General features: G+C 38.9%; 2 pseudogenes; both read left to right on the forward strand.

Moving 5' to 3' along the window:
* Positions 1 to 4791: 4791 nt before the first annotated feature.
* On the forward strand, positions 4792 to 6273 carry LOC134367763 (protein EOLA2-like; annotated as a pseudogene).
* An 11001-nt stretch (positions 6274 to 17274) lies between these two features.
* LOC134368512 (serine/threonine-protein phosphatase PP1-beta catalytic subunit-like) lies at positions 17275 to 58205 on the forward strand (annotated as a pseudogene).
* The last annotated feature ends 2743 nt before the right edge of the window (positions 58206 to 60948 follow it).

Consider the following 60948-nt stretch of genomic DNA (forward strand, 5'->3'; position numbering starts at 1 on the left):
AATCATGGTTGAGAATTTACTGCGTATTCATACTAGTACAGAAAAGGAGCCAGAATTATCTTGGCCATTTCTGCGAGATTATATAATATATACACACCCTTGATTCTGACAGGGGCACATAGATATTTTGTATTCTGTCAACTGCACTGCAGGGGAAATGATTTGGGGAAATGGTACTTCCGTGTGGTCAAGGTCACATAGGGTTGCTGAAAGTACAAAATATACTGACCGATATGCTAAAGGCATTTAAGGAATATCTCTCCATTTTGTCATCCTACGTATTAGGGATGACATATGTAAATACTGTAAAAAAGTGAAAGTTGTCCTTTGGTTTTGTCTATAATTCACATTTCCCTTCCACTGCTGTGTCCCTTCCCCTAACAGTACTCTTACTGGACGTGATTATACTTACTAAAGAGTACAGTAAGTAACAATTTACTTCTCTGGGTCTACCTTTAGACATTAAACTCCCAGATAGGTCTCTGCCTTAATGATGTTGGGGTCAGTCATTTCTAACAATGTGCCTGAATTATAATAGCCCCTCAACGTTCACCTCTTAAGTTTATGGTCGATGTGTACACGTACCCTAAATTTTATGAAATCATGAGGTACATTTTCGAATTTCTCCCAGATTTAGAACAAAACTTCCCATCATGAGAATTCAAACAGCTGTTGTTTCATGCACAGATGGTGACCCTCAGCATTCAACGATTGTGAAAACTTGAAGGCAAAGATCTGGAACATGGTGAAGCTCTGTGACATCAGGTACAGGAGAGTAACTGTAATTCCAGAAGAAGAAATCAAGTCCGGGATCCCCTCTCCACCAAGTGCTCATCTCAGTAATATTTTTTTCCTTGTGTCTTCACTCAAGGATCATCCTGGGCCACTATTTATGCACCTGTCAATTAACAAGAATAAAGACCAGTGTAATAGTGTAAATGCGACTGTGAAAACTTTAAATAAACCCACTCATAACTTATTTTACTTTGAATATATTATTGCTAATTAATAACCGAGGCAGGATTAGTTTCCAAACTTCATAAATAGCTCCTACAGCAGGATAAGTCACTCTCCTAGAAGAAAAAACCAAACCGACCAAACAGTATTTGAAGGGAGACCAAGGATTTGGGTCAAGGTCCTCCCAGACTGGCGGTGCCCCGCACATTTGGCAGGAGCAAAGCGGAACCGTCCCTGGAGGAGAGCACCCTCACCCAGGGCCTCAGAGGCAAAGAAACAAAGGGAGGAAGGTGGCCACCTTCTCAAAGGCGAAGGAGGGAGGCAGAGGAAGAGAAGTGGTGACAGGCACAGAGAAGGAACGGAGTCACGTAGAAATCACGCTGAGCATGAAGGATCAGCTCAGGAGGAGAGCATCTGCACTAGAGAGGGACTGCTGAGGCAGGGATGCTGAGGAAAGAGAGGAGCAGTGGCATTCCTGGGGACAGGCCTGGCCTGAGAGGCTGGCCTCCCACGGCCGTGCCAAGGAAAGGGACCAGAAACACAGCGCGAAGGCTCAGAAGGCCACTGGGGTGGACAGAGACTTCCGCACATGCTCCCCGGGGACATGCCAAGTGCTGTGGTGTCAGAAAAGTAAGCCACGTTCTGGTGGGACAGTTGGTTGTAAAGAGTGATCCTTGGAAAGGACAAGGACTTCCTGAAAGGAGGACATGTGGCAGGGTGGGGAGGGAATCCTGGTGTGGAGAAGAAAGCAGAGCCTGAGGAGGGGACTCACTCATGACCCCAGGAATCCGGGGAAGGCGAGTCTGTGCTAGCACGGTGACCCAAGGCACAGTGGCCGAGCTGGAGCAGAGGCAGGAGACAGGGAAGGCCCCAGCTGTCTGCAGTACTCTAGCCTCTGCCTGGGGGCTCCAGAGTGCCATGGAAGGGTCACAGAGCGAAAGGTCGGAGCAGGGTACCAGTGAAGGGGTGAAGGCTGACCTGCGAAGACATGGCCTGTGTGGGGGGAGGGAAGACCTGTTCCCGCCAGAACTGTGGGAATGAGGGCATGGGAAGCTGCAGGTGAAGACAGTGTGACACGGAGGTCAGAAGTCAGGTCGTTGCCACATCTGCAGCTCACTTGTTACCTGTCATGATAATCAAGACTGAGATGCATTTCACAGGGGTGGCCAAAGGCCACCCTCCCCATCCATACCTGCGACCCAGCGAAGTGGTTCTTCCCAGGGTCACCCACCACCATGGCGGGGAACTAGCCTTGGGGCTGCTGCCCTGAGCCCCTGCTCCTTGTCACAGATCAGACTTCTGCTGTTTTCACCACTCTAGTGACACTGCACAGGACATGTGAGTGGCACCTACTCCTCACCATGCCCATGAAAGTGAGGAGCAGCTGGCAGAGTCCGAAGAGGAAGTGCTGTGACAGCACAGCCATGGCTGTCCCCACTAGAAGCCATGTATTGTATCCGGCTCATTAGGGAAGTTCCAGCTCTTCCACCAACAGGAAACGGGAGCAAGGACAGCAGTCCACCAGTAAGGGGACGCTCACTCATGATTTGACACTGCTCCAGGGAGGAGCCGCGGGTTCGGCATAAGTTGGCAAGCTTGGGTGGGGAAAGGATTCCAGGAGGGGACACTGGCGTGGATGACAATTGGAGCTGCTGATATTTCGGGTCCTTCGCAACCCTGAGACCTATGTCCCATGGAGAAGGGAACTTGTCCCCCTCACCTCATGTCCTCGAACTTCCCCAGGGACAGAGCAGGTGCATCTCACAAGAATAGAAGAGCAAGCCGTCCTCTGTTGATCCAACATTTACTACCCAGCTCCCGTGTCCTGGGCACCCGGCTTACCGCAATGAGTGACCCACAGGACTTACCCTCAAGGAACGTGGAGACGCTGGATGGCCGACTCTTGCAGTGATTACAACCCTGGGTTACAAAAGCCTGATGGAGGGAGGGTGGGGGCAAGGCAGAAAGTGCTACCCGAATTCAGAGACAAAACTACCTAACATTTGGGGGGTGGGAGGGGCAGTGAATGTGACTTTAATCTTGGGCCCTGAAGGAGGACAAGGGTCTTCCAGGTCGAGAGGAGGCGGTGCTTCCAGGCTGTGGAAATGGCCTGAGAGAAAGCAAGGCAGGGCAGGCTGGGTCAGGGACTAGTGACCAGGCAGCACAATGTGACCCAGCACAGTGTTAGGCGATAATGCTGGAGCGAGCTGGGGCCGACTGCAGCAGGGAAGGCTTGGCAGTTTTCTCAATAGGGGGCTGATGGCAGTCTGATGACGACTGAGATTTACAGAGAGGCTAGGAGCAAGCAGAGCCCGCATGGGGGGTTCAGCCCTGCAGTGCAAGCCTCAGTCTATGGCCTCGTGGACCCCAGGCAAGTGCTACTGCTCCTCTTGCAGCTTCCATGCCCTCTGGAGTGCCCTCTGGGGTACACACAGGGGGTCGGGATAGGTCGCTGAGGACTTGGGTTGCCATTCAGACCCTTCCCTGAGAGTGCAGCACAGACGTGCCTAAGCTCCCTCCAGCAGCTCCACCCCAGCTCCTCCTTGTACAGCTCTTGTACCGTCAGCTCCTCCTCTAAATCTCTCCACCAGGGGGCCCTGCTCCACCTGCAGCCCCGCCCCCAGTTCCTCCTACTGCAGCCCCGCCCCCAGTTCCTCCTACTGCAGCCCCGCCCCCAGATCCTCCTTCTGCCGCCCCGGCCCCTTCACCACCTCCTGAAGCCCCTCGCCCAGCTCTTCCTCCCGTAGCTCCGCCCCCAGCTCTTCCTCCCTCAGCCCCGCACCATCTCCTTCGAATGCAGCTCTGCCCCCAACTCTTCCACCTGCAGACCCGCCCTCAGTTCCTTCACTTGCAGCCCGACACCCAGTACTTCCTCCTACAGCCCCACCCCCAGTTCCTCCACCTGTAGCCCCGCCCCCATTTCCTCCTCCCTCAGCCCCGCCCCTAGCTCCTCCTTCTGCAACCCCGCCCCAAGCTCCTCTTCCCCCAGCTCTTTCTCACAGCCCAGCTTACCCAGCAGCTCCGCCCCAGCTCCTCCTTGTCCTCAGCAGTTGAGTGGGCCTGGCAGTGACGGTTAAACCCGATGATGCACGGATCGTGCCCACCCCAGGGCCTGTCACAAAGAAGGTGTGTGTGCACTGGGGCTAGTTGTTCTCGTTCTCATTATTTCTTTCTCAGGGCTCAGGTCTGGGACAGGGGAAGGGGTTTGAACACGGTGGCACCTGAAGGAATCGGGAGAAGACACCTGACGGGACCACCTGAGGTTACAGGTCACTCCGAGGGCTGAGCTGTGCTTGGATAGGAAGGACTTGTTCTCAGCAGCCCTGCGGTAGGAGCCAGGAAGCTCAGGGCCTGCGGTGCCTGGGGCTGGCACAGCCAGGGAGCTGAGAGTATCCGGCGATGTCTGGGTTTGGGGAGGGCAGCAGGAGAAGAAGCAGAGCCCAGGACTGTCCCTGTGTGCTGCCAGAGGACTGAATCCAGCCCCGACTCTCACTAGCCCACACTCCACTGTGTTCCCCTCGGACTTAATGACCTCTGTCGTAGCACTGACCACACGCTATCCTGCCTGTGCCTTTTTCTAGCTGTCCCTGCCATAGTCCGTGAGCTCTCCGAGCATTCCATCAGGTGGATCTGAGTCACCCAAATCCCAGCCTTCCCAGTCCCAGTCTTCCCTTGGGCCTGCTGTGCTGACAGATGGAAGCAATGAACCATCGAGGTCAGTGGGGATTCAGGGCACCTGGGAAACGTGGTGAAGGTCGGGCCCACTTGCCGTGAGCTTGGAGGACTGGTGTGTGACGATCTTCTGTGTTCCCACAGACCACCGAGTCCCAGAGAGCTTGCAGAAGATGAAGATCTGTTGCCTCTCCTTCCAGCAGCCTTATGCTGGCTTTGTCTTAAACGGGGTCAAGACCTTGGAGACATGTTGGTGTCCCCTGCTGGGCAGCCACCTGAACCATACCATCGCCATCCACATTGCTCACAGGGACAGGGAAGACGACGCCTGTCGGGAGCTGCTGCAGGGGAGGCTCGGGATGACGCCTCCTCAGATTCGGGCCTTGCTTCCGGAAGGGGAAATGTTTGGCCGAGTAGTGGTAGCTGGTGAGTGACAATGTGCCGATCGTTGTACAGATGAGTCCAAGAGCTGCCAATCTGGATCTGGCTGGGGACTTTTGGGGCTTTTCTTTTGTTTTGAACTGGTTTGTGTGTTTGCTGCAGTTTTGTTAAGCAATGCACGTTGAAGGGGGCAGCAAGGGGCCCTGGGCTGGGGTCTGCAGGCCCAGCTTGCCTCAAGTCCGGTAAATCATTTTTCTGCTCTGGGCCTCGGTCTCCTCTTCTGATCTGTGAGGCTGAGTCAGGTCCATGATGTCATGTGGTGCTGGGCTGTGCATGTGCGTGTGTGGGGCAGAGACCACCAGAGGCAGCACAGCACATTGTGCGGGTCGGCTGCCTGCCTGGCTTCACATGCCTGCCCTGTCCCCACCACCAATGGCACCCTAGGCTAATCCCTTCACCTCCGTGGGTGGTTGAGGGCCCACATCCACACCTGTCCCTGGTGACCTGCGTCAGAGCCGCGTTGTCTCCATGTTCCTGGGCAGTGGCTGGTGCCCTTCCATTCTGAAACTCCTACCCTCAGCAGTCTTGCTGGCGCCTGCATGTTATTTGTGTCGCTTCACAGAGGAGCAAGCCCTGTCCTCTTCATTTCTGGAGCCTTCCCTCTGCCTCACCCAGGATTCTCGGAACATGTTTGGCTCATCATCTGTGCTCCGTGAGAAGGCCCTGCTGCCCTTCCTGTCCTTTTGGTGATGTCATCTAAGTCTGTAGCGGCCATAATTTTGAATAACCAAGTTGTCACACTGCCGGCCTTGGTTTATGGAAGGGAAAACCACCTTTGTGTTTCTCTCTTTGTGCACAAGGCTCGTTGACATTGGCGAAATGTTGGAGTGTCCTAAAAACTTAGCTCCTGAGGATGTTGTGGAATTGGAAAAGCAAGCTGTCCTGACCAACCTGCAGCAGAAGTACCTGACTGTGATTTCCACCCCAGGTGGTTACTGGAGCCCTTACCTAGCAAAGGCGGAAAGGATATATTCCAGGTTCACATCCCAGAGCACCTGATCCCTTTCAGCCTGAAGGTGTGACGTGTGTGGGCTCCTGAGAGGAATGTAGCTGAGAAACCAGCTAAATAATGGCACCGTTGATTTGCCATCTTGGCGCATGTGCATGTAGATCAGGTTAAGTGTGAATTACCCCTGTGTTGTACCATGCTTCCTACTACATGGCGTTCACAGAAACGGGTTTCTGTTGTCACAAGAAGGGAATAGGGGGTGTTGCTGGTCATTTTGTTCCTACTGATGTCTGGATTGTAGAAATAAATGTGTCAAAGTGAACTGTGAAGTGTTTGGGGCTCCTTTATGTTTCCGCAGTCTTTGTTCTGGTCAAAACTCATCAGCTGTTTGATCAGCATCCTTGTGACTTTTGTAAAGCGTGGGTCCAGGCACTGAATGGTTGCTCAGCAGTGACCAGCCATCAATAGCCTGACTCATCCAGGAGGAAGATGACATCAGACTTAGAAACTTGCAGCTGTCCATCCTTCCAGATTCCTCTAGGTCTCTTGTACACACATCTTCCACTCATCAAGGCCAATTGTTCATGAAGCCCGTGATGTTTTTGTGCTTTCCCAGCAAAGTTTCTAGTGGTCGTTAGCTATGAGGATCATGGGCTTTCTCCCCAGGCACGGACTGGAGTGGCTGGTCTCTTCTGAGCCAGGACACAGTGGTTGTACCTCCCTTGGCAGATGGGGCAGCCTCTTTGTAGGGCCCCTGGGTGCTGAGTTGGGAAACTCAGCTGTGGAACAGAAACTTCCTGTCAACAGTGTGGGGACAGCGATGAGGAAGGAATCTCCTGTCTCAAGGTACGGGAATAATGTAAGGTGATGCTCCCAAGGTCAGGAGTGAGGCTGTTCTGTCTCCTGAACAGCAGGCAAGTCTCAGGGGACGGGATCTTGCTGGGCGAGCCCTCACAGTTTCTAGCAAATCCTTTGCTGAGTGTGTGGAAATGCTGCTGCCTCAAATGGAAGAGGACAACGGGGACCAAGCCTGTCCTGGGCAAGGTCTTTAGCCTCATGTCAGTGAGACATGTGTGGTATAGACGGTTAGAAGAGACACAGAGTCCTGATTCTCATTTAGATGGTTTATTTGCTACCAAGGGGTTTTGTTGTGTTTATTAAGACCAAAAATGGGTTCACCATTAGAAAATGGCCCTTTTTATCACTCCTCAGTGGCCTGTGAGTTTAGGGACCTGGATTGTCCTTAAACTATACACAGAATGCACACGTGTAATCAGCCCTCCTGCTCCTCCTCATTGGGTGGCTCACTGGGAGATATCTCTAGGAGGGAAGCCATCACAGTGGAATAACAGATGTTATACAGAGACATCGGGAGACCATTGCCTGGGTAAAGCGGGAGATTGGGGAGCGGGTCCCCTCCAACTTCCATCCCAGCCTTGGCCCTGGGCTCAAACCTAACTTTCACAGAAGTGGCCCTCTCCCCGCTTGGATCATTTGGCTTTTCAGGGGGACGATTTCCTAGGGGATGACTAGCAACACTGCTCCTAGACCGTGTACCCCCAGGGAACATGGAGAATTGAGGTTTACTGGGACCCTGAACATTTGGGGCCTCCCACTGGGGCTTGCTGTTGGCTTCTTTCTTGGCATTAATGTGTTGGATTCGAAGGGATTGTCTCATAGGTAGCAGCTTCTTTCTCTTTGCTGTTGGTGCACAGGTTGCTGGAGGAGCAGTGTTTCCGAGGTCACCTTTTTTGTGGATGTTCTCAAGGAGCCCAGGCTGGTCCCTGAAAATTGCGGTTCCCGTAAAGCTGAAGCAAAAGGAAACATTTCAGTCAGTCTGAGATTAGATGACCATTGCTTTCATCCCCCAGAATCACAAGAGTCTTATGTGATGACGGAGAAAGGAAATGTTTAAGGTGCTGGCAAGTGTCACTGTGCCCTATAGCATGACCTCACTAGAGAGAAACAATTTGTAAGTGAGGGTGGCAGTATCTACATTTGACATTCATTGGCTCTCAGAGTCTCTACTCCTACCCACAGAGTATCTCTAAGGGCGTGGTAATTTAATATGAAAATCTTAGTGTAGATTTTGATATTTCAATAAATAATAGCTCATGTTAAAAAAAGGTGTCCTCACAAATGAAACTCTTGTAGTATGTCATTCACCTTGGCATCCGGTAAAAATGTTGGAATAACAGAAAAGGGGTAAGAGGAATATTTTCTACTTTACCATATTTTTCTTGTTCCCCGGAGAATGAACTGAAGAGGCTTTTGTGCGTATTTTGCTGAATCCATAGTGGTTCATTTGGCGAATGAAGGTTTTCATGCTTTCTGTTTCAAAAATCCTGTCCACGCCTCTCCGGCGAAGAATTTCCCTCTGGAAAAGGTATTCCTCTATGATCACAGTGTGTCCATCGTCATCCCAGCGCACAGACTCGAGAGCGTCATCCTCAACGATCTTCTAGAGCCTCCTCGGGAAGGAGAGTGTTCTGGGGTCACTGTCTTCTTCTACACTGGACGCATGTTGGTTTTGATCTGCTGGTTGTTCATCATTTTGGGAGTCTGCATCTTGTCCCACGGCTTGGTCACCTTGGCTGTCTGATACCTCCCTGGGATCCAGGTTTGGATCAGGGGGGACCCTGCTTGCTGGCTCTCCACCAGAAGGTGAGGCGAGCTCGGTTTAACTGTCGTCAGTATCCTGACTATCCATGGGCTACACTGTCATCAGGAGCACTTTGTATACCACACCATTAACCACTGTCCCAGTAAGTACAAACTGCCTTCAGTCTGAGTGGCGATGCCCAATAAATACTGTCCACAGGATTCTAGAATCTCGGTAGTGGGGCAACCAGCTGCTGAAGTCATCGTCCTCTTTATTTGTCATGTGATGTCACATAGGTGGCTCACGGCCAGTCTGGAGATTGAGCCCTGGCCAGGTGTTGGTGGGGATCCGGTGGCTGGGCCCCTCAGCTTCTCTCTTTTCTAAAATTGTAGAAAGCGTGGTTCAGATTCCCAGAAATGTCTCCCATGTGCTGACAGACACATGGTTTCACAGGGCCAGACCCTGGATGAGTTGAGCAGCCTTGATCCCATGGCCACTCCCACCCCTGAAGACAGGGCGGCCTGTTGCTGGCCTCTCTGGTTTGCTCAAGGGCCAGTCCCCAGTTAGTCTGAACATGGGTATCTCCAGGACTGTCTGGGTCAGCTGGGCCCCTGGGTGACTGTACCTCCCAGGAGATGGTGGTCCCTACCAGGCTGGGAAATCTAGTCTTGGTTGGTGTCCCTCTTCTCCCCCCATCTCTTTCCTGGTTTGGTCTCTTCCAGCCACTCCTGCTGGTGGGTTCCATCTGCTCAGAAGCGCCCAGAGAAAGAGTGTGACTTATTACCACCTGCTCCAGTTGTCCCCAGAGTGTGTCTGCGCCTGAGCACGGTGGGAGTGCTCCTCTTGCTCCTCAACCAGAGCGGTACTCAGAGCACAGGTGTGTGATTGGATGGGCACATGCTCGCCTGGGCTTTGCATTGTCATGTGGAGCTGTACTTGTCCCCAGTGCATCCCTCCACCGATCACAACAGGGTTGTCTTTACTTTCCATTTCTTCTTCATACATCCTGTTCTCATTTTTGGAGACCCTTTCATTTCTGAGGTCTGCTAAACAGAGACTCTATTCTGAGGAAAGTTCCTACTTGTTTAACTAGACATGAGTAAAGGAATGCAACACAAAAATACCCATGAACGTGTATTTGAAAACAGATGAGAGTCCAGGGGGGTGCGGGAGCGGTGGAGAAAAACCCCAAATAATTGTCATTTTCAATCACAGATGAGAGGATACAACCCTTTCTTTGGTGATACCTGCTCTCCAGCCATTGAGGACAAATTTGTTCTTAATATTCACTCTGTACAGGAGATGGATTGGAACAGTGGAAAATCTCCATGCTGAGAGGATTCTAGGTCTTCTTCCCACTAAGTAGTAGCCCCTCTAAAGGCCAGGCCTTTGTTACTAAAAGGGGAGTACAAAGTTGGTTTGAAAGAGATCATTTTGAGGCATCTTTCAGTCCAAGAGCACTAATCCTTAATCATTTCTGGATTTGGGATTGGTCTGTGGACACCATTCTTTTAAACAAGTTTACAAAGCCTTCATTATTGGACTCGGTTTAACCTGTATGCACGTGCACGTACAGACTTAGAATTGAAATGTAATTCATTTTTGATGTCTCCAAAGGTCACTCCTAGTGTTTTCAGTGAAACAGCCAGTGTGTTTCACGTGCGTGGCAAAGTCTTTTATCTTAAGCGAATTCTTAAGCCTGAGAGTGCCATATCGCAGTGGCCTTTGCTAGCGTATGCATGCTGCTGATGACTTCTATAAAAGGCTTCGGCCGTTGGGTGCGAGGGGAAGGGTAGTGAAGAGAATGCCCAAGGAATCCATAGCTCTGGCTTTCAGCAAAGAGCTGCTGTTTATTTGATTTGGTTTAGACACATGTATGTCATGTCGCTTGCATAGGACCATTACCTAATATTCTCTCTTTTTTTTTTTTTTCAGAGTCACTGAATGTCCACTAGGATTGAGTGTGTACGGCCTCTGGCTCTTCTTATGCCCTGAGCGGAAATAATTCACAGTGCCTTCTCAGTCCCGTCAGAGAAAGGCATTATAGGAACTCCGGTCTCCCTCAGCTTCGGCCTCTTCAGCCTTGAGGAGCCTTTGGCTGCCACTCAGACCATCTTTCTAAGGAACCTGCCATGCACAAGCAACGTTGAGAGAAATGATTGGTTTTCTCTTCAGTGCTCCAGAGCCCCCAGAGATGACCCCTCTGTGTCACCAGCTTAGGAATGGAATCAACATAGTCCTGCCTCCCAAGCACAGCTGACTCAGGTACCTGTGAGGACCAGTGTCCCCCTAGTAAAGTGATCTAAGTTGTAATTTGCTGCACGTTCTCTCTCTCTCTCTGTCTCTCTGTCTCTCTCTGTCTCTCTGTCTCTGTCTCTGTCTCTCTCTCTCTCTGACACACACACTCACACACTCACATACTCTCATACACACACTCACACACATCCCAACTTTCCTCCTCTCTCACACACACACTCACACTCACAGACAGTGAGTGACATTCTGGTGGCTGATGAGCTTTCCCGTAGAAAGCTCACCTCAAAAGTAAGAAGAGGCACGACAATGGTCATCCAGCTCAGCGCCATTGTGATGTGCGTCCTTCGCTGTTCCGCAATCATGTCCATCGAGCGCAAGAACAAGACGGACCACACGATGTAGTAGAGGACCACGAGGCAGAGGAAGGACATGAGAATCCACAGGGGGACACACACCACCTGAGGGGAGGAGGAGAGGAGGATCTGTCTAGACCTTCTGCCCCAGCCTCTGACAGGAGGCACCATAGTCACCTTGCTCTCCAGTTCAGGCAGAACAAGCTGCCATGAGGACAGTCCCACCTCCCAGGACTGCGGTGGGGACAGCATGGGAAGGAAAAGGTGGAACGTGTGCACGACAGGGCCCACCTCCCAGGAAACGTTGTCATCAGTGCCTGTTCCTTCAGGTGACAGCCTCGCATCTGGCCCTGCATCCTCTTCTCTTCCTGACAGCCTCCCTCCTTGCCTCCCTCCAGCTCCACATGACTCTGGTGGCTTCACATCTGCCCAAGGAAACGGGTCCCTGCTGTCACCCTGCGCACATACGTATGATCTCATCACGAAATACTTTCTCCACAGGCAACATTTCCCAACCTGTTGGAGGTGCTTTGACAACACATTTGCCACCATGTTCCCCAGAAACTGCCGCTGCCTGGGCTCCTACAGACCCCCATGTCCACCCCTACCAACTTAGTGAGCTGGGCAGATTGATGCTGGGGACGTAACACCACCCGTCCCTGCCACCTTGCCAAGGCACGTTCTGAGCGTGTTGCTGCCATACCTGAAAGACCTCGTCTCACCCACGCTCAGGCCTGCTAGATGCGCCCTGGGGACGTCACCTGCCCAGGCTCTCTTGAGTCATTTTCCTACTGCCGGCCCTGCCCCCTGGAACCACTTCTCATTTATCCCTGTTTCTTTCATTATTTGTCATACAGTAAAACGGCTGTTTGCTTTTCGTGTACAGTTCTGTGAGTTTTAACACTCATCATCACAGGCCAGATACAGAACAGTTTCGTTGTGCGGTCCCTTCATTGTCACAGCGTCACCCCACCATAACCCCTGGCAACCACTGCTCTGTTCTCTATTGCTATACTTTCGTCTCTGTTAGAATGTTGTGCAGATGGAATCACACCGCATGTGACCTTTGACTCAAGTTGTCCCCTGTGTGCATGGGCTGTCCCTGTCACAGCTGAGTGCTATTCCATCATACAATGACTACAGCTTGCTCATGCAGCCATCCGGTGAACGCGGCTCCAGGTCTCGGCTACCACAAACAAGGCCTCTCTGCAAGCACTCGCACGTGGGCTGTTTTGAAGCTGTGCGTTTTCATTTCCCTACAGTAAGCACCCAGGCATGGGACTGCTGGGTCACATGGTAAGAGCGTGTTTAGCTGTATAAGAAAGTGCCACACTGTTTTCCAGAGCGAGTGTATAATTCTGTCTTCCGACCAGAACTGCAGGAGTGTCCCTGTTCCTCTGCATCCTCCCCAACACGTGGGACTGTCAGTGATTTTAGTTTTGTCTTTCAGATGTGCTGCGGGACCTCGTGGTAGTGTTTGTCTTTCCCTCGGGTAAACTTTCCTTGTGCTCATTTGCCACGTGTACATCCTCTTTGTGAACCGTCTGTCAAGTCTTGCCAGTTTTTAAATTAGGTGTTCGCCTTCTCAGTTTTGAGTTTTTAAGAGTTTTTTGTATGTTTTGGATATAAGTCAATGTTTTGACACGTGATTTGCAAATATTTTTTTCCTGTCTGATGCCTGTCTTTTCGTTCATTTCATTTTAATTCTGAGGAAGTCCAAATTTATTTACTTGTTTATTTTATGGATTATGCTGACTCTAGGACAGGAGCAAAAGAAAAACAAGACGGGTTTAACATTTTGTGGTGCCAGAAGGTAAGGAAGTGCTTAAGAAATGAGGAGGAACAGAAAGACGCAGGATCTCCCAGAGGCTGAATGGAATCCCAAAAGCTGGAGAAAGTGAACAGCAGACTAAATTATGATAACATTGAATTATAACGAATAGAATAAAGTAATTTTGAGTCTTCTAATCTATGAACATAGTAATTTCTCCCCATTTATTTAGGTCTTCTTTAATTTTTCTCAGCCATGTTTTCTATTTTTCAGTGCAAAGGTCTTGCATATCTTTCATTAAATTTATTCCAAAACATTTTACATCTTTTGATGCTATTGATAAGGTGCTCACTTTTTTTTTTTTTAACATTTCCATGTGTTTCTTTTTAGTGTGGAGAAATACAATTGATTTACTTTACATTGAACTCATATTTCAGAATCACAGGATATTAACTTAATTTCATTTTGCATTTTTTTGTTTATAATGCTTAGAATTTTTCACATTGACCATTGTGTTGTTTGCAATAATGGCACTTTTATTTCTTCCTTTTGCATCCGTATGTCTTTTATTTCTTTCTCTTGCCCTATTGCAATAGTTTGGACATCTAATAAAACAGTTGAGGAGAAGTGTGAAGTCAGATATTCTTGCCTTGTTCCTGACCCTAGGTGGAAAACATTTAATGTTTTACCGTTAAGCATAATCTTAGCTCTACGATTACTGTAGGTTTTTTAAAATAAATTGAGAAAGTCCCCATATATTTCTAGGTTGCTGAGATTTTTTTATAATAAAATGTTCTAAAATTTTCAAATGATTACTTGCATTTGATAGTCATTAGAACTTTTATGTTCATACTGATTTTCTGTCTAATTTTTCTAAAAATTACTGAGAAGTTATATGGGTCAGAAACTTGGATCTACATAAGGAAATGGAGCACAGCAGAAAAGAAAGAAATGAAGTAAAACAAAATGATTTTTTAATTCTTTACTGATCTAAAAGATAACTGTTTAAGTTAATAGTAGTAACACTGGTGATTAGATTATACAGATAAATGAAATAAATTACATCAATGATACAAGAATGAGAGAGAATAATGAGTATACTTTTTAATTTTATTTGTTTGTTTTTATTGAGACATAATTGATAATACACATTTGTGCGGTACAGAGTAGGATATCAATACTGTGTACAATACGCGATGATCAAATCGGGATAGTTAGGTTGCTCATCTTTACACAATGTAATCATTCTTTGTGACCCTGGACCAGTTCCTCACTGGCCCCTTCCCCTCTCCCTTTCCCGCCTCTAAGAACCACGACTTTGTTCTCTCCTTTTGAAACTTCAGTGTATTCCTGTGATTGTTGTTTCTTTCATTCTTTCCTTCACTCATTCTTTCTTGAGTAAACTTTAAAAAATTACATATAAACACTAAATGAGAAGCAGTATAGAATTATTTTAAGGTGGAATTATTACAATGTATATTGTAACCTACGACAAGCACTAATTTATTAAAAAGAGCTATATTTTATATGCTGAGAGGAGATAAAATAGAATTGCACTAAAGCTCATTAAAGTCAGAAAAAGAAGAGTAAAATGTAAGAAAGAACATATGAAAGGAATAGAAATCAGTCACATATATGCTAGATATTAATACAGTTACTTTAATAAGAAATGTTTGATACAGGCCAGGAATACGAAATGAGTGTGAAAGGAAGTATGTAGCACAGAAAGAGGAAAATTGGAGGGGAAATGCTCCCGGCATACATACCTCATTGACACTAAAGTTAAAGGATGGCTGTGGACAGGTTTCAAGATTGTTTACATGAGGGTCCTTCAAAAGGCTCATAGAAAGATTTATATTATATTTTTTATTTTTATTTTTTGACCACTGGCTGATACAGGGATCTGAACCATTGCCCTTGGTGTTAGATATTATCTTTTAATTCTATTTTTCCATGAACTTTTTGAAGTACTTTTGTACTGGAGGAATAATAGACACAGAGACCAATGAAACAAAATAGAGAACCTGGAAATTGATCGACACAAATATATTTAATTAATTTTAATTTTAGCAACTTTACTGTGATATAATTCACATACCATACAGTTCACCTAAATAAAACCCCAAATCCTTGTGCCCTTTAGTTGTCACTCCCCATCTCCCAATCCCCAATCCCCAGCCCTAATACACCACTACTCTCTGTCTGTGTCCATTTCCCTGTTCGTGAATGGAGTCATATAATATGTGATCTTTGTGGTAAGTTTCTTTCACTTAGTGTATGTTTTCAAGGTTCATCCATGTTGTTACATGTATCAGTACTTCTTTTCTTTTTATGGCCACATAATATTTCATTATATGGATGTGCCACATTTTGTGTATCCATTCATCATGTGGTAGACATTTGAGTTGTTTCTACCTTTTGGCTATTATGGATAATGCTACTATAAACATTCATGTAAAAGTTTCTGGGGACATATTTTTAATTTATCTTGGGAGTATACTAGGAATGTAATTGGTAGGCCATACAGTAACTTTACACTTGAGGAACTGTCAATCTGTTTTCAAAAGCAGCCACAATGTTTTACATAGCCGCGAGTAGGGTATGAGTGGTATAATTTCTCCACATTCTTGCTAATGTTTGTTGTCATCAGATATTTTGATTCTAGGTGTCCTATTGAGTTTGAGGTGGTATTTCATTGTGGTTTTGATGTGCATTTAATTGCTGACTAACAATGCCAAACATCTTCTCTTCTGATTATTGGCCGTTTGTATGTCTATCTTGAAGAAATTTCTATTTAGATGATTTGCCCATTTTAAAACTGGATTATTGTTTTTTTAATTATTGATTTATAAGGATTCTATATGTATGATAGTATATATAAAATTGGCAAATGTCTTCTCCCATTCTGTAAGTAGTCTTTTTCCTTTCCTGATGGAGTCCTTTGAAGCACGAAAGACTTTAATTTCCATGAGGTCCAATTTATCTATTTTATCTCTTGTTGTTAATGCTTTTTGTGACATATCTAGAAATCCTTTGCCAAATCTAAGGTCATGAAGGTTTACACCTATGTTTTCTTCAAGGAGTTTTATAATAATACCTCTTACATTTAGGTCCTTTATTCATTTTGAGTTAAGTTTTGTATATGGAGTGAGGTAAGGATCCAACTTTATTCCTTTGCATGTGGCTATCCAGTTGTCCTAGCACTATTGGTTGAAAAGATTATTATTTCTCCCAGTGGGTGTTGTTGACATCCTTGTTAAAATCAGTTGTCCACAGAGACGAGAGTTTATTTCTCAATTATATTTCATTGATCTATAAATCTTCCCTGGTAACACTACTACACTGTCTTGACTACAGTTGCTTTGTAATAAGTTTTGAAATCAGGACGTGTCAGTCTTCTCAGTTTGTTCTAATTCAAGATTGTGTTGGCTAACCTGGGTACAATTAATTTTTGACAAAGAAGCAAAATCAGTGCAATAGAGGAAGGATAGCATTTTCAACCAATAGTGCTGGAACAATTGGACATCCATCAGCAAAAAAATGAACCTCCTTCTAAACTTCATACCTTATACAAATTTAAGTCAAATTGGTTATGGACTTAAGTGTAAAATGCAAAACTGTGCAACTTTTAGAACAGATTACAGTAAAAATATTCAAGAAGTAAGATGTGGTGAAGAGCTCTAAACGTGGCAGTAAAATCACAATCTATAAAAGAAAAAAGCGAACTTCATTAATATTAACGTCTGATCTGTGAAAAATACTGTTAAGAGAATTAAAATGTATGCGAACCATATATTCCACAAAAGTCCAGAGTCTTGAATATGTAAAGAGCTCTCATTAGGGAAATGCAAATTAAAACCACCATTAATTGTTACTATATACCTATTAGAACAGCTAAAATAGGAAATAATAACAATACCAAATGCAGGCAAAGATGCAGATTTACTGGATCACTCATACATTGCTGGTGGGAATGTAAAACAGAACAGTCACTCTAGAAAATAGTTTTGCAATTCCTTTGAAAGTAAAAATGGAGTAGCATATGACCTAGCAATTTCATTTTTGGGAATTTATCCCAGAGATATAAAACTTATTTTTACATAGAAACCTGCATAGAAATGTCATAGCAGCTTTATTTATGATAGGAAAAACTGGGAAACAACCCAGATGTCCTTTAATGGTAGAAAAAATAAACAAACTGTGGTACATCTATGCAGTAAAAAACTACCACTGAAAAAAAGGAACAGAGAGAGGCCCAAGAGTTACCAAGCCCATGCACCTTGAGACACCTGTGCCAGAGCAGCTAGGCGATGCCCTGGGAATCCCAGCAAAGGCCAGTGCCTGCCACTCAGACAGAGGCCTCAAGAGAGGCCTGAGAGCTGCCGGGCCCACACAGCCCAAGGCACCGGCACTGGAGAAGGAAGGTGCTGTCATGGGAATCCCAGCCCAGGCCAGTGCACACCACCCGAGAGAGAGGCCCCGAGAGAGGCCCGAAATCTGCTGGGCCCACACATCCCAAGGGTTCTTTGCTGGAGTATGTAGGCACCACCGCAGGAATCTCAGCCCAGGCCCATGGGCACCGCACAGAGAGAGGCCCTTGGAGAGGCCTGAAAGCTTCCGAGCCCATGCACCCCAAGGTATCTGCACCGGAGCATGTAGGTGCCACCACAGGGCTCCCAGCCCAGCCAGTGCACTCTGCCCAGAGAGGCCCTAAAGCCACCAGGCCCACAGGGCCCTGAGCCACCCAAGTGAGAACAGGTAGGCACTGCTGTGGGACTCCCATTCCAGGCCAGTTCCCACAGCTCTGACAGGACCAAGCCTCCTCCGCACAGGCACCAAGGCAACCATGCCAAATTGGTAGTCCCTGCAGGATCCTAGCCAGACATGAGGGTCAAACGAGTGAACCGTGAAATCCCCTGCCACAATGACTGAACAACAAAGGAAGGATGCAAGAATTGTGAAAACTCAAGAAAGTACAACACCACAGAAAGGCAATAATAACTCTCAAGCTCTAGATCCTATAGAATAAGAAGTCGTTGAAATGACTGAGAAGGAATTAAGAGCAACAATTCTAAGGAAACTAAATGAGATACAAGAAAACACAGTTAGACAGCACATTGAAAGGAGAAAAGGTATACAGGACCTGAAAGAAGAAATGTACAAGGAAATCAATGCCCTGAAAAAGAATGCAGCAGAACTTGCCAAGCTGAAGAATTCATTCAGTGAAATAAAAAATACAACTTAGAGTGTAACCAACAGGCTAGAACAAGCAGAAGAGAGAATTTCTGACCTTGAAGATGGGCTGTTTGAAATAACATAGGCAGACAAAAAAATAATAATAATTAAAAAGATTGATGAAAATCTAAGAGAGATAACAGACAACCTTAAGTGCTTGAATATCCGAATCATGGATTTTCCAGAAGGGGACAAAAAAGGAAATGGCACTGAAAACATATTCAGTGGAATAATGGCAGAAAACTTCCCAGGTATAGGGAAAGACACAGATCTTCAGAGTCAGGAGACTCAAAGATCCCCAAGCATATTCAACCCAAAAAGATCCTCTCGAAGACATGTTATAGTCAAATTGGCAAAACTTAAAGGCAAAGACTGAATCTTTTAAAGCTGCAAGAGAGAAGCATCAAGTCACCTATAAGGGAGCCCCAATAAGACTAACATGACCTTTTCATCACAAACTCTAAAAGCCAGAAAAGAATGGGATGATATATTCAAAATACTAAAAGACAAAAATTGCCAGCCAAGAATACTTTACCCAGCAAGATTATCCTTCTGAAATGAAGGACAAATAGTATATTTCTTAGACAAACAAAAACTGTGGGAGTTCACTAACACAGGACCAGCCTTACAAGAAATTCTCAAGGGAGCACTGGGTTTGGTAATGGAAAAACAACCAGCACTGCCATAAATACTCAAGTAAATGCAAAACCCACTAGTAAAATAAAAATGCTAAAAATAGAGAGAGAAAACTGTTATCTATCACCCCAAGAAATCAACAAATATACGGACAAACAGTAAATCAGAAAGAAAGGAAGAAAAGATACTTAAGGACATCTGAACAAAAATCAATAAAATGCTAGGAGTAAATCAACACCTTTCAATAACAAATCTTAATGTAAAAGGACTAAGTTCCACACCCAAAGGACACAGACTGACTGACTGGATTAAAAAGGTGGACCCAAATTTATGCTGCCTTCGAGAGACTCACCTCCCCTGTAAAGACACACATAGACTGAATGTGAAAGGAAGGAAAAAGTTATACCATTCCAATATAAATGAAAAATGAGCTGGAGTAGCTATTCTTAAATCAGGTAAAATAAATATTAAACCAAAAATCAAAGAAAGAAATAAAGAAGGCCATTATATCATCATAAAACGATTTATCCATCAATAAGACATAAGAATCATAAATATATACGCACCCAATGTCGGAGCAGCCAGATTTATAAAGCAAACACTATTAGACCTAAAGAATGAGATAGACACTAATAACATAATGGCAGGATACCTGAACACCCCCTCTCAATATTGGACAGATCATCTAGGCAAAGAATCAGCAGAGAAACACAAGATCTAAACAACACTTTGGACAAATAGGACTTCACAGATATCTACAGAACACTCTATCCAACAACGTCAGAATATTCATTCTTGCTGGCACATGGAACATTCTCCCGGATAGATCACCTATTACATCACAAAACAAGTCTTAACATTTTTTTTTAAAAAAAGGAATTATTCCATGTATTTTTTTCAGATCACAATTCATTAAAATTAGAAATCAATAACAAACGAAACTGGAAACTATGCAAACACATGGAAATTAAACAGCATTCTACTTAATGACATATGGGTCCAAAAAGAAATTGAAAAGGTAATGAAAAATTTATTGAAACTAATGAAATTGGTGACACATCATATGAAAAACTGTGAGATACTGCAAAAGCAGTACTAAGGGGGAAATTTATTACATTAAATGCTTACTTCAGAAGAAAGGAAAGATGGCAAGTAAACAACCTAACACTTCACCTTAAAGAAATAGAAACACAAGAACGATCTAAACCCAAAGCTAACAGACAGAAAGAAATAATCAAGATCAGAGCAGAACTTAATGAAATAGAAACCCCCCAAACAATACAAAAGATCAATGAATGAAAAAGTTGGTTTTTCAAAAAGATAAATAAAATTGACAAACCATGATCAAGGCTAATTAAAAAATGAAGAGAGAAGACCCAAATAACAAAAATTAGGAATGAAAAGGTGATATTATAACTGATACCTCAGAAATACAAGAAATCATTAAAGACTAGTGTAAACAACTGTATGCCAATAAATTTGAAAATCTGGAGGAAATGGATAAATTTCTGGACACACACAAACTACCAAAACTGAGCCAAGATGATGTACAAAATCTGAACAGAACAATAGCAATAAAAGATTGAAGCTGTTATCAGAAGGCTCCCAACAAAGAAAAGCCCAGGACCAGATGGGTTCGCTGCAGAATTCTACCAAAACCTTCAAAGAGGAACTGATACCAATTCTCTACAAACTATTCCAAATATTGAAACAGAGGCCATTCTCCCAACCTCATTCTGTGAAGCAAACATCACCCTGCTAACAAAACCAAAGACACAACAAAAAACGAAAGCTTACAGGCCAATATCCTTGATGAATATAGATGCAAAAATCCGCCATTAAATACTAGCTATCAGAATACAGCAACACATGCACAAAATTATACACCACGATCAAATGGGATACATCCCAGGGAAGCAAAGTTGGTTCAACATATGCAAATCAATTAATGTGATACAGCACATCAATAAAATCAAAGACAAAGACCATATGATTATCTCTATAGATGCTGGAGAAGCTTCTGACAAAATTCAACATTCATTCATGATAAAGACTCTCTACAAGTTAGGTATAGACGGAAAGTATATGAACATAATTAAAGTCATATATGATAAACCCATTGCCAAAATCATCCTGAAGAGGAAATGGACAAGGATGCCCAGTTTCACCACTCCTATTCAATATAGTGTTGGAAGTACTAGCCAGATCAATCAGATAAGAGAAGGAAATAAAAGGCATCCAGATTGGAAAAGATGAAGCCAAACTATCTTGTTTGCAGATGACATGATCCTATCTATCAAACACCCTGACACCTCTAAAAAAAAAAAAAAAAAAAAAAAAAAAAAAACTCTTAGAGTTGATTAATGATGTCAGAAAAGTTGCAGGATACAAAAAAAAAAAAAAAAAAAGAAAGAAAGAAAACAACAACAACAAAAAATCACACACACAAAAATCAATAGCATTTCTATACTCCAGCAGTGAATTTGCAGAAAAGGAAATCAAGAAACCTAGCCCCTTTACAATAGCCACCAAAAAAAAAAAAAAAAAAAAAAAAAAAAAAAACTTAGGAATAAAATTAACCAAGGATTTAAAAATCTCTATAATGAGAACTACAAACCACTGCTGAGAGAAATTAAAGAGGATACAAGAAGATGGAAAGATATTCCATGCTCTTGGACTGGAAGAATTAACATTGTGAAAATGGCATATTACCCAAAGTGATCTACAAATTCAATGCAATCCCCATGGAAATTCCAATGACATTTTTCTCTGAATTGGAAAAAAAACTATCCTAACATTTATATGTAATAACAAAAGACCATAAATAGCCAAAGCGATTCTGAGCAAAAAAAATGAAGCTGGATGCATAACACTACCTGACTTTAAACTGTACTAAAAAGCTATAATAACCCAAACAGCATGGTGCTGGCATAAAAACAGACACAAGGATCAATGGAATAGAATAGAGAATCTAGAAATCAACACATACACCTACAGACATCTGATCTTTGACAAAGGCACCAAGTGTACACACTGGGGAAAAGAGTACCTCTTCAGCAAATGGTGCTGGGAAAATTGGATATCCAAATGCTAGAGAAAGAAACTAGACACATACCTCTCACCATATACCAAAATCATCTAAAAATGGATTAAAGAATTAAATATACACCCTGAAACAATAAAACTCCTTAAAGTAAACAGAGAGGAAACACTCCAGGAAGTAGGATTGCACACAGAGTTCAAGAGAATGACCCCGGAAGCATGGACAACCAAAGGAAAAATAAATCAATTATATCAAACTGAAAAGCTTCTGCCCAGTGAAAGAAACAGCTAACAGAGTTAACAGATAACCAACAGAGTGGGAGGAAATATTTGCAAAAGTTATATCAGACAAAAGGTTAATATCCAGAATATACAAGGAACTCAAACAACTTTATAGGAAAAAAAACAAGTAACCCAATTTAAAAATGGGCAAAGTAGCTGAATAGGTATTTCTCAAAGGAAGATATATGAATGACCAACAGACATATGAAAAAATGCTCAGCATCACTCAGCATTTGGGAAATAAAAATCAAAACCACAATGAGATTCCATCTCACTCCAGTTAGGATGGCTAAAATCAAAAGACTGAGATTGATAATTGCTGGCAAAGTTGCAGAGAAAAAAGGAACACTCCTACACTGTTGGTGGAATTGCAAAATGGTGCAGCCTTTATGGAAAATTATTTGGAGGTTCCTCAATCAATTGCAGATAGTTCTACCATCTGACCCAGCTATTCTACTGCTGGGAATATACCCAGAGGAATGGAATTCATGTCGAAGGGGTACCTGCACTCCCATGTTTATTGCAGCACTATTTACAACAGCCAATAGTTGGAACCAGCCCACATGTCCATCATCAGATGAGTGGATAAGGAAACCGTGGTATATCTACACAATGGAATACTACTTTGCTATAAAAAGAATGCAGTACTACCATTCGTAGTAATGTGGATGGACTTTGAAAAAATTATATTCAGCGAAATAAGTCAGGCACAGAAAGAGAAATAAAACATTGTATATTGATTTCAAAAATGCTGTACAAAAATAAAGAAATAATTTTAAAAAAGCAAAACCAATAATTATTATGATGGCAAATCTTTTTAAAAATCAAGAATAGAGTCTAAACTACTTTGAAAACTATTAAACTTTCAGCTAGCAATTTCAGAACTCCCTGATGGTGGAGGACACCTGGAAAGACCTTCACCTGTGAGTTTTTTCACTTTGAAAAATCTAGGAGAGGGAGCCAGAAGGGAACACAGGTAAGGAGGAAGAGGAGGGGTTGGGACAAAGAAATTGAGACTGAAGGGTGCAGAACAGTAATGCTTTATAACCAAACGCTTTCTTGATGTCCCAGGTAGTTTTTGAAATATACTTTTGCATTGGATGACCAACACAACATCTACAATAAAAATCCAAGTCTGTGTACTTCTTCTAATGGTCCTTCGTTATCACTCTGCTCATAGAAAAAAAAATCCTTATTCATGCAAATCTACTCTTTATGAGTTCTGTCTATTACTTTGCAAGCCCTGGGTAGCAGAAAATAGTAAACAAATGGTATTGTCAAGTGTAAAAAACATTTAATCACTTGCAATCCAATAAAATCCAAAACTAAAATATCTAAGAAACTAAACAAATGAATAAAAATAAAACTCAACAATTAAAATACAAAAAAAATTAAAACTGGGCAAAAAAATTTGAATAGACATTTATTCATATAATGTAAAGAAATGACCAACAAGCACATAAAAAGATCGACATAATGAGTCTTTTGAGAAATGCAAATGATTATTACATAATGCAATACCGCTTCACGTCCACTAAGATGGCTATGATCAAAAATTAAAAAATAAAAAGAGAGAGACAGAAATAAAATAAAAAATACATTATGAAAAAAAGAAAAATAAGTGTTAGTGAGGATATGAAGAAAATGGAGATCTCATACTTTGCTGAGAACATAAAATAATGACGCTACCAGGGAACACAGGTTGGCAGTTCCTCAAGTACTTAAGCATGAGTTCTCATATAACCCAGCAATTCCACTCTCAGAAGAATTGAAAATGTATGTTTTATAAACTGTTTCTACTTTTTGACTATTATGAATAATGTAGCCATTTAAAGGAATAAAGTGCTGAGACATGCTACAACATGGATAAACTCTGACAGCATTATGCTTAAGTTAAGAAACAAGATGTAAAAAGCCACATGTCCCATGATTCCATTTATATGAAATGTCCAGAATAGGCAAATCCTTAGAGAAAAAAAGTAGAGTTCTGCCTTCGACAACACTGGGGTTAGTGGTGACAACTTCCCATGCAGTTAGATTCAACATATAATATATATAATATTTTACTCCCGAAACTTAACTACTGAACTACTTAGCTACTACTTAAGTAGATCGCATGAATGCAGGGGGAGAGTGAATAGTGGGGAGGGGGAAATTTGGAGTGATTGCTAATAGGACCTGGGTTTCTTGTTGGGGTGATGGAAATATTGTGGACTTAGGTAGTGAAGATGTTTGCCCAAAAGTGTGACTGTACTAAAAATCCCTGTACTGTACGCTTTTAAAGGGTACATTTTAAGGTATGTAAATATATATCAATAAAAACCAATAATAATAATAATAACTGCCCAAGACTCTAATGATGAGAGAAAACCCATGCGCTGGCCAGTATACACCAGAGATATGTTTCCGAAAGTAGTAAAAACAAAACAACGCATAACATTAAAATGAGCGTATTCATCACTTGGAGAGTATTTATAGAATTGTGCCTTATTTACCTTTTAGCATGTCCTTACATTGCAAATTACTCACTTTCAGTAGAGGGTTAGGTGGAAGCTCCTCAAGTGCACAGTTAATGGATTTGGTACGTGCACATCTCTTCTGACCTTGAATCAACGTCTGAAGAATGCTATAGTTTGAGCTTGAAAAACATATCTGCTGCAAATATGTGTGGGAATGAAGACCTTACTTGTTTTAACCTGTTGCAGCATGGGAAATGTATACAGCAGCGTGCTTGTGATTCGAACAGTACTAGTTGTCAAAATGACTTATCAGCAATGTAAGTTTCACATATAAGTTCCCTTTGTTGCCTTACAGTTTGGGGTTGAACTCAGTAAGAAACATCAGGTTCGCAATAAAATCTAATTTCTAACCCTATTCTGTGTTTGGTAATAGTGTTTGAGAATAATTCTTCTCATTAAGAAAAATCTCAGTATCAGCCCTGAGCACATAAAAATCACAACAAACTATTGCTGCTAAGCCACCGAACTGTGTGGTGGGGATGGTCAGCTTTTATTTTATGACAAATATTCACAAAACTGAAAATGGTTGCATTCATGAGAGCAAATGAAGTTCACCGTTGATACTACTGGTTCAGTGACACATGATAGATTAAGATATTTTTCCACAGAGTAACTGCACCATAGACTTTAAACACCTTATACGTTCTCACAAACTTTTAAAAATTGGCTGACTATATCTTTTTCTGCTCCATGTGTATTTTCTCCACCATCAGTTGTAACATGTCTTAGCAAATTCCACTTCACGTTGTACTGAGTTAGTTTTACTCAGCTTTGAAAATATTCTTCCCTGTAGTTCCACACATACTATTCCTAGAGGCTGACGTTCCAGTCACTTCAGATTCAGCATGGGCTCCTCTAATAAACAACCACCTAGAAGTATTGGTAATATCTGTCATCTTACCAAGAACCGAGGAAAACCATTCAGAATTATTTGTCTTATTTTTAATTGTTTATTAATGTTGTTCCCAACTCTTCAAGCACTGTTCTTACAGAAAGGCTAATGGTCTTTAAAAAGTTTTTAATTTTATGAGGAAATTCTGCTGTGATGAGATATTCCATTTTAAATTTAAAAAGTTATTCCAACCATTGCATTCCTGTGAAGTAGAAATGTTGTGAAGAGTGCTTAGTCTGGTAATGTCAATATATATTATATTCTTTTAGCACAGCTATAGTGTTGTTGCATAATAAACAAAACGGTTAACTTCCAATTAAACAACAAAATAATTGACACTCCATTTTGTCTTAAAAGCACAACATTCAAAGGTTGCGTTTCTTGCTTTGACATGAGTGTGCACTGGTAATAAGAATAAAATGTTGCAGTACGGCATAATGCATGACACTCAAGATGCTGTCCGATTATAACTGCATCTCGGCAATTTGTCGTATGCTGAGAAGCAGTGTGAACATGTGATCTGTGTTAATGTGATCTCTGTCACAAGTACTCTACTGCCATTGTAGCATGAGAGTGCCCTTTGATAACACAAAAATGAGTGAGAGAGCTTGGGTTGCAGTAAAACTCTTTATGGACACTAAAATTTGAATTGTATGTAATATTTATGTGTTACAAGTACAGTTCTTCTTTTGTTTTCCTTTTTCCAATCATGTGAAAACTGTAAAAATTATTCTTACATCACAAGCAATGCAAAAACTGGCACTGGGCCACATTTGACCTTTAGGCCTTAGTTCACTGAATCGGGGTGTGGTTTTCCACCTTTCTAATGTAAACATGATTGTGTAGAAAGATTACCTTACTAGGAGTCAGGAAACCTTGGAAATCCCACAGAGTTTTGTGACTAAGTCAGGCGAAATAATGGGGATAGGACCAATGGTGCCTAGTCCTGGGCAAGGTATTCATTAAAATTCTTTAGATAATCATCTAAATTTCAAGCGTATACCCAATAATTCACATTTTTTGTACCTCACTGTTCTACTTCAGCAGCCTTTCCAATGCGGAAGAGCAAGCAACACAAATTTATCAAGGGGTTTGATCTTGAGCAGAAGGGAAGCACACAATATGAGCTCACTAGTCACCCTGGCTATTTTCCTGGAGGCATTTCTTAGTTTGTGGCATAAAGGAATAAATCCCAAAAAGAAACTGACAGTCTAACTGTGCTAAGGAGGGAAGGTGGAAGTCTGGGGCCGCTAAAGTGGTTGAAACCAAAGTCCAGGAGAGGAAGGAACCACATAGAATCTAAACTTAAAATCTGCAGTCAGGTCTCTTTAAAGTCATTGACTGGCTTCAGACGTACACATGTGCAAGAGAAGATTCTAAGAAACTCAGTAGGAAACAGCTGGAAAGCTGAAGAACAGAGCAGACATTTCAGCATTGACCTCGTACCAGAGAGTCACAAGTTGAAGTTCAAACCCTGTGAAGCTGGAGGGGCCTTATCACATACTGAGTTTAGCTTCAAGACCTCATCATGGCCACTTCCTAAGATGGAGGGCAAAACTGAAATAGACCAGCCCTCAAGAAAATGTGGGCAAGTCATTTCTGTTCTGTTGCTGAAAGGAAGCAGCCCTCTTAGGAGGAAAATGTCATCTAGATCTTTCATAATTTTTTCATCCATAATCTAGTATTTCACGCAGCAAAATATTATGGGGCATGCTAACAGAACTGAACTGATCAGAAACCAAGAGGGAAAAAGAAAAAGAAAAAAAGAGTTTAGTAGGTATCTAGTGCTGAGGGAGGAAAAAATGGAGAGGAGATAAAGAAAAAAGCATGAGAGACCTGAGACTCAGTGGAAAGGTCTAACATGTATAATAGGAGTCCCAGAAAGACAGGAGATATACAATGGGATAGAAGAAATATTGACCCATAATTTTCCCAAACCGAGAAAGATATCAAAACACAGATTTAAAAAGCTTTGTGAGTTTTTATTATTATTATTTTTCTTGATTACACACAAGGCTGTGGTGAGCATCTTTGTGCACATCCCCTTGCCTTGTGTGAGCATTTCTCCAGCAGTAGAGTTGCCAGCTAAAATACAAGATGTCCAGCTAAATTTGAATTTCAGATAAGCACCAAATAATTGTTTAGGATGGTGATTAATGGTGTTTCAAGATGGCGGTGGCTGCGGCGGTTGGCGCGGAGTAGCTGAGGTGGAAAAGGCGGCCACTGGGCCTCAGGCAGCCGGGAAACTTTTGGACCTTCCTCTTGCCATCTCTTAAGGGAGGACCACTGCTGGTGGCCGGTCGTGGGGGCTGAACGCCACTTTGCCCCCCGGCAGGAGAGGCTGCCTCATTTACAGGCAACAGCTTTGAAGTGTGGAGCAGGAAAAGAAATGTTTCTTAGCTGCAAAAGCGAGTCTCGATACAGGGAACACGGCGCCTGGGCTGCTTTGGATGCAGATGGGATTCCAGAGGCCGGGGCCGCGCTGAAGGCGTCCAGCTGCCCTATTCAGGATTCGAGGTTTCAGGCCGGCATTAAAGAAGATTCCTGGGAGCGCCCAAGCCGCGCCGCGACTGAACAGCCCGAGGCGGCAGCGGCAGAGAACAGGGAATGCGGCAAACCAGAGGCAGAGAGTGAGCACCCGACCTGACACAACCCTGTGAGTGACCCCTGGACCAGCCCTTTTTTTGGTGACGACCAACCAGCTCCTGCCTGCATCACCAGGCCACTCACCGCCCTGGTGCTGCCTCCATTTTCCCATGTGCTAGCAGCTCCGCCCGGCTCGGCCCTCACTGAGCCCTCCCACTTGCTTGGCCCTGCACGGGGCATTCTGGAGCCTGCGGGCCGGCCTCCCCTCCCACTCCCTCCACGGTTCTCTGGTGGGTTGGAGGCGTGGGGCGTCCCCAGCCAGTGTCGGGAGGGCAAGACAGTACGGGTGGGCCGACTGTCACTCCACCACACCCTGGACTCCGGCCCCCAGTAAACTTCCTGTTACTGGGAGGCAGTTACCATCTCTGTGGCCACCAGTTCGGAAAAAAGCCTAACCAATTTCTGGTTGGGAATAGTGTGGTAGGAGAGTTCCCAGGTCCGCTTGAACCTGCCGGAGAGCTGGCTGCAGGCGGGCGCTAGACTCGGTTTATACCGGGGGAATTAAAAGGTGAACAACACCCGAAAAAGATCTACACAGTGCTACAAAGGCACCCAGAGCAACTGGTCGTCTGTGCCTAGCAGAAACCTGGTAGACTTCCTGGGCGAGGCGGTGCCGAGCAGGGTCTTGAAGGCCCAGCTGATAGACGAGGGGTGCAAAAGACACGCCCCAGCCCAGCGCAGTGCGCACAGAGTGGGGAGACGTGTGGCCAGGGAGGAGGAGACTCAACAGAAACCACACACCCTGTGGGGTCACCACTGCACGATCCAACAGCCTGGGCCAGAGCACACGGAACAGGGAGAAGTCCTGCACAGGAAGTGAAAGCTCAACAGCGATCACACACCCTGTGGTACGTGATCCACCAGCCCAGCAGAGTCCAAGCTGACCAGAAAGGTGGTTCCCCGGAGAAGCACAAGACCCGAGGCAACCACACACACAAGGCACTAGAGGCCAACTGAGCAGCCACGGAGGTAGCCATACGAAATTGGCAACCACAGCAACATCCTAGTTAGTCATTAGTCTCAAACCGGTGGACTGTGAAACCCCCTGCCACAATGAATAAACATCAAAAAAAAGATACCAGAAATACAAAAAATCAAGAAAGTACACCACCAAAAGTTAATAAATCTCAAATTCTACATCCTATAGAACAAGAAGCCCTTGAAATGAATGACAAGGAATTTCGAGTGATAATTCTAAGGAAACTGAATGAGATACAAGAAAACACAGCTAGACATCATGATGAAATGAGGAAAAGTATACAGGATCTGAAAGAGGAAATGTACAAAGAAATCAATGTCCTGAAAAAAAATGTAGCAGAACTTGCCGAACTGAAGAAGTTATTCAGTGAAATAAAAAACACAACGGAGAGTTTAACCAGCAGGCTTGTCGAAGTTGAAGAGAGAACCTCTGAACTGGAAGATGGGCTGTATGAAATAACACAAGCAGACAAAACGAAAGAAAAAAGAATCAAGGACATGAAAGAAAATCTGAGAGAGATATCAAACAACCTTAAGTGCTCAAATATCCGAGTCATGGGTATTCCAGAAGGGGAGGAAAATGGAGATTCCATTGAAAATATATTCAAAAAAATAGTGGCAGAAAACTTCCCAGGTATAGGAAAAGTCACAGATCTTCAGAGCCAGGAAGCTCAACGATCTCCAAACGTATTCAACCCAAAAAGGCCTTCTCCAAGACATGTTATAGTCAAATTGGCAAAACTCAGAGACAAAGAGAGAATCTTAAAAGCTGCAAGAGAGAAGCGTCAAATCACCTATAAGGGAGCCCCAATCAGGTTAACATCAGACTTTTCATCACAAACCCTAAAAGCTAGAAAGTAATGGGATGATATTTTCAAAATACTAAAAGACAAAGATTGCCAGCCAAGAATACTCTACCCTGCAAGGCTATCCTTCCGAAATGAAGGGCAAATAGTATATTTCTCAGACAAACAAAAACTGCGGGAGTTCACTACCACACGGCCACCCTTACAAGAAATCCTCAAGGGAATACTTGGTTTGGTTCCTGAAAAATAACTACCACTGCCATAAAAACCCAAGAAAAATCAAAACCCACTAGTATAATAAAAATGGCATTCATGAAGAGAAAACAAGCAAACAAAAACGCTATCTACAACCTAAGGAACCAACAAACACAGAAACCAAACAGTAAATCAGAAAGCAAGGAACAAAAGACACCTAAGACAACCAAACAACCAATAAAATGATAGGAATAAATCAACACCTTTCAATACCAACTCTTAATATAAAAGGCTTAAATTCCCCAATCAAAAGACACAGACTGGCTGACTCGATCAAAAAGGAGGACCCAACTATATGCTGCCTACAAGAGACCCACCTCACCCATAAAGATTCACACAGACTAAGAGTGAAAGGATGGAAAAAGATTTACCATGCAAAGAGAAAAGAAAAACGAGCTGGAGTAGCTATTCTTATATCTGACAAAATAGACTTTAAACTAAAAACCATAAAAAGAGACAATGAGGGACACTACTTAATGATAAAAGGACTTATCCATCAAGAAGACATAACAATCATAAATATGTACGCACCCAATGTTGGAGCAGCCAGATTTATAAAACAAACTCTATTAGACCTAAAGAAGGAAATAGACACTAATACCATAATAGCAGGGGACCTGAACACCCCACTGTCAATATTAGACAGATCATCTAGGCAAAGAATCAGTAGAGAAACACAAGATCTAAACAAGACTCTAGACCAATTGGAATTGGCAGATATCTACAGAACATTCCACCCAACAACCTCAGAATATTCATTCTTCTCATCAGCACATGGATCATTCTCCAGGATAGATCACATATTAGGTCACAAATCAAGTCTCAATAAATTCAAAAACATTGGAATTACCCCATGCATCTTCTCAGACCACAATGGATTAAAACTAGAAATTAATAACAAACGAAACTCTGGAAATTATACAAACACATGGAAATTAAGCAGCATTCTACTGAATGACATATAGGTCCAAGAAGAAATCAAGCAGGAAATCAAAAAATTTATTGGAACTAATGAAAACAATGATACATCATACCAAAACCTGTGGGATACTGCAAAAGCAGTATTGAGGGGAAAACTTATTGCATTCAACACTCACTTCAGAAGAATAGAAAGATGGCAAGTGAACAACCTAACACTTCACCTTAAAGAACTAGAAAAACAAGAACAATCCAAACCTAAAGTTAGCAGACGGAAAGAAATCATTAAGATCAGAGCAGAACTGAATGAAATTGAAAACCAAAAAACAATTCAAAAGATCAACGAATCAAAAAGTTGGTTTTTTGAAAAGATAAATAAAATTGACAAACCATTAGCATGGCTAACAAAAAAAAGAAGAGAGAAGACTCAAATAACCAAAATTAGAAATGGATAAATTTCTGGACACACACAAGCTCCCAAAACTGAACCGTGAAGATGTAGAAAATTTGAACAGACCAATAACAATAAAGGAGATTGAAGCTGTTATCAGACTGCTCCCTACAAAAAAAGCCCAGGACCAGATGGATTCACAGCAGAATTTTACCAAACATTCAAAGAGGAATTGACACCCATTCTTTACAAACTATTCCAAAAGATTGAAATGGACGCAAATCTCCCAAACTCATTCTATGAAGCAAACATTATCCTGATATCAAAACCAGGTAAAGATATAACCAAAAAAGAAAACTACAGGCCAGTATCCTTGATGAATATAGATGCAAAAATCCTCACTAAAATTAGAGCAAACAGAATACAGCAACACATACGAAAAATTATTCATCACGATCAAGTGGGATTCATCCCAGGGATGCAAGGTTGGTTCAACATACGCAAATCAATAAATGTGATACACCATATTAATAAACTCAAACACAAGGACCATATGATCATCTCTATAGATGCTGAAAAAGCATTTGATAAAGTTCAGCACTCATTCATGACAAAGACCCTCTATAAGTTAGGTATAGAGGGAAAGTATCTCAACATAATTAAAGCCATATATGCCAAACCCACTGCCAATATCATCCTGAATGGGGAAAAGCTGAAAGCTTTTCCTTTAAGAACAGGAACTAGACAAGAATGCCCACTCTCACCACTCCTATTCAACATAGTGTTGGAAGTACTAGCCAGAGCAATCAGAGAAGAGAAGGAAATAAAGGGCATCCAGATTGGAAAAGAGGAAGTCAAACTGTCCCTGTTTGCAGATGACATGATCCTATATATCGAACAGCCTAAAACCTCTACAAAAAAACTGTTGGAATTGATAAATGATTTCAGCACAGTAGCAGGATACAAAATCAACACACAAAAATCAGTCGCATTTCTTTTCTCCAATAGTGAACATGCAGAACGAAAAATCAAGAAAGCCTGCCCATTTACAATAGCCACCAAAAAAATAAAATACTTAGGAATTGAGTTAACCAAGGAGGTGAAAAATCTCTATAATGAGAACTACAAACCACTGCTGAGAGAAATTAGAGAGGATACAAGAAGATGGAAAGATATCCCATGCTCTTGGATTGGAAGAATCAACATAGTGAAAATGTCCATACTACCCAAAGTGATATACAAATTCAATGCAATCCCCATCAAAATTCCAAAGACATTTTTCTCAGAAATGGAAAAAACTATTCAGACATTTATATGGAACAGTAAAAGACCACGCATAGCGAAAGCAATGCTGAGCAAAAAAAAATAAAGCTGGAGGCATAACACTACCTGACTTTAAGCTATACTACAAAGCTATAATAACCAAAACAGGATGGTACTGGCATAAAAACAGACACACTGACCAATGGAATAGAATAGAGAATCCAGAAATCAACCCACACACTTACTTTCATCTGATCTTTGACAAAGGCACCAAGCCTATTCACTGGGGAAGTGACTGCCTCTTCAGCAAATGGTGCTGGGATAACTGGATATCCATATGCAGGAGAATGAAACTAGATCCATACCTCTCACCGTATACTAAAATCAACTCAAAATGGATTAAAGATTTAAATATACACCCTGAAACAATAAAACTTCTTAAAGAAAACATAGGAGAAACACTCCAGGAAATAGGACTGGACACAGATTTCATGAATACGACCCCAAAAGCACGGGCAACCAAAGGAAAAATAAACAAATGGGATTATATCAAACTAAAAAGCTTCTGAACAGCAAAAGAAACAATTAACAGAGTTAAAAGACAACCAACAGAGTGGGAGAAAATATTTGCAAAATATACATCGGACAAAGGATTAATATCCAGAATATATAAGGAACTCAAACAACTTTACAAGAAGAAAACAAGCAACCCAATTAAAAAATGGGCAAAAGAGCTAAGTAGGCATTTCTCTAAGGAAGATATACAAATGGCCAACAGACATATGAAAAAATGCTCAACATCACTCAGCATCCGGGAAATGCAAATCAAAACCACACTGAGATACCATCTAACCCCACTTAGGATGGCTAAAATCCAAAAGACTTTGAACGATAAATGCTGGCGAGGCTGCGGAGAAAAAGGAACTCTCATACATTGTTGGTGGGACTGAAAAATGGTGCAGCCTCTATGGAAAATGGTATGGACGTTCCTCAAACAATTGCAGATAGATTTACCATACGACCCAACTATTCCACTGTTGGGAATATACCCAGAGGAATGGAAATCATCAAGTCGAAGGTATACCTGTTCCCCAATGTTCATCGCAGCACTCTTTACAGTAGCCAAGAGTTGGAACCAGCCCAAATGTCCATCATCAGATGAGTGGATATGGAAAATGTGGTACATCTACACAATGGAATACTACTCAGCTATAAAAACGAATGAAATACTGCCATTTGCAACAACATGGATGGACCTCGAGAGAATTATATTAAGTGAAACAAGTCAGGCACAGAAAGAGAAATACCACATGTTCTCACTTATTGGTGAGAGCTAAAAATTAATATATAAATTCACACACACAAAACCGGTGGGGGGGAGAAGATATAACAATCAGAATTACTTGAATATGATTCGAGAAGCAAACAGAAAGGACATTGTTGGGGGGAAGGGGGGGAGGGAGAAGGGAGGGAGGTTTTGGTGATGGGGAGTAATAATCAGCCAAAATGTATATCGACAACATAAAATTTAAAAAATAAATAAATAAAAAATAAAATAAAAAATAAAAAGCTTTGTGAAATCCAAGCAGGGTAAATACACAGGAAACTGTATTGAAACCCATTATAGACTTAACTGCTAAAAATTAAAGAGAAAGAGAAAATCTTAAAAGTTGCCGTAAGAAAGAAGTCATTACGTTCAGGAAACAATAATAAAAATAATGGCTGATCTCTCTCCTGAAACCGTGGAAGCCAGAAGACTATGCAATGACCTCTTTCAAGTGCTGAAAGGAAAAAAATAATGCTAACCTAGAATTCTTAATCCAATGAACATAGTCAACAAAATTGAAGGCAAAATAACGACAGGCTGAAGCTGAGAAAATTTATTGTGAATTGACTGGCAGTAGAAAATACTAAAGGAGGTCCTTCAAGTTGAAAGAAAATGATGCCAGATAAAAGCAAAGACCTACAGAAAGTATTGAATGACTGACAGGATAAACGTATATAAATATAAAATAATTCTGACTGTTTAAAATAGTATCTGTGGCTGGTGGGGTTTAAAACATGTGGAAACAATATATGACAACTCTAGAGGAAAGGGCTGTGGGGTGGAAATAAGTCAAAAGTGCACTTGTAATCTCTAGAGTAACCACTAAGTGAAAAATAAAAGAATATATAGCTAAAAAGCTAGGAGAGGAGAAAATGGGATAACAAAATATAATTGATTACCCCAAAGCAGTTCAACAAGAGAGAAATAAAGGAATACAGAACAGATGGGACAAAGAAAACAAATGACAGAATGGTAGACTTAAACGCAACTGCCAGTAAGTATAGTAAATGTAAAAGCACAAACATTGAAATGAAGACAAAGCATAGAAAACCCAACCACATAACTGTTTACAGGGGACATATTTTAAATTTAAGGACACAGGAGAGTAAGTTAAAAAAAAAAAGGGAGGGGGGGAGTATCATGCACACTTCAAACAAATGAAACCTAGGTTGGCTATACTTACATTGGAAAAAAATGTAAGGCAAGAAATATCACTAGACATAAAGAATGATATTGTATGATGCTGAAAGGATAAATTCAACCAAAAGATAATGTTAATTTTTTTTTATGTATCTAATAATACGGGTCTAAAACACAAAAAGGAACAAAAGACAGAACTACAAGATTAAAACTGACAAAACCACAACCTTAATAGATTAATGTACCTAAGTAACTAGTAGAACATGCAGGAAAAAACCAAGGATATAGATTTGAACAACACAGCCAGCCTGACCTGGGTAACACACACAGAACACTTCACCCAGCAACTTCAAGATATACATGCTTTGCAAGTATGCATACAACAGCTAATAAAATATACCATATGCTGTACCATAAAGCAAATTTCAGTAATTTGAAAGAAATAAAATCACAGATAAATTGACATCAGTGGTAATCAGCTAGAAATAAATAACTGAAATTTCCTCAAGTAGGTGCAAATTAATATTCTTTTACATATCTTTTGCGTCGAAGAAGAAATAGCAATAAAAATTGTAAAACGTGTTAAACTAAATAATAAAAATATGTCAAAACTTCTGCAGTTGCAGCTAAAAAGTAATGCTTAGGTTATATATAGCTTTAAATGTGTATATGAGTAAAAATAAAATGGAAAGTTCTATTTTAAGACAATAGAGGATTAAGCAAATTATAATAAAATAGAAAAAAATGAAATAAAGGCAAAAGGAAATCAATGAAAGAAAAAGTAGACGTATGATTTTTTTAAATGAAATAATTGCAAATCTTAGCATAATTCATAAGCTTCTAGAAAGACTGATTTAAAAAGCTTCTAGAAAGACTGATTAAACTACAACAACAACAAACAAAGAAAACAATTTACCAATATTAGGAAAGATAAAGGAGACATCACTATTAAAGGAGACTAAAGAGCTTGAACAAGTAAATGCAAAATGTAATCCTGGATTGATCTGTAGTAGAGGGAAAGAAAAAGCTATAGAGGACATGATTAGGACAGTTCATAAAATTATAGTATATTCTTTAAGGATTTGTATTAATGTTAAATTCCCTGAATCTGGTAACTTATATTGTGGCTATGTTAGAGAAGATTTAGGAAATATATACTGATGTATTGAGGGGTAAAAGACCATGATGCGTGCAAGCTCTTCTCAAGTGGTTCAGGGAAAAGTTCTGCATGTATGTTTTTTAAAGGACAATAAAATATTATAAGTGACTTAATGTTAATAAATTTGACAATTTAGTTGAAAAATTCATTTTGGCTAAACCGACACAAAAAATAGAAAATCTGAATAGTTGTATCTGTTAAATGGTTATATCTTTTTGTACTTGAAGTACTTCTTAATAGGAAAATTCGAGGCCTAGATGGTTTCACTGGTGACTGTAAACATTTAAAGACGTTATGCCAGTTTTATACAGTCTCTTAAGAAAATAGGAAAAAAGGTAACACTTCCCAACTTGTTTTATGAAGCCAGCAAAACCCGTATACCAAAATCTGATGAATAAATAACAAGGAAAGGAAATCCCTGACCAATACCCCTCATGAATACAGCCACAAAAGTTCTGAGCAAAATATTAGCAAATTGAATCCTGGTATATATGAGGGTACTTCAGAAAGCTCATGGGAAGATTTGTATTTTAATTCTATTTCCCTGCAAACTTATTGAAGTACCCTGGTATAAGAAAAATGGTAAGTCAAAACTGTTGGTGTTTATTCTAGGAATCCAAGGTTAGCCTAACACTCAGAAATCATTCAAGGTAAATCATATAAACAGAATAAAGGGGGTGGGGGGAAACGTGATTATTTCAATAGATGAGAATTTGGTAAATTTAACACCACTTTATGATAAAAATTCTTACAGAGGCCAGTTTTTCTCAAGATGATGAAATGTACAAAACTGTAGCTTTCAAACATAGTGGTGAAGTACTGAATGCCTTTTCCCCCCAATTCAGGAACACCAGTAGCACCACTTCCATTCAGCATCATCCTGGAGTTCCTGGCCAATTTCAATGAAGAAGAAAAATAAAAGTTAAAAGTATTGGAAAAGAAATAAAACTGTTTTTGAAGATGATATGATTGTATACTTGGAAAATCCAAAGAAATCTACAAGCTATTAGAATAGGGTACAAAGTCAGTTATACGTCTGTATACAGTTGACCCTTGCACAACATGGGTTTGAAGTGCCTGAGTCCATTCATACTTTTTTGTTCTAATAAATATATCCGGGTTTGTGACAGTTTTTAAAAACTCACAAATTGTATAGCCTAGAAATATCAGAAAAAAAAAAATTAAGAAAAAGTTATGTCATGACTGCATAGAATGTATGTAGATAAGTCTAATTTAACATTTACTACCATAAAATTTATACAAATCTATTATAAAAAGTTAAAAATTTTCAAAACTTACACACTTATAAACTGTACCTGGTGCCATTCTGAGTCCAGAGAAATGTAAACAAACAGATTCAGTAATAAATCATAACTGCATAAAGTGAACTGTAGTACATACTGTGCAACTGTAATAATTTTCTAGCCTATTATGGTGTGATGACGTGTTGCTGAGCTCAAGTGTTGCAGAGCTCAAGTGTTGCCATGTGCTTTTCATCTCTGAGTGAGCAGTTCATCTCACCAGTAAATTGCCTGTCTTAGTAAAAAGTAATCTCTTGCAGTTTTCTCTTCCCTATGATTTTCTCTTAATAATGTTTTCTTTTCTCCAGCTTACTTTATTAAAGGAATACAGTATTAAAAAGAGAAAAAAGAATATAGTATATAATACAAAATAATAAAAAGAGAAAAAATAATACAGTATATAATACAAAATATAGAATGCAAAGTATGTGTTAACCAACTATTTATTGGTAAAGCTTCCAGTCAGCAGTAGGCTGTGAGTAGTTAAGTTTTTTTGGGAGGGGTCAAAAGTTCTATGTGGGTTTTTGACTATGTGGGGATGGGATTGGTGACCCTAACCCCTGAGTTGTTCAAGGGTCTACTGTACTAACATCAAACAATTGGAAAGTGAAAGAAGAAAACATTTACAGTAGCAGCCCTCCCCCATCAATTTAATAAAAAATGTGCAAGATCGCCCCACTTAAAACTACAAAACATTGCTGGGAGAAATAAATGACAGCTTAAATAAAAGGAAGGCTATCATGTTCATGGATTTGGAAGACTTAAAATTGTTAAAATGTCAATTATTCCTTGACTTACCTATTCATTCCCAATTAAAACCCCCACAAGTCTTGGGGGCAGGGAAGGAGATAGACACATGCTAATTTTAAAACGTACTCGATAATGCTGAAGGGCCTAGATTACCCAATTGAATTTTAAAGATAAAAATTAAAATGTTTATTTTACCAGAAATTGACATCAAAGCTACAGTTACTAAGACAATGGTACTGATGTAAACATAGACAAACAGAGCAGTGGACTGTGTGGTGTTCAGAAACAGACCCTTTTAAGTAGGGTCACCTGATTTTCCTACAAAGCTGACGCTGCAGCTCACTGAGGGAAAGGGTGATAAATGGTGCTGAATCAATTGGATATCTGTAAAAATGAACCTGAACCTTTACTTCAAACCATACACAAAATTTATTTGTGGTGGATTATAGAATGAAATGGGCTAAAATAATAAATTATCTAGAAGGAAAGAAGAAAATTCCCTTAGAAAAGGCAAAGATTTCTTGAACAAGATGCAAAAAGCACTAACCAAAAAAGAAAATATTCATTAATTTAATATTGTTTTAAATTTAAATTCATTAAAGAACTTCTGTTCATCAATAGCACTAAGAGATGGAAAACACAATCCAGTTTTAATAAGAATGGACAAAAAATTTAAATGAACTTTTTCAAAAAAGCATATCCAAATGGCCTTAATGTTAAGCATATCAGAAGGTACTCAGCGACCTTAGTTATCAGAAGAATGCAAATTAAAATGACACCCAGCAAAATAGCAAATTAAAGATACCGATAATACGCAGTGTTGGCCAAGATGTGTAGCAACAGTGTTGGTGGGATTGTAAATTGTTGGAACCACTTTGGGAAACTGTTTGGTGGTGTCTACTACTTAAATAAGCCTTCTCTGTGACCCAGCAATTGTACTCGTTTTATATACATATTCGAGAAATGTGCATGAATATTCATAACATTCGTAATAGCCTCCAACTGGAAATGACCCAAATGGAATAGATAAATATATTATAGTATATTCATAAATTGGAATACTTCAAATGATTGTTAAACACAATTAAACGATGGATCTCAGGTATAACAATAATAATAATAATAATAATAATAATAATAATAATAATAATAATAATGAGCAAAAGAGTATATACTGTATGTTTCTATTTATCTAAAATTCAAAAACAGGTCAAATTAATCTGTAGTGGAAGAAATAAGAGAACTGTATATCGTCGGTCATTACATTCATTGGTTAGGGCCCTTCCTTCAGGGTGTCGCAGGAAGCATTCTGTCTTGATCTGGATGGGGGTTACTCAAGTATAAACGTAACTAAAAAATCATTGACTTATACATGTTGAGTTAGTATATGTTGCTGTTTATATGTAATACCTCAAAATATTTTCTGAACAGTGATATTTGGTACAGTGGGGTTGGCTTGGAATTATTACATGCTGAAATTTATATTTCAGGATATTTTTAATCCAAAAATTTTATGTGGTGAAGTGCACAGTGTGGCCTTTGAGTTCGAAGACTTTGGTTCTAAATCTTTCTCTGCTGCTTTTCACTCCCTCCAGTCTTATAAAACCTGGGCCCTGTGATCTTGTGCAAATTATTGAATCTCTTTCAATCATTGTAGGGTGGAGATGAAAACTTCCCTTTCTAATCCTGGGATATCAAAAGGATTTAATGACATCATTGATGTGAAAGTGCTTTGCACCTAATGAAGTATGCAGATTTATATTATTTTCATAATTCAATGAGACATTATGTCTAGGTTCATATATCCAAATACTGGAATACCCCATAGATATTGTAACAGCAATCTGGTTGTCCTATGTTACAGGTCACCCTGTTTTCTTTCTTTATTCAGATGACTTTGAGAAATTTGATGTGCTCTTAGAAATCTGGGAGTACATAAGGGAGTAGGAAGATAGCTAGGATTGCTTTGAGATACCTACTTTATTATTCCAGACACTGGCTGATTCATTTCTAACATTTGGTTACTTGTCAAAGGTTTAACCTTTGGAAGAACCTTTAGCTTCTCTAATTGCATTTCATCAACCCTTATGATGTAATTGATTATGAAATGCACTTTTATTTTATGTGCATCCAAGAGAGAAAAAGCCACTGCCAATTATAATTGTAAGAAGCTATTGATTGCAATATATCTGACAACTTGACAGAAATTAATTAGGGGAAAATGTGCATCTTAGAATCAGTGAAATAGTAGAGGTTTTTATGCAGTGCGTTTTTGGTTTATTGGGAAATTTTTAGTTTGTGTGGATTAGCATGACTTTTAAATTAAAGCATTTTATAGCTCTGTAAAAATGTTATTCATAGTTACACAATTACTCACTTGGGAGTTCAAAGTTAAACACATAATTTACAGAGAAAAATAAAATATGAGGTAACATATTCATCACTGTAATTTGGACATTTTAAATTGACACATTGAAGTGACCCACACTGTCATTTTACTTAGTAATGGTTACCATCAAGGTACAGCTAAATTTTGGTAACTTAGGGTTTTATTACTACAGAGTCACAAAATAAATTGTGAAATATTTTATAAGAGCCTAAAGTCTTGTCCATTACTTTTATCTCTTAACAGCTAGTACACGGTAGGCTCTCAAATATTTCTTGAATGAGTTAATAAAACGTTTCTGAATAATCACTTTTAGCTTTGTATTTGTCCTCTGAAAGCAACCAGAGATTTTTAATTCTTCAAGGTCAATACTCTTTTTCCCTTAAACCTAAATTTTCCACATTGAAATCTAATGCGAAGATTAAGACCTGTTCCTGCATCTGAGCTAGTATTCCAGATACTTAATGCAAGATATAAGGCAGGGTGTCCTTTTTGGTCTTAGAAAAATCCAAATGTGTGTAATACTGATCATTGTTTTTGATTTCAGGGATAGTCTTATAAACCAGCATCTTTGCTAAAGCACATTGTCTCTGTCTTCTCTTTTATTTCCTTGTTACTTTTATATTAATATGTAATGGAATTAATGGAATATATAGCTTTTGCTTGTGGGGGCCTGACTTTTTTTTTTTTTAAGCCAGTTTCATTTACCTGATAAAGAATCATAGCAATTTTTAGTGAGAAATGCGTGGACTAAATTGTAAATGGGAAACAGTAGGGGTATATAGAAGTATAGTTTGTTTTGTTTTATTTTTGTTTTAAAATGCCTTTTCAATTGAATGAGAGCTTAGCAGTATATTTAAAACTAAAGGGAAAGAGCCAGTAGAGATGATGAGAGGAAATGATTACATGTTCAGTTCAATAGGGCAAATAAGGGACTTGCCTCTCCCCATGTACTATTCCACTCCCGTCCATTTCTAAAGTTACTGAAAGCCACATTATGTTATGGATTTTATTGCTCATTTACGTGAAAAATGATTTATCTAAATAGCCTTTAGAGGTCGTAATATAATGCCCTATTTAGAATACAGTGATAAATTAGAGTTTAATGAATAGCTCACACCATTTTTATATTTGATCAGAAAGTATCTCAAATTCTTGGGACTTCTGATGATATTCCAAGGAAATGTGCGAAACTAAATCACCTACTGGCAGCTACTTTTTCATCTCCCTTTCTTCACAGCTGCTGGTTCTTAGTAATGCTATCCTGGCCTCGTATGAGATGCAAACTTGTTTTGATGAGAAAGTTGGCCAGACATTCAGGGGTGCTGTCCCCGAAAACTTTTCACTCTCATGGGCTGCTGGACCTCAGGTTGGCCACTGGAGAGCGAAGAAGAGAACTGTATTTCATTGGCAGCAGACGAGGAGCGTCATCAGGAACCAGCAACAGTGGAGACAGGAGCCCAAGGCCATAGAATAAGTTCACTGTGAGCCATGGGACCCAACAGGGTAGTTTGCTGCCTGTGTGACTTTTCTGGTCTTAATAATGTGGGCATGATGTTTTCTTAAGGATTGTTCTTTTATGGGTAAATTTTAGGGAACTGATGATTTTATTCACTGTTTATCAGTACGAGGATGTCGTCCAGGAAAGATTGTACAGACGACTGAAGCGGAAGTTCGGGGCTTATGTATCAAGTCTCGGGAGGTCTTTCTCAGCCAGCCTGTTCTTTTGGAATCGGAAGCACCAGCGATAATCTGTGGTACGTAAATGGATAAAGCTGGAAACAACTCTCTGAATCATGTTTTCCCTTCCATATTTACCTTGAGGATAATTTAGGTAAAATGTTTTAATTTTTTTTAAAAGACAAGATTGATAGGTTTTATTAAATAAAATATAAAAATGTAAACTTTCATAAAACAGGTTATAGGCAAAATATTTGGTACATATACAACAGATAAAAAGATTGCTATTCTTTATATATAATGAGTTCTTAGAAATAAATGAAAAAGATAATATAAGAGAAAATAACAAAAAATAGGGACAGGCAAATCTTAGAAGAAATTCAGATGACCGGTATTCATAAGGTCCGCAGACTCACTAGTAATCAGTGAAATGCTATTTAAAACAAGTCCCCAGCTCTAGTCAGAGTACAAAAACGTCAAAGATTGATATTTAGTGTTGTCAAGGATGTGGAGAAATGGGAATTCCAGTACACTTGTTAGAAAAAAAATGTGTAGAATTTTAGGAGTCAATATGGCGATATCTGTGGTCTTCTAACTTTGTTATGATCATTTAAACTTATTTTGAAGACACATTACTTTGCAATTTGTATTTGTTCTATAAGTCTTCCTGTGGCTTTTAGCCAAAAGCAAAAACTTATGACCTTAAGTTGAGTGATCTCATTTTTGTAACTAGAAATATTGCTGATTAGAAAGTCACATTTTTCTCTAATTCACATAACATTAGGAAATGATATAAATAATGTATCTGGCTTTTGGTTTGATAATGCAGGTATTCTTTGTAGTAGTTACTAGTCTGTATGACATAGCTTTTGTGGACTTACTGTCAGCTTTTGCAAGAACAAGGATAGTTTGCTACATGCAAAAATTTTCTTTCTCCTGCATGTTTCTTAGCGATCCACATTCACACCATGTAAACTGCTGGTGCTTAGTGTGCTGTTTAAATACTTTTTATTCTCTTTCTAAATGTGGTTTATTAAATCACGTGCTTGGTGCTTCTTTGTACAGTGCCCAGCAAATAAGACACTAACTAAGTCAATATTCGTTGAATAGCTTAACAGGTAGTAATTGGGAATTTTTTGGAAACGATCAGTCTCTTCTATGAATTTAAATAAAGCAAATGTAGTTACTTATAGGGGATCTTAAAAATGATTTGACATACTCTTTAAAGGTACTCTTTAAAATGTTTTAGTGTAGAAATAACTTGAACGTAATAGAAGTTATTTGTACTACATATTTCTAAGTTCTTGCTATTTCTCTTCCTATTTAGTATAACAAAGTGACCTAAATTAAATTGCCAGATAATAAGATAATGTATTAGTTGTCTATTGTTGTATAACCAATTACCCCCAACTCTGTGGCTTACAACAACATTAATTTACCATCTCATAGTTTTTGTGGGTCAGGAGCTTGGACACAGCCTATCTGGGTCCTTTGGTTCTGGGTCTCTCACAAGGCTCCAGTCAAGTTGTAATCTGGAACAGCAGTCATCTGAAGGCTCAACTGTGAAAGGATTCAGTTCCTTGTGGGCTGATGAACTGAGGGCCTCAGTTTCAAATGAGCGGTTGGCTGGAGGCCTCCCTCAGTTCTTTGCTACATGGGCTTCTCCATAAGACAGCTGGCTTCATCAGTGAGCATGGAAGAAGGTAAGAGTGTAAGCAAGGTGGAAGTCACATTCTTTTGTTACCTAATCTTGGAAGTGACAGCCCATCTCATTCTTGCTGTAGCCTATTTGTTAGAAGCAAGTTGCTAGGTATAGCCTGCACGCAAGGGGAAAAGATTATACAAGGGTATGAACATTGGGGACCATTTCATAGAAGCTGCTAACAACAGTTAACCAATTTTTCTAAAACTAACTTTTTTTCTGTTTTTAGGAGATATTCATGGACAATGTACAGATTTACTGAGTTTATTTGAGTATGGAGGTTTCCCACCAGAAGCCAACTATCTTTTCTTAGGAGATTATGTGGACAGAGGAAAGCAGTCACTGGAAACCATTTGTTTGCCATTGGCTTATTAAACCAAATATCCAGAGAACTTCTTTCTCTTGACAGGAAACCATGTGTGTACTTGCATCAATCACATTTATGGATTCTCTGAAGAATGTAAGGAAAATGAAAACTTAGAAAGTGATTAATGGAAACAATTCCTAATAATATTCTGGTTCAGAAAATTTCTTTCAGTCCAGAGTATTTTCAAAATATGATCTACCAGGCATAGGCCCAGGAAGAAGACCTGAAACTGGGATACATGTCACTAATTAAGTTGGTTCCTTGGGATCTACTTGGTCATGGCGTTTCAAATTGATGGCAGTTTACGTGCCTAAAGAGGCCCTCTTTGAATCAGTTTACCTGGTAAAAATATATCCAGGTGAAAATGGAGGTCACTATAGACAGTGGCTTCTGTTTTTTCTGTGTCCATTAAGTTTTAGCTGTCACCATTCTTGTGATATGACAGAAGCTCTTTATTACACCTGTTACAAGATCTATTGAGAATTTCTGTGAAACATTTTAAAAGTTGAAGTTTATTATTAGAATTTTAGTTTATGCATACAAATCTAGAGAGGAAAGGGTGTTGAATACTCTGGAATATCCTTATATTATTGTACTTTTATTCATCAGTAGGAAAATCACTGATTTGCTGCTGTGTAGCAGTGTTTCCAAGTGCAATAACTAAATTATCTTACTACATTTGATATTTTGGTTTTGTTAGATAAGTATGGGAATGATTATTTGTTTAGTTAATTATAATTTAGAGTCACTTACAATGATTTTCAAAGTGAATTCATTTTTTACTGCTGAATTCCTCATTAAAGTCTACTTTTGCTTATTTCCATCCTTCAATATGGTAGGGTCCTATTTAAACGTATATCTCCCTGATTCATACAATAATTTGACAAATGTGGATGACATTTTATATATGCCTGCCACTATTCTAAGTGCTGGGAATACAGCAATATATGAGACCTCTATTCTCATGGAGCTTATGTTCAAATGAGAGTGATTCTATATTTGATTTTTTATTGCATTTTTATTTCTGAGATGTTGTGTGTGGTTTGAATTGTTTAAATCAGACCAGTAGAGTGGAAGATTGGTTGGAGTACATCAAACTATAACCTACGTCTTTCTAAAGCTACATCAGAAACAGAGGTGTATTCTTAAAGGATAAAATATGGGCATGAGTACCCTTGAGGAAAGAAATGACATCAAATGAAATAATGTGGGGCCGAGCCTGTGGGGCCGAGCCTGTGGCGCACTCGGGAGAGTGCGGCGCTGGGAGTGCAGCGACGCTCCCACTGCAGGTTCGGATCCTATATAGGAATGGCAGGTGCACTCACTGACTGAGTACCGGTCACGACAAAGACAAAAATAAATAAATAATGAAATAATGTGTGGGAGAGCAGCTCATAAACAGTGCTTTGAGTTATACATACTCAATAAGAGATGGGCTATAGCATAAAAGCATAGGAAAGTTAGTACTTGTGTCTTTCATCCCTTCCCTGGCTTAGAAGTTGCAACTTTTTGCAAATTCAGGACAATCAAGTAACTCGAAAAAGATGTTAAAAGTTAAGGATGTCTTTGTTGTAGCTATTTATGCAAGACTACAGGAAAATTATAGCCTTTGTGTCTCTATTTATATTTGTTATAGTGCCAAGTTGTAATCCACTCACAAGGGAATACCAGTTTAGCTCTTGGAAATTCTCTTTTCTTGGCAGTAAGTTTATAGACTGTGTTACTCAGTGCATTAGAGTTACAATGGACAGTCTCCAGAGGCACCATTTCCACTTCTGTCTACTTAATTGGCATGTATTTAACTGGTGCACATGCTGAAGGGAAAAAATGAACTAGTAGCCTGTTCGATTGTTTCAAATTTTCCATATTATAGTGATCTCAAAAGACAAAATTGTTTGATACATTTGTTTTATAAAACATCTAGCACAATCTTTGAAGTCTTTTTAACTTTATTAAAGGTTTATTTTATTGTTATTCTTATTTATTTTATTTATTACTTTTTTAAAGTATACAAATTACAATTATTCATTATGGAAAAAGTGCTACATAAGTATAAAGAGTAAAATTGAAATCATTCATAAGATGGAGAACTCATTAGAACAATTTTGTTTTATTTTTATTTGTTCTATACTGCTTGTTCTTTTTCTAGGCAAACGAAGGTTTAATATTAAATTGTGGAAGACCTTCACTGATTGTTTTAACTGTCTGCCTATAGCTGCCATTGCGGATGAGAAGATCTTCTGTTGTCATGGAGGTAGACTAGTAAATTTGCCTTATGGATTTTTCTTATTGTGCTTTTATTATTCAGAAAAGACCTACGAAGAGGCTGGCTGGTTGGCTCACTTGGATGGAGAGCGGTGTCATAATACCAAGGTCAAAGGTTTGGATCCTCACACTGGCCAGCCACCAAAAATAAATAAATAATAATAAAAGGGAAACAAGAAAAGACCTATGACAATATGACAATTAAGATGCTATGGAGAAACAAAGCAGTGCTTGTGTGAAAACTCAAGTGATTAAAACTGTTTTAAACATGGCTAAAATCTCTTTTCATACTTAGAAATTTATGATTATTTATAAATAATGAACATTTAATATTTATTTTTAGAGAGTTTCACATATAAGGAGTGTTAATTAGAATTTTGTTTGGAAAAGATATTTTCCCCTTTGCTTTAAGTTTTGAAAGAAAGATACCCCTCTTCTCAGTAAAAATGAGAGAATCATTATCTTTCTGCCTATATTGGATACTTTTCCTCAGAATCCAAATATAATTGAGTTTGAGGCTTCATGCAATATGTCTGCTTTTGTCCTAAAAATAATTTTTTTGGTAGGATGGTAAGTTATTTTGTATGATTTGTGAAATAATCTTGAATATATAAAAGTTCACTTAAAAAAATAACATACATGTCTAGCGCTTGGCTAGATGCCATGGAAATATATAGATACTGTATTAGTCCATTTCTGTTGCTTATAACATATATGCCTGAAACGGGGTGATTTGTAAAGAAAATGAAATTTATTGCTTACAGTTTCAGAGTCTGGGAAGTCCAGAGTCCAGGGAACACATCTGGTGAGGGTGTTCCTTGGTTGTGGCTGAACAGTAGCACAGGGGTCTCACGTGGCAGAAAATAGCAGAGCAGAGAGTCTCTCACATGCTCTCCTTTTAAAGCCCTCAGAACCATCCCATGACCACCATTATTAATCCTTTCAGTATACATGGTCCTTAGGATCAAATCATCTCTTCCAGAAGGGACAATCTTTCAATTACCATAGTAGGATTTCTCACCCTCAACAGTTATAATGGAGATTAAGCTTCAGTGACTTAAAACTTTGTGGACACAGTTCAATCTCTATCAGATAGTATATGATCTGGTTGTCTTGAAGAATTAAAAAAAAACATTGATAAAACGTATTTATGAAACAGATAATTGAGTAATAAAAGGGATAAAATTATGAGTACTTTTGGAGACAATAATTATCAGAAGTCAGGAAAAGGAGATAATTGTTGGTCCAATGTTTATGGAGGCATGGATTTTACAGGATAAATAGACTTTGGAGATGTGAAACAGACTTGACAGTCTATGTATGTTGTCTAGTTTAGGGAATGTGCAAGGACAGGCCCAACTAGAATGTCAAGTACATGTTGGGGAATGTCGAGATCAGATTATAGAGATTTAAATACTGAGCAAAGGATTTTGTTGAATTGTTTAATTGCTATATTGGGTTTTTTGTACTGGGAAGTAATTTAATGAAAACAGTTTAAGAAAATTAGTTTTTTGTCAATATATGGGGAGAATTAAAGTGGCAAAACACTGAAAAGATAGATGTACTGTCCTCTGACAGAACATAATTTGCTCTATTAATTGGAACATGTTTTCCAATATTAAACATTTAAGGAATGGTAGATCTTGCCCATTAGTATAGCTAAGAATAGAAATGTGGTAGTATGGAATATGAATGTTTAGCTTTCATTCCCTCAGATGAAACTTGGGTTGCCTACAAGAGAAAAACAATAGCATATATTTATGTACCACTTTACAGATTGCAAAGAATTTTTTATGTGCTTCTTCTTGTGTATCCTTCTGACCAATAGTTCATGCGTTCCTGAAGGTAATGAGCATGTTGGAGTGGGATGTAAGAAGGTCTTAGGGGACCAAGTGAGGCATTTTAAGGTGGAAGTTAAAGTGTTTAAGATTAGATGGGAAGAAGTAGAAAGAGTGGTAGGAAGGGTTGCAATTGAGTATGTTCCTGTGAAGGACAGGGAATGCTTGGAAAGATAGAATGGTGGGCCTCTTTCCATGGGAAATCTTTTGAAATATAAGGGAATTTCATTTCTCTGGTAGGGAAAAATGGGGAAGATGACATAATCATTAATTCCCTATCCTATCAAAGTGAGATTCATAGTAACTCAAAATGTTGACCTTTAAGATAACATTAAAAGGAACTCTTTTTTCTTTTCTTTTTTTTTTTTTAATTTTATTTTGTCGATATACATTGTGGCTGATTATTGCTCCCCATCACCAAAACCTCCCTCCCTCCTCCCTCCCCCCTCCCCGCCACCAATGTCCCCTCTGTTTGCTGGTCGTATCAACTTCAAGTAATTGTGGTTGTTATATCTTCTTCCCCCACCCCCCGGATTTTTTTTTTGTGTGTGTGTGTGTGTGTGTGTGTGTGTGTGTGTGTGTGTGTGTGAATTTATATATTAATTTTTAGCTCCCACCAATAAGTGAGAACATGTGGTATTTCTCTTTCTGTGCCTGACTTGTTTCACTTAATATAATTCTCTCAAGTCCATCCATGTTGTTGCAAATGGCAGTATTTCATTCGTTTTTATAGCTGAGTAGTATTCCATTGTGTAGGTGTACCACATTTTCCAAAGGAACTCTTGAAGTAACCATTTTCACATAGTGAATCTACTTATGATTAAATGCTTTTTGAGTGACTTAAAATTGTTTAGCTGTCAAGCCTGCATCTCATTTTTTCCTTTATAGGACTGTCACCAGATCTTCAATCTATGGAACAGATTCGGAGAATTATGAGACCCACGGATGTCCCTGATACAGGTAAGTACGTAATAATTTCATTAATTAATTTGTGTAAAGTGTTGGCATATTTGAACCTAATTATACTTAGTGAAAGTAGGATTGGTTTATGTAATAAAAAGATCTCTTTTTATAGTTAATAAGTTAACTACTTTATTTTGTTTTGTAATAATCATTCCCCAAAATACAGAACTTTAAAATTTTTATATAATTTGATTCTGTCACACTTATTTTATCACTGAAAAGATTTGCTCTTTATTCCTTGTACCTTTCTATCTTTCCAGACTCCCTCATTCATATTGGCATTGGTAATGTCTTTTAAAAACTTAAGTTAGTCAAAAGTTTTTTTTTTTTAATTAAAATAGGCTTTCTTTCTTAGTCATGAATACAGAGACCTTCTTTTAAATTATCTAGTGATTTTCTGTTATTTTCTGCATCATCTGTATTTCAAATTTTCAGAACTCTAAAGGCTCTAGAAATGTGTGGTCAATTTTATAAAAATTGTGAAAAATGTATGTGAAAACCTGTGAATAAATTATGAAAATTGACTACTTAGACTTTAAGTATGTTGAGTTGTTAAGCAAGTCAAAGCCAAAGTAAATTTCAGTTGTGTGTAACATGCTGTGTCGTTTAACAAATGAGCCTAATATAACTTTATAAATAAGTTTTAGTCACATTTGCTGCTTACCCTAACTTTACTGTTGGCTTTAAAATGTTGTTACTCATATTTGAATACCAGTGTATGTATTAAGATATCTAATCATGGCATTCATGTCACGAAATGCCATGAAGACCTGTTGAATTGAATGAAGTTAAGTTGCTTTGCTTCCTCAGTTTAGCTTTTGCTTAAAACATCAATACTTCTCTATGTGGAGTTTTCTGACACCAAATGTGTGCGTTTTTATCACATACCCAATTTTTTGACACCACCTGGGTGTTCAATTTAGTTCTGACCTTATCTCCCAGAGTTAGCACAGACTCCACAGGTTAAGGGCTCCATTCTACAAGACTGCCCCAAGACTCCCACTTCAGGTGCTAGCCACAAGTGGGGTGCCCAGGTGATCCACACTTCTGTCTGGCTGACTGCAGATTCAGAGGTTCCCACAAACCCCTCCTTTGGTGCTTTAATTAAATTTACTGGTTTATTATAAAGTATACAACTCAGAGATAGCCAAGCAAAAGAGATACATAGGGAAAGGTACCAGGTGTAGAGGAGGGATAGCACAGATCTTCCCTGTGCTCTCTGGGCATGCTACCTTCCTAGCATACCAATGTGTTCACCAACCTGGAAGCTCCCTAAATCTTATTGTTTATGAGGGTTTATTTTTATAGAGCTCAGTTTAGGAACGTACTATACATGAAGAAAAGAATGGCTGTTTAGCTTATTGTTAAGAGGATTATTTATTGGTAATTTTGTAAAGGGGAATTGATTATTCCTCAAGTAAGTATTGTGCTGGGTGTTCACTAGGTTCATTTCCCACTCTTAAGATTCAAAGATTCTTAGATAAGCACTGAAAAATATTCATGGACCAGTGCCTGAGCAAGAAATGACTAAACCTCTAAATTGGACTGTTAAAAACATGCATTTTATCACTTATTTTCAAGTGTCATTGGATTGTTTTGCTCATTGTACTGAAAGCCTGATAATATCACTCTAAGTGCTACTCATGATTGCACATCAAATAGTGTAGTCATGAGTATGAGTACACTATTATAAATAGTGTGTGTATGTGTTTTTTATAGAGTCCTCTTCAACCAGAGAGGACTTATGAGTTGAGACTCACTGTCCCAGGGGATTTTTGTGCTGTTGGATTTCTTTAAACATCACAGTGGGAGCTTAGGAAATATCAATGAGAGAAATTAAGAGTACATTGCCACTAATTCTTCAAAGGGTTTTTCGAAGGTCTTCAAAGGATAATTTTATTGAGACAAGCTGTACTATGACTGAAAATGAGATCTCCTTTCCTGCTAAGCTGTATTATGAAGTTTTTGGATTCTTGAAAAAGAAAAGTCTTCAAACTGACTCATTCTATAAAAAAAATTTTTCCCTTAGTCACCATGGTTCTTAGAAAACTACTTCATATCTCAACATCCACGCTGCCCTTAATCTCACTGCAATTAGACTTTGAGTCTTTCTCAAGATTTCCACTGAATATACCAGTAGATATTTTTAGTCCTGACCTCTTTTTCTAGACCCAAAACATAACTAAAGTCAGGGATCTATCTGATTTGTTTCTCCATATTAACAGGCCTCAGTGGAAATGTTTTCTTTCTCCAATTTGATCTATAGATCAAATTCTAATGAAATCACAATTGAAGGTTTTATGGAATTAAATTCCATATCAATTAATTCAGGCTGATTCTGAAGTTTATGTGGAAGAACAAAGGATCAAAATAACAAGACAATCCTGAAGAAAAAAATTAAGCAGGATTCTAGCCCAATTAAATATAAAGACATTAAAAAGCTCTAGTGTGTTATTGGCTCAGGGATAAGTAAAATAGACTAATGGAATAGACTATGGTGCTTAGAATCAGACTCTGTCACTCTGTAAGGAAAGGATGAAATATTCAGGAAATGCTGCTGGTTCAATTGTTTCTTCAGGTAGAGAAAATATACACAAAAGATTAACAGCCTTTTTCATTTATTGCTGTGTTCAGAGTGTGCTGTACACTTATTTCATATATTTGGAAAGTACTCCCTTAAGAGAGTACCGGCAAGATTTGTACGGTTGCTTTAACAAAGAGTGGGTAAGTTAGATAAACTGGGATACCTTGGGGGCAAGGGATTGTTTAGTAAAGGGTAGTAGGACAGGAGAAGAATTGAAACGTGATAAAAGTATGCATTATTATATAAATTTTGGGTTTTTTTATTGCTGTATTGCTGTTCTTTAAAGGTTTGCTCTGTGATTTCCTGTGGTTTGACCCAGATAAAGATGTGTAAGGCTGGGGAGAAAATGATCGTGGTGTTTCCTTCACTTTTGGAGGTGATGTAGTCAGTAAATTTCTGAATTGTCATGATTTACACTTGATATGTCGAGCTCATCAGGTATGAAATATAAGACTCTTGCATATTTTAACAACAGTTGTTAACTTCCCAGAAGCCCTCTTTTTTTTTTTATTTTTGAGGGTACTAAGGTCCAAGAAAGCTAAATGACATGTAACAAGAAAAGCAGTAGGATAGGCAAAGCCAATATCTATGTCTCACTTTTAACAACCTAATGAATGGTTTGTGAAAATTTTCTCACCCTATAAGAGGAAATGTTTCAAAAGAACACATTTTTTGTACAATGAAACCCTAAAAATTTTCAGTGCTTTTCCAAGCTTTGTAGACATGGTCTAGATTTTTATATGGTTCTTATATATTATGGACAACAATCAAATGAATTGTGTGGGTCTTGTTTGGATTTTGATAAGAAAAACACTGTAAAAAGATGTTTTTGAAACAGTTGGGGAATTTGATTATAAACTAGGTAGTAAATATACGAGCGTCATTGTTAATTATTTGAGCTGTGATAAAAATCATTATTATTATGTAAAAAGAATGTCCATGTTTTTCTAGAAATGGATAAATGAAACAAATGTAGCAAAATCCTGATAAATATTGAATCAGGATGAGTGTTGAGGTTATGGAATTTATCGAAGTCTTTATCTACTTTTGCCTATATTTGCAATTTTTCATTATAAGAGCCGATCTACAATTTAGAGTTTTGAGGATTTTTCACCTGTAGATTGTACACTCTTTAAGGAGGGGACTATGGCTTTTTTTCTTTTTGAATCTATGTTGCCTTGTACAGTTACTGGCAATTGTAGCATGCACTTAGTGTTTGTTGAAGAAATGAATTAATAGGCAATAATGTACTTTAATACATCTTTAACATATGAAGTGCTTGTGCTCTAAAACATAATATATTGATTGAAAGGCATTTAAAAAAATCTTAGGCTACCTCTGAGGCTATTAAAAGTATTTGAATTTTTAAAATATATTTAAGATTCCTTGTTACTTTGTTCAAGCCAAATTTATTAAACTAAGTATTTGCTGTTCGACAGTAGTTTTTCTCTGGGACTTTATTCTCCATGACACTTGGCTATTTTTACTTCTTCGTGTGACCCTAAGTGAAAAACAAAAATAATGACTGGCTTTTCATTCTCTGCATTTTTTATATCACATGCCTATTTTCTAGCAGAATTTTCTGGTTGTTCAATTGAAACAGTCATGTTCCCGAATCCTTTGCATTTAGCAAAGTTGTCTTTTTATCAGCAAACATCGTGTTTATGGTTTTGAAAATTAAGCCTTCTATTAGATAACAGGGAAGAGCTGCTAAGTTTCCTAACTATGAAATACCCACTCGTAATGGTTTTTTTCAGCCATAGATCTCCATTCACTGTTTTTTTCCAAAAAAGATGATAATTTAAGTCAGGTTATTGAACTACTTTAGTTTGCATGGTCTTTTCTTTTCCAGAAATCTTCAAAATCCTATACTGCTTATTTTCAAGAATGTTATCACTAAAATTAAGAGACCTAAAATAGGAAATGACACAAACTAAAATTATTTCCTTTAAAAAAATGTGTGAAAGGATGAACAAATCATCCAAGATCTAAGAAACATGTACTGAGTGGCAAGCACTATGCTGAACTGGGGATAGATAAGGTGGCCTCAGTCTTAACAGAAGATGTTAATATCTAAATTGTACTATGAAGTAATTTCAACAGAATGTGTTCTCAGTATGGAGGTAGGAGTTATTTTTAAAAGCAAGTGATGTTAGAGGTGCTTTCCTGTATTAGCAAGTATTACAGGATAATTTTGCTTATCAAAGGATACCTAAAAGAGGCTTCAGAATGTAATTTTGCCTAAGTAAATAAATATGAAATGTTTACATGTTATTGCCTCCCTCTAAAATTTGTGGAGCCAAGAGAAACATAAATTGTCTAAGTCACTCAGGAATTGACAACAGAGTCTAGAAATCATGTTAAATCATTAAAGAAAATGATAACACATATAAAAGTTAATCTATTGGCAGGTAACTTAAGGAGCATAATCTGTGTGAATTAAATTCAACTTAGTAATGTTTTCAATATGTAGCTATAATACTAATAGAAAATCTAAAAGCAAAGCAAGAAGAGTTGGATTATACTGTCATCACCAGAGAAGTACTCGGGGGTCCCAGCTGTTGATTAAAATGATCAGAGACGTGAAGGAAGGCACAGCAGACGAGATGCAGGTGAAGAGCGGGGGGGGGGGGCACTGGTGTCTCAGGGGAGTAGCCCCGACCCAGCCGCTGTTGCAGCTTTTATTACATTTAGCAAGCTTGTGAACGCGAGATAAGCATTAATGCACAAATTCTGTTATACTTTTCTCAAGAGCAGAAGGCGGTTACCTCCCTTCTCAAGAACTCGGTTATCTATAATGCGCCTCCTGGGAACATCCCAAGAAAGTGTTCTCACAACTTCAAGCGTTCTCAAGGATTGTTTGCAGTCCTTGACATTTCTTGGTTGTTAACTCGTTTGCTAGTTCACCAAGTGAACACGTCCTTGGGTGCTGACCACAGAAGTCCATTAACCATTCCCTTCACCCAGCTCCCTGGAGTCGCTATACCTATTAGCATTTTTTGTTTTTGTCTCATGGGGAGCCTTAGAGATGGTATGATTTTTAAGCCTTTTGGTAATAACGTATGATTCCATTTAAGCTAAATGCCTGCCATTATAGGAAAGGCACACCAATTTTAATGCTCTAAGCAGTTTAAGAATAAAAACCACAACTTCCAAAACAAAACAGGGTTTTTAAAATGTCTTTGCCACATTAATCTCAATTAGTATAGATGTTTGAGAATTGCCTATTAATAAATGTTTTCTCTTTTGACATTTCCTTTGACAGGTGGTGGAAGATGGATATGAATTTTTTGCTAAAAGACAATTGGTAACCCCATTTTCGGCCCCAACTTACTGTGGGGAGTTTGATAATGCTGGTGCAATGATGAGCGTGGATGAAACTTTGATGTGATCTTTTCAGGTATGATATAAATATGAATTTATAGCAACTGGAAATGTAATTAAAACTATTGTCAGAGGGATTTTCTTGTAGACTTATGATCTTTCCTTGATCAAATGTTGAAATTCAGAATTGATTCCCATTCAGACTCATTGGAGATTTCTATTTTCAGTCACAGATTTTTCAACCTTTTTGTTATATATCAAATACGAGGGTTTTAGAGAACCGAAGTATGTCAGTCGTACTTGATTCAGATGTTTAATTGGTAAATTCCTCTTTTGGATTGTGGCTTACCTATTAGAAGAATGTAAAGGCAATGCATAATTTAGCGTTTCGTTTTCTTTTGCAAAGTGAATGTGTGGGACAGATACTGGAGGGAGAGAGAGAATTATAAACTCAGATGAAAATAAAGTAAAATATTTACTTATGAAAAATCTTTGTAAAAAATCTCAAAGTACCCATTTATGAACAGAGAAACCTTTACATTTTAGAGAGGCCAGCTCTAGCTTTAGTGTGCTGCTTATGAGTCACTCTTGTTCACTGACGAAAACGACCTTAATACTTTGTTTTTGCAAAGGTTATTTTATGTCCTTGACGTGCCCACACTATATTTTCTCTTTTTAAATGCAGTGGGATGTTCCCATCCCTCTTATTCTTTGTTACATTGTACTGTTTTCATCAGCTAGTACAACTGGTAAATGACTGACTTCTCATTTATAATTTAGGGATAGTAACCAAGCCTTATCCTTCAACAGTTGTCATTGTGGAGTTGGATTAAAATATTCTTTTCACTGAGGCACTGTGATGTTCTGAGTAGTTTTAGGAATTACTTCATAAATATTTTCTACGCATTTTTACTGTAAAATCATGACATTTTCCAACTATCATGTAGGTTAAAGTTCTAGATACACCCACCAGAATGAGTATAATAAAAAAGTCAGTAACAAGTATTGGCAAGGATATGGAGAAAGCAGGATCTTTGTGCATTGTTTGTTAGGAATATAAAATGGGTATCTGCTTTGGAAAACAGTCTGGCAGTTTATCAAAAGGTTAAACAGAGAGGTATCATAAGACTCAGCAATTTCACCCCTAGTTATATACCCAAGAGAAATGAAAACAGATGTCCACATAAAAACCTGTACATGAAAGTCCATTGCAGCATTATTTGCAATAGCCAAAAAGTGGAAATAGTTCAAATGTCCATCAGCTAATGATTGGGTAAATAAAATTTGGCATATCCATAAAAATAGAATATTATTCAGCAATAAAAAGGAATCAAGTACATGTTATAATGTGGGGAATCTTTGAAAACATATGTGGAAGAAGCCAGTCACAAAAGACCACATATTATATGATGTCAATAATATGAAATGTCCAGAATAGGCAAATCTATAGAGACAGAAAATAGATTAGTGGTTGCTTAGGGTTGGAGGGGTTGTGGGGAGGTGGAGAGCAGGAATGGGGGATGACTGCTAATGTGAGCAAGATTTCTTTATAGGGTGACAAAAATGTTCTAAAATTAGATTATGGTAGTGGTTGTACAGCTTTGTAGACTAAAACCCATTGACATACACACTTTAAATCGGTGAATTTTATGGTAGTGAAATACACCAATAAAGCATTTTAAAAAATCTATACATTAAAAAATAAGGTCTGAAGAGTTTGTGACTTGTTGAAGATTAATTACCCTGCTAAATAAATATGTCAGGGGCCGACCTGGTCGCTCACTCGGGAGAGTGCTGCGCTGGGAGCGCATCAGCGCTCACGCCGCAGGTTCGGATCCTATATAGGTATCGCCCGTGCGCTCACTGGCTGAGCGCGGTACGGGCGACACCATACCAAGGGTTGCGGTCCCCTTACCAGTCACTGGGAATAAATAAATAAATAAATAAATAAATAAATAAATAAATAAATAAATATGTCAGAATCATGATGAGAACCTAGGTCTTTTCACTATTAAACTGGTCTTCTTTTTCTCACCACAGAAATCACTAATTTGAAAAAAAAAATTACTTAAATCTAGGGATTGGGTAGTTGATAGGGATAGTGTGCCCAGGCCTTTGTTGCTAAAGTATGAATAGAATTACACATAATAACTGTGTACAGACATTTGCACACTTTAAACTTGAGAAATGTTTGTCGAACTTTGCTGTTTTGTTCTGTATTTTTATTCCACTTTTACAATTTCTGTGAAATGGCAATATTTTACAATATGCCCATTATCGAAAAAAACCCACCATTCTAACAGTTTTCTTGAACTTACTGCACTTGAAAGAATAACATTGTTAATAAATTATTTACTTTCAGATATTGAAACCATGTGAAAAGAAAGCTAAGTACCAGTATGGTGGACTGAATTCTGGTCGCCCTGTCACTCCACCTCGAACAGCTAATCCACTGAAGAAAAGGTGAAGAAAGGAATTCTGTAAAGAAACCATCAGATTTGTTAAGGACATACTTCATAAGATATAAGTGTGCACTGTAAAACGATCCAGCCATTTGACACCCTTTATGATGTCACACGTTTTAACTTAAGGAGACGGGTAAAGGATCTTAAATTATTTTCTAATAGAAAGATGTGCTACACAGTATTGGAATAAGTATACTCTGTTATAATATTCCACAACGTTAAACCCAAATTAAAAATTGTTCATTAAAGTTACATCTTCACTATCATATTTTTTAAAGTTGAAAAATCATCCCAGTTAAACTAGATGTGATAACGAAATCAGATGAAAGCATGATGACCCATCTGTGTAATTTGGTTTTAGTGTTGCTTGGTTGTTTAATTATTTTGGCTTGTTTTGTTTTGTTTGTTTTTGCTAGAATAATGGCAAATATTTTTTTCCCTAAACATTTTAAAAAGTAAAATATGGGAAGAGCTTTAAAGACATTCACCAACTATTATTTTCCCTTGCTTATGTACTTGTGTGATCTTACTAAGAAAACTTATACCTCATTACAGTAAAAAAGGAATTTTAGAGATCGATTGTCTTTAAAAATATGCAAACTGTGCAATCCCATGATTTTAATCTGTTTGATGGGCAAACTTTACAGCTGATAGTGAATATTTTGCTTATACAGTAAATACCACTGATTTGGATTTGTGCATTCTAACTTTTAACTTGATGCTGTATTCTGCAGTAGCATTTCATTTAACTTTAATATAAGGCTCATAGTATTACCCAGTATTTGGTAATGTGATTAGGTCGTACCTTGGCTTGTTTTTAATTCGCATGAAACACTTTTGGCATGCTTGACTTTTTGGTAACACCCTCGCCTGCATTGGTTTTGTTCTTTGGGGGTTTTGTTGTTGTTGTTTTTGTTGTTTTGTTTTTAGATTTACAGAACATGAGAATCCTTTTTTGACAAGACTTGGAAAGCCGACACTATCTTTTTTTTTTCTCTATATACGAAGGATGTATTTAAATGAATGCTGGTCAGTGGGACATTTTGTCAACTATGGGTGCTTAAGTGTCTAATATTGCCATGTGAATGTTGTATACGATTGTAAGGCTTATGTCACTAAAGACTTTTATTCTGATTTTTCGTATTCAAAGGTCATACGATATTATATAGAAGTGCTTTGTAGTGAACTATAGTAGCAATAATTTCTGTACCTGATGAAGAGTTTATTGCATTTCTTTTCCTGTTCTCTTTTTTTTAAGGGTTAGTATTAACAAATGGCAAGGAGTAGAAAAGTCAACAAAAAGATTTTAGATGGAGTAATTACAGGATTACAGGACACAGATTTGTGATTCTTTGGATGTGACACTATTGGATGTGATTCTAAAAGCTTTTTATTGAGCATTGGCAAATTTGTAAGCTTCATAGGGATGGACATCATATTTATAATGCCCTTCTATATGTGCTACCATAGATGTGAAATTCTTGACCTTAATATCGTCTTTGAAAACGTTAAATCGAGAGTTCTGTTAACTTAGATTTTATGAATTGGTGCATAGTATTACTGCAAGAGATTTCATTTTCAGCACAGTGCAAAAGTTCTTTAAAATGCATATGTCTTGTTTTCTAATTCCATTATGTTTTAAAGCACATTTTAAACGTAGTTTTCTCATTTAGTAAAACTTGTCTAATTTATATGAATCCTGAGTGATTATTTTATTCCTTTTTTAAAAATTTACGGTGAGACATTTGAACACACATTTCATTCGGGTAGATATTATGTTCTTGATGTATATTGAATGACTTCTGAAAGTGTTCATGAACTGTATATGATATATTAGGTTAGGTCCCATAAGCTTTTATCTAGTGTGATTTAAATAACTTTCTGATTGGAGTGTAAGTTGAGCACTTTCTAATAATAGAATTTTAAATGTACTCTTTTAGCAGTCATATTGAAGCAGGTCTAGAAAATAAGCCTTTGGCAGGGAAAGGGCAGTCTATTACTCTGAGTATTAGTTAAACCTTATTAATGTGTATCTTACTGGGTTTTTGTAAAAATTTGTCTAGGTCAAGACTACCTATGAAAAAATAGTAATTAGGAAAATTAATATTGGTCATTAAATATAAAGAATAAAAATTTATTATGTTTAAAAATTACTTGAACATTTTAAAACAGTATAATAGCTTTTATTCATGTACAAATAATGTGTTCATTACAAATATTTGCTTGGCTTCATTGCTACATTATATAAGTAAAACTTCATTTGTTAGGAGGAAAATATCCTTTAATTCCAGTTCCACTTACTTATATGGTTCCTCTTATTGATTTTTTCATTTTAGTGATTTTCTATATACAATATAATCTACATATTGTGACATTCAAAATCATTAAATACACTAACTGTCTATTATAATGTGATGACCACATGGGTGATAAAGCCAGGTTATTATGGTCAAATTCTTCTAGTTCTTGAATGGAAAGTGTCAACTAGAGTGGATCCTTTACATTTGAAGCTTAAACATTTATTGTTTTACTTTTGCACAGGGACAAATTTTAATCATCAGTGAGACTGGTTTGTGAAGTGTTTAGTCATCAGGTACGAGAGCCTAGCCAACCACCCAGTATCCATGCTGTGATGTCCCTTCATTATAAAGAATACCTAGGCATTCCTGACTTTTTTTTTTTTTTTAAACTGAAAAGTTATGTCAGGAAAAATTTTAATGATTAAAGTAGGTGGTTAATTTGTCATATGGGTGTTCAGGAGAATTAAGCCTTTCAAGAAAATTTTCATCAGGGCAAAGCCTGGAATATCTTGAGATGTCACTTAAGAATATAA

This window comes from Cynocephalus volans, chromosome X (assembly GCF_027409185.1).
Source record: "Cynocephalus volans isolate mCynVol1 chromosome X, mCynVol1.pri, whole genome shotgun sequence".
In the NCBI taxonomy this organism is placed as follows: domain Eukaryota; kingdom Metazoa; phylum Chordata; class Mammalia; order Dermoptera; family Cynocephalidae; genus Cynocephalus; species Cynocephalus volans.